The 72,089-nt window shown below is 31.6% G+C and overlaps 1 protein-coding gene across 1 annotated transcript; it reads left to right on the top strand.

Moving 5' to 3' along the window:
- Positions 1–18,564: 18,564 nt before the first annotated feature.
- On the top strand, positions 18,565–66,283 carry DAAM (disheveled-associated activator of morphogenesis-like protein). The gene is given in 14 exon segments (XM_040709501.2): positions 18,565–18,834; positions 39,508–39,939; positions 59,302–59,466; positions 59,562–59,984; positions 60,768–61,233; positions 62,001–62,728; positions 62,806–62,948; positions 63,011–63,172; positions 63,236–63,539; positions 63,832–63,893; positions 63,954–64,058; positions 64,129–64,216; positions 64,330–64,500; positions 65,151–66,283. Coding segments are annotated over 14 exon segments (3,585 nt in total). The 5' UTR covers positions 18,565–18,777; the 3' UTR covers positions 65,430–66,283.
- Positions 66,284–72,089: the final 5,806 nt, after the last annotated feature.

Raw genomic sequence — 72,089 nt, 5'->3', positions numbered from 1 at the left:
TCCCTGTATATTATTTTATTTAGATTTTTTTTTTTTTTGCTATACCAAATCTTTTTATTAGAAAAGTTCTATAAATAATTGTGAAATGGAGTGGGTTTATAATATTATTAATAACTCTCCTTTTCACGTCGTTACATTAAGTGTATCTGCGTATTAGGGAGGGGTGTTGTATTTGTATGAAAATGAGCAGATTTATGTTCTAAAAAATTGTTAATCGGCTGCAACACTCCAAAAAATGACATACTTTTTCAACGCTCAAAACATGTGTTTTAATCTGTCTTTAAAACGAAAAATATATTTTTCGTTCTGTGTTTGTCCTCGTAAGGAATTAAGTGAAACTTTTATATTATGTTATAAAGGTTTTTTTTTAATATTACAAATATTAAGTTTAGACCTGTTAATGATATTAGACTTAAGTCCCCCCCCCCCAAAAAAAAAAAATCGAGGACCAACGCCTCCCTCTCATTTAGAGTGTGATAAGCTTTTACACCCCTCAATATTTCCTAACAAAACTGTTTATGTGGATAAAATTAATTAACAAAAAGAAATATTGATAATTATGATTGAGCTCATATAGGAAGAGTTTACATTTTTGTAAGGAAAAAAAGAGCGCTAGGAGAAGGCAGGAGCGAGACATATGGTACACGTGAATACAGAACTGTCTTAATATCAGCTGCCTGTTATTTTATTTGGGTGTGAGAAAATGAGTTACTGCTATATTGAAGATATCCTTATTCATTTAATCTTAGCATTAGTGTTGAAGAAAATACTATAATTATAGTTAAATTCAAATACATTTATATTATTATGCATTTTTAAAATAGTTTATACCAAAGGAAACTGAGAATTCTTCCCTTAGAGAACATGTTAACCCACAACGTCCTATTAAATAATGAGCAAAAAGTAAGAAAGGGTGTACACGCAACAACCGTTTTTCTAATTTCTAAACTTAGTTTTTTCCCTACAAAAATGTCAAATCTACTTTAAGTAGGTCCGGTTGATTATTAGTTGTTGTATAAATGTGGTTTTTTTTCTACGAAAGGACTATTCAATTTACACTTCAATGGTAAGTTTGTCAAATGAATGAATTGTCATTGAAGAAGGTTTTCAGGTTTTTTAGTAGTGGGCAGAAAGGACCAATGACTTACAGTGGTGCAATAGTAAAGCAAGGATATTCAGTCTCATGGGTTGATATACACCCCAAGGAAGTAACTGAGTGTTAATGATTGACTATAGGATCAGATAGGAAGGGGGTAGAGGGAAGACATCTTCATTTTTAAACTGCAAATGTAATTATCAGTTTGCATATATTGTCAAACAGGATGCAGTTATTCCTTAATTATGGTTAATTAACTGATAAAAATGTCAATTATTTCATATTTTTAAGTATATACTAGCACTAGAGTATAAAATCATCATGAAAAAGAGTTGTGGTCTAGGAGGATATAGTTAGGGGCCTTAGAGCCGAGTATATCAACTGTCAACTGTGGAATTAATGTTCAATATTTGTTGGAAATTGATCATAACATGTGTTAACAAGAGATACCTCAATGTCAACCAATCAACATTAAGAACACTAAAAGAAACACACAAAAATGCACAGCTGACAGGAAAATACAGTGTAAATTTGTATTTAATTGAGGTAAATCCCTGGGTACTATTAACTTAATAAATCATAATATCCTTGTTAACTACGTTATCTGCCTGCTATATAATTTGAGAAGGGTAATCATGGGATACTTTGTAACCACAGGCCATAAGCACAAAGGTGCCTATAAATAAAAAAGGCGCCTACAACTTTTATAATCGCTTTTATCGAAGGATGGCAATGGCTTCCGCAGGATTATATTTATATTTTATTTTTTTTTTGTTTGGGTGAGAGGGGCATGGTTTTTGGACTTGTTCTTCAAAAAAATCCAAAAATTAGATTTTTTTTCTAAATTTAAAACTCCACATCTATTCTCAAAAAAATAGATTTTTTGGAAAAAAATTTAAAAAACAACTGCTTACAAAAAAAAAAATTGGCGGAAAATTAAAAATCCATAGCTGTTTACAAAAAATTAAAGTTTTTGGAAAAAATTTCATAAAATCAACAGCTGCCACAAAAAAAAAATCAAACAAAATTCAAAAATCCACATCTGTTAACAAAAAATTAAAGTTTTTGTAAAAAAGTTTCAAAAACTTGGAGCTGGTAAAAATTAAATTTTTAGAAAAAAAAAAAAAAAACTCAGCTGTTTAAAAATAAATTCAAAAATTAAATTTTTTAGATAAAAGTTCAAAAATCCACAGCTGTTCACAAAAAAATATAACTTTTTGAGAAAAAAATTCAAAAGTTCACTGCTGTTCAAAAAGAAATTAAAAAATCAACAGTTGTTAACAAAAAATAAATTTTTTTGAAAAAAAAATCAAAATCCACAGCGATTCACAATAAAATAATTTTTTGTTAAAATGCTTATAAAATTAAATTACAAAAAAACAATCAAAAATTATATAGCTATTCACAGAAAATAAATTTTTATGGAAAGAAATCGAAAAATTAAATCATATTACAAATATACATCCCTTCCAGCCCAGCCCATGTGTACGTCCCTGGATGGCGACTGGTTACCTTTTAGTTCTAATTAGCAAATGTATTGTACATCCACCCCCTCATAACCAAATGATGACCCTAATATTTAACACACTTAATGTGAAGCCTTTTATCTAGCAAAAAGAAAAAAAAACCCCAACAAAATAATGAAAATATTTTTTTATGACATCTATTCTATTGAAACGCCTCGTTGAATATTTTGTATAGTCTATTTTATCTACATATTTAAAACCTTACTGCCTCCTATCACATCATACATAAACAGGAGTTATAAGTGGTTCTTTCTTTCTTTCTTACCGTTTCCTTTTCTTATCTGATCCTTGAATCTTGTACCATTTTTTATTTCTACTAATTAAAAATATCTATACTCTTCTCTTTGTATTAATTGATATGTTTTGCATTCAATATTATGGAGTATGGAGCAAGTAACTGTTTCTTTCCGTTTATTCTTTTTATTTTCTTTTCTTTTCTTTGTATGAGAATATGATGATGACTTGTGTTAAGAAGTCATTATGTCTGTCTACAAATTGTGATATATGTCTTTTCATGTAGATTGTAGATGATATACTAGGGTTGAAACTTCCTGCCTTGAACAATTTGAACTGATATGTCAGACGAAACAAATCTTTTTTAGACAATGTTATCAAAAATTAAAATTGGTCTACAGATTGGGGACTACAAAGTTAGAGTAGGAGGACTAAGGTATCTATTGTGTACCAGGCTGTCATGATGGCAACTCGGAGCGAATCTAAATTTGGATAATAGGTGTAGTTGACATTTTTCTCTTATACGCCCCAAACTACTAATTCCAAGAGGTAGGCCTAGAAGTAAGCCAAATTGTTGTTGGATAAGTTTGAGTTCTTAATGAATGTATGGACTGCAATTGACTTCTTGATATTGCGGCATTCCAGGTGGAGATGCCAACAGTCTTTGCAGCACTGGCCAGGAGGAGATTAGTCATGTTTGCCTTTTTTGTTGTTGCTCCAACATTTTGACACTTAGGGACATGGGATAAAAATAAAAGTTATTATTTATTGTTTCAACTGTCCTTTGCATGCGTAACGAAACTTTGGAATTAATAATAACTGGGATTAAAGTTTTTGGGTCCCCACCCACTACATAAACATACAAAAACTTCATATGACGTCACTATAAGTTGCATATTAACAAATACAAAAGAGATCATGAAAAATTGGTCTAGGCCAATGTTATACTATCATACAATCGGCCTTGTCAGAATTTTCCATTTGATGTACCCTCCCGACTGCTAGGAAGACAGACATATTTTGACGTCATAGAGTATAACAACGCTATATAATATCGCAGTATATTATACTCTTTGACATCACTATTAAAAAGCGTGTTGGAAGTCGAACATCAATCGTAAAAGCGTTATGGTATTACCTTGTATTTCTATTAGCCTTGGTCTAGACCAAATGTTTCGATGTTTGAAGAAACCAAACCTATCAGAGTCTCAGACCCCCCTGTTATTTTGAGAGGGAAGCCCAACACTAATATATAAAGACGTTTTGTACATATTATGATCCTATCAACATTGTTTTGTGATCCATACCGACCTACTTGTTGTTACGGCAAAAGTACTTCCACAATATACTTACAAAAAATAGAAAATACACATATTATATAGGATTTTAATAATAAGTGATATGTACAATGTACATATATTTACCAATTATGATAATGAGATTTGAGTGAAAGTTGGTCTTATCATAATACATAATAATAATATTATTATTAAATACCTTCATATGGGCGTATCTATTGGTTGTTTATGTATCATTTTAGGTTTTTTTTTGTAGGAGGAACGCTCATTCCTTCTCTTCTTCGTTTTCTTTCTTCATGGAGGGGGAAGGAGCCATAGTGTTCCAACCACATGCACGAACAAACACCCCGAGTTACCCTGAGCATATTATGTACTCGTATTTACTTAACACCATTTTGTTATATTCTACTACAATTGTAAGTCAACATACAATTGTCTCCAAAAATATTGGTATTATGTAGTGTTGGAACTCGGTCAAAAAACGATTTTTTTTTAGGTTCGGTCTTCAGTTATTTGCTTGTAGAACGATCTGGACTGGGGAAAAAAATTAACATTTTTTCCTCTCAAATGTATTTTCTACAAAAAAAATGAAATAACATAACATTTGATTATTTTACATCTAAACGTATGTTCAATTTCGGGAGAGGTTCAGTTTTTTTATATATATTTTTTTTTGTTTTAAACTTGGCAAATAATTTTATTTTAATAGGGACAAAATAATTTTTTTGATGTATTTTTTCACAAGGGTGTGAACAATCAAAGTTCACTTTAAATATACTTACTGGGTGTTAACTATCCACTGAAGAGAAATTTGATCATATTATCTTTGTAAACCTTTTTTATTATAGATATGCACATAAGCCATTTTTTGGTGGATATTTATGTATTAACTTAACTATGATTGACATATTACATATACTTGATGTCTGTGTTTAAGTGATAATTAATTTTTAGGGTGTGAAAGTATATAAAAGAAAGGTAATAATTATTTTTAGGATATTTGTATTTTTTCGAATAAATATTGATAAAAAAATTCTAAATTTTAATATTTACATTTTTTTTAGGTAAGAGGACTAATTATTAAAAGAAAATAATCTTCAAAAGTTGGAAAGGGGGTGATTACCTCTATGGTTCCGCCCTCATTGGTCCAGGTCGAATTCGGAACGTAGAATTATAGCTATTTCAATCGTACCATAAATATTATCACTAGTTTTGGGACTCGGTTCGTAAGTGATTTTTTCCTTGGTTCTGTCTTAACTCTTAAGTATTTTTTTCTAAACAGACCTGGACTGTCTAGCTTTAAAAAGTCAAAGAATTATTATGATGTTTTTTGAGGGAAGGAAGAGGGCCGTGACTAGTTCAAAAAGACCAGAATACTGATTAACTATCCAGCAAATAATTTGCAATCATATAATTTCGGCTTTATATAATATAAATAGGAATTTTTTGATGTTCTAGAATAACTACAAGGGATCCCATTAACTTTAGTGGCTTCTTACAATCAAGGCTAAAGACATTGACATGAATGTTGAACTGTCTTTAAAAAACGTCATTTATTCCCCCAATATATATTTTCTAAAAAAAAGAAATGGCGTGGGACTGCCTTATGACGAATTTATTTATTTTGACTGAATTTTACGACAAGACCATCGGCCATAGAATGAATGTATTTGTAAGTGGAAAAGGGAAAATTTTATTGTAACGACATCATCATTGCTTAAGGGGACTAGTGTCTCCTAAGTTCAATTCAACTGTTTTCCCGCTCTATGATATACTTATATCTTCTTTGAAAATCATAAAAGTGTAATTTGTGTTATAGATTATTATAGCATAAATACCTCGACAACAGGTGACGCCATCTTGAGTCGATAACAACATTTGCAATAAAAACTTTGTGGAATTTTATATATTTTCCTGTGGATGTTGAGCTTTTTTGACAGAATCTGTTTTTTTTATAAGTTATAAATGCCAAATATGACTTACAACTTATTGTAAAAGTTACAAAAAAATTCTTTTTGCGATTTTAGAGGGTTTTTTTTTTGTGAAGAAACTAAAGTTCACTGAATATAGAAATAAAAACTGTGACATCTGCTTTATTTTTGTGAAGACGAATAATTACTATTTCGAGAACTATAGAAATTCCTCAAAAGTGGAGAGGGATGATCTCCCCTATAGTCCCGGCCTCCCTGGTGGTTCAGATCAAAGTTGGAACATTAAATTCTAGACCCATCAACACTTTTTGTCACTCTACTCTTTTTTTTTTTTTTTCCTATATAAAAATACGGCTCGTGGCTTTATAGAGTGATAAAAACATCATGACTCAAAAACATATTTCCCTAATTGGTATGATAAATGATTATAAATAGTAACCATCCTCATTTGCCCGGCATGTTTTCTTTTTACATCATGTCTGCCTGCGAAATTTTATATAAGTTCATCAAATGTCTGGTTTTGTAAAGGTTAAGTCGATTTTTCAAATCAAAATCAAATATTTGTTCAGTTAAAAAAAGAATGAATTAGACATTTATCATTTCATTGATATTTCTCCAAGATTGCTTTTGTGAGAAAATGCATTCTCAAATGACAACAGCCCAAAAGAAGGATAAGCAAAGGAGTAGAGGTGAACAAACATGGCAAAAAACTGTCTGTATACAGAAATATAATACGCATAAAGGAGTGAAGTGAAAGTGTGTGAAAATTATTATGATTTTTCAAAAGAATCATGCTTTAAGCATATTCATATACAATATACATATTCAAAATAATGTGTCTTTCTTAACATTCAAATTCCTTATTCTTCTTCTTCTGGATCTCACACACTCATACATACATATATACGTCTTTTGTATATAGGACATACTTATATACTTGATATTTCCTTCTAAAAATGTACGTCAACAAATATGGGTAAGGCTATAAGCTAGTGATGGGAGAATTCTCAAAAAAATCCTGATGCCAATTCGTTAATATTTTATATAATTGTTAAGATATATACTATTTTGCGATCGACACCATTTTTTTAAACTGACGCCCAACATTTCTGACCTACCACCAAAACAACACACAACGTCCTACTTGCGTAGCTGTCGCAGGAACCCATTCAATAGTGGGGGATGGAAACGTAATCACACAACTCATCACTGTTCTAGTAATTCAAAAAAAAAAAAAAAAAATGGGGATGTTTTTCCCAGTGGTAGCGAATATGCTCTTTAGTAATTTGTTCTTTGTAGTACAAATTCACCGCGGGAAATTAAAATGTACGTACACCAACTAGTAAAATATGTATGTTTAGGGATTTAGATATGATTTTTGAGCGTATCCTCATATGGAGAGAATATACAAATATGTGTACAAAATGTTGATGATAATTTTGTAATTTTTTCTTTTTGTTCTACACTTCTATGTTTGAAAAAATATGTAGGCTAAAATTTTATTAAGAAAATATATATAGATAATTTTTTTTTCAAATGCAAGTTGTGACGATTTGAGACACATAACAGGAATTTCTGAGGAAATGTTACTTACATGCAGGCGTCTGAGCAATCAGGAAAAAAATTGCGATCATAAATTTACCGTGATATAACGATCAGGACCATTTACAATCAGCGATTCGATCAAATTAATTGCGATCATATGCAAATATACAATTTCTTTAAACCTACATATATATATATATCTTTTTAACTTAAATAAACGATTTATACACCTTTTTCAAATGTAATTATTTACAATATTTTACTCTAATAAGATATATGTAGAAAAAAAACTAAAATAAAGTCTACCGCCGGCGAATAGTAAAATATCTGCATAAATCATTTCTCTTCCAGCTCTTTATTGGACATTAACAGGAGCTGCTTCGAAAAGTAATCGTCTCTGAGCCTCTGTCTAGTCCTCCTCAAGATATGTTTGGCCTTGGAGAACAAATGCTTGCTGCTGGTACTACTGGGAAGCACAAAATTGTATTTTTTAAATACCTTTTTGATCCTCCGGTAGGCCAAGATCATTTCCGAGCCTTTCAAAGTCATCACCCAGGTATTTTTCTACTTCCTACTTGGCCTTATCCATCTTTTTGGGGCGAAATTACTCTCTTTCTGCACATCTTGAGACAGCTGGCTGGATGGCTGTCCTTTAAATAAGGTGATCTCCTCAAGAAAGAACTGTTTTCCTTTTCTTGAGTCTCCTCAGTAAAAAAAAAGGACACTTTGAATTGAATGTGTCAAACAGTCTCAAGAAAAAGAACGGTTTCGAGAACCACAGTAATATTACATGTTATGCAATTTTGGACAAATTGATCGTATCGCAATTTCTTTTGCTTTTTCTGTTGCATTATAAAGCTCAGGACCGATTGTGATACTGCAATCAGCGATATAATATTGCAATTGCTCCCTGATCCGAAAAACTCCGATCAATAAGCCTGCTTACATGAGAGAACCCCTAATATGTATGTACTTCAAGAAGAAAAGAAAAATACTCAATATAAAATGTGGAACCTCGAGTTGCAGTACATATTATCATCAGTATCATATCTCTTATTTGAGAAGAAATAGGATATATGTACTATATAAATATATCTAGATATTCAAGGTTGTTGTACAGGGAAAGGGGGGGGGGATTCTATAAGAGCCATTATCAAATATTATTGGGCCCACATAGACACACACAACCAGCAAATAATATTTATATTGTACACAGTCGCGTTCAAAAGTATCAAGATTATGATATTGATTGACACTCCACCAAATAATATTTTGTTATCATACAATAACAAAATCATACAATCATAGCTTTATTACCAATTCTTCACTCTTCAGTGATTATTTTTTTTATATAAGGGTTCTACTTTAAAAAAAAAAATCAAAGACATATAGCTTCAAAAATTGAAGGTCCAAAAATAAAGTCATGTTTCTCTTTTTCATAAACAAAACCAAAAATGGTGTATTATGCTTGCCTATCAATGCTTTGGTTTACAAGATATCCCATATCAAATATTCATCACAAATTATAATTTCTTCATCCTTAAGGCCAGAGTTGGATTGAGTTACAGATCCAACTAATCATTTCTGAGGTGGTATATGGTCAATAATGCCATAGGAATTCATATTCCATGCTAAAAGGTTGATTATAAAGACATGTTGTGCGCCGACATAAAAACAATCAGGAACGAAAATTATTTAATTATTTTTGTTCATCTCCTCCGCGCCGGTGTCAGGCTCCAGAGATCGTTGGCATTTCCATTCATGATGCCAACAACATTAATAAGTACAAAACTGTTCCATACAGCCAATAATAATTAAAATTACGCAGCAAGAATATGGCTGACTTCTGCCCTGGCTCGAGCCCTAACCACAGCCCCCTGGACTTTTCAGTTTGGAGTGTTTAGGAGAAGAATGTATGTTGTGCACTTTTCATCCAATTTTGGATTTGCTCTGAGCTGCCATAATGACAATGTGGTACGGCCTGCATCCTCGAGAGATGATGATCCGTTTGCCGGCGCGTATAGCCTGTTATTGCTTGTGAAGGAGGACATATTGAATATAAAATATAGCTAAGTATAGTATTTAAACAATTTACAAATTGGTTTTGAGTGGTCTTTTCTTGATTCAAGAAAAGCACGTTTTTCGTTCATGTTACTACATGGCCTGGTCCATGTACAAATGTGTGTAAATAGTAATTATAAAAATCAATGAATAAATATGTTAATCACAAAGACACTTGTGTTGACTCCAACCCAATATTTCATAATATATTTAAGTGAATTATAAGTGGCTTATTATTCAAATTTGGGGTATGAATTAAAGTATTAAAGAATTTTAGCTCTAAATTAGAACCTTCATTTATAATTTAAGAGACTTGTAGCGAGGTCTCCTTTCAAATAATATATATCAATTCTTCATCCTTTTATTATGCCGATCAATTTTGACGTCTACTTAAAGTGCAATTTGTGATGAATCTAATGAGTGAACCAGAATAATCCTTGTTCTTAAAAATGGACGAATATTCCTCGTAGAATATAAACTTTGACGATAAATATCATTCTACCTTATTACTGTGCTGAAGGGCCGCATATCCACCTATATCGTTAAAGATTAAATAACACGATCGTTGATTAATGAACATAGATATACATATATGTGAATCGATAGTATTAAAAGGTTGATCACAAAGGCATACTACAAAGTTAATGCCAAATCTCAAACCTTTTTTGAATATAAAGACAACTTAACTTTGTTCCTTCTTCTTCTTCTCCTGAGAAACAAAAGTTACAAATATGTATAAATATTATTATGTGATTTTAAAAAAAGCACCATTTCTTGGCACTTCTAAATAATATTACATTCAACTTCTCTCTGATATTGTAATTCAATCAAGTTCACACGGAATATGATGAGTATACACATATTTATGTGAAGGGAAAAAAATATAAACTATTCTACGTATAGAGCAATACATGTGTATGATGGATTATTTATTCTTGTTATATTGAAGAATCAAGGCACATCGGATGCATGATGAGGATTCTCTCATCAATGAATAAATATATGCATAACACATCATAGGTATATGTTTTTATCAGAGAGTCAAGTCTATAAATTGAAAAAATATATGCTTTTTATTATATACAGAGTGCGTAAGGGAATTCCACCGCAAGTGTAGCGGTTAAAAAACAGTCTGTAAAACACTGTGGTAATTTTGTCAGTGATGAATAGAGGAAATTATCTACAGTGTCTCAAAATTTGCAAACATAATAAGCCTCTTCATGTTTCTCAAAAAGCAGAAAGAGTAGAGGACGATTGGGTCAATGCCCAAAAGCCTGTGGTCCGAACCTTCCAGTACGACACTTATTTATAATGTAAAAAATTCATTTACAATTGATTTATGACGTCATCCTCAATTAACATATAAAATGTATAATCAACCAACCTTCAATATTAGAAAATTGTAAAAAATAAACGTATTTGTAGGATCGAAAAGTCATAAACACAGTCAAATAAGTTTGTCAATTTGTGAAGCTTTAAAATTAATGCATTTTTTACTAAAGTGATCGGGATTTGATTGTGTAGTATTTGACTTTATGAATTAGTTATTACATGCGGATGTTTTAAATACATTTAGCTAGAATGATTATATGAGCTGGTCTGAAAACTGACACCTCGTAGACCGATGTAACCTGAAGCCCAATGCATTTCTAACAAAGAGTCTAGCTTTGAAACTTTTGAAATAAGGGGCTTATTTCTGGGCCTGAACGTCTTACACGTATTTATGACGACGAAGTCCACTAAATATTATCGCCCCATTCCTTCTCAACAGAAGACTTCAAGATTTCAACAATTGAGTTGCAGAGTCTTTCTTCTCAACGGTGCCTTAGATTCCGTAGTCCAAGGCGTCTGAGTTTGATGGTAGCCACATTGTCCTAGGTCAAATGTTGAGACACCATTGTTAAGTTATTTTGGGCTTGTACCCGGGTGCCGAAATCTTCTATTAAAAGAGTTGCCCTAGTCCCTCACGGCTGAAATGATGGTCTTTGGGTTCATCCTGAATTTTCATCCTTGGATACACCTCTTCAAACTTCTCCAAAAGTACACAGAGTTTAACTTCATCAATGAGTACTAGTTTTAAATTTTCAAAATAGTTTGAACACGATTAATTTAAGAATTAACAATGCTAGAGTGCTATAATTGGTACCATCTAATCTCCTGTCATTATAGAATTTTTGAACTAGTGCGATTGGTCCAGATCGAGTAATTGGAACGAACTCCGAGACCGTTTATAGAAGATTACGATTTTTCTTTAAGAAGTAGAGTGGAAACGATTGTTTATATGTACTTCATAAATTTATATAAATGTATGACTGTAAAATCAATATTACCAACTCTGGGACCGTATATGCAAGATTAATATTTTTTTATGAATTAAAATGGTTACTCCGTGTGAGAATTGAGGCCCATGGAGGTCGTAATGAAAATTAATATGCTAGTACCAGGGTTGCGACTCTGACTCCAATAAACATTATTATTTTTTAATAATATGTTTTATAGCCTATATACTCGTAAGTACTATTGCGTCTAGAAACTATAAATATAGATTTAATTTATAGTTATAGGTAGTTATTAGTTATGTGTGGTAAATAATTGTGGCAGGTATAAAGAAAATATTTGGAACATAAGAATTTTAACAGGATGAACATTAAATGAAATGGATCAAAATCTACCTATTGCTAATACATTCATAAGTTTCTCAATATAATTTATGTACTCGTAACCAAAGAACGACAATACACACTGCAATGTTACTCTTTTCTCTGATAACATTGACTAATCACAAGTCTAATTAATAAACTAGCACGACTAGTGGCTAAGCTCTACCCAACATAATAATTTAGACTTGAGAAGAGTTTGGGAATTGTGATTGTATGGACTATAAAGCATGTTGGAAATTTGTAAAGTAAACTTATAATTTAGTTAACCTAATAAGTTTCATAGATTAATAGTACTTAATACCTAATTGTTTTTAATCCTTTAGAAAAAAAAAACTTTTCGAACAATAAATGTAAGCATTAGATTATAAATAATTTTTTTTTTACATAAATTATAATAATTTTTGCAGCCGGAGTCGGTACAAACTTTCTGACCCCACAACTCTGCCTCCGGCCACCACTCTGCAGCCCTGGCTAGTACCATCTAGTCCAGTGGTTTTCAAATGGGGGTACTTGAGGTTTTTAAGGAATATTTTACAAATTGTACATAACCAAGGGGCGTATGCGGGACGTAAGGAATTTTTTTTTATACTCACTGTGAGTTTTAACTTTTTGGCAAAAAATTTAATATTTAAAATTTTTGGAGAAAAATTTCATTTTTTGTAAACAGGTGTGGATTTCGTATTTTTCCAAAAAAACTTAACTTCTTTGAGAATAGACTGTTTTTGAAAATTTTTTCGAAAAAATTTAATTTTTGAAATTTTTTTCCAAAAAATTTGATTTTCTGGATTATTTTCAAAAACATTCCAAATCCCAAGCCCCCCTCCAAAAAATAATCCTACAGCCGCCTCTGTCACTGAAGCTAAAAATGTTTTGGGCGTGTAAGAAGTACTTGAGTTAAATAACTATTTTCCAAGTGGTACATCGCTCAAAAAAGGTTGAGAATCCCTGATTTAGTCTACAAAGAGTTCATTACTATGCATTTTATCTGGATGAGGTGAAAGTTTGAGCCAATTCTAGTGCTCACCCCTGTATTTTGATTTTCAGATACCAAATGCAGGAATCAAATACAACAGTGTGGGTAAATTACCTCCTGCACTCTGAGTATAAAAGATATATATAAAAGCAGTAATGTGGCCTTGATACTCATTTCTCTTCTTATTCTTTGGGGCACCACTTTTGAATAATCTTATGAGAATGGTAGTTTATAGTTCGTCTCGTAGAAGGATGCTTCTTTCTTCCGCCTCCTCTTCTCGCACTCTTCTTGCAGAGTAGGAATATTATTATTTTTATTTCCTTCATAACCCCCTCTTCCCCCCCAATAATATGAACCTACATATTATATAGTTGGTTGGTAGTGATGGCAAGCAAGCAAAAAGGTTTATTATATCGCACGCATCAACTCAACTTTCACCCGAGAAATATAAGTATACAAATTAAAAAAAGTAATAAGGAAGAGAGGGCAGCGCGAAATGGAATGCAGTGAATTTTTATTCAAAAGATGTCATTTCAAATGTACCTTATGGACTTAATTGAAATGACGACTTACAAGAGTGTCCTTGTTATAAACAGGCCCTAGACTAAAATCTTGGTGTCAAATTTGTCATTCTAAGAAAAATTTTTGTATGATTTTCTAAAAGAAAAAAGTGATACAAAAAATTTAAATTTTTTGTCAAAAAACCCAAGATAGAGCAATCTTAGTAACTTCCCATATGATAACAGCAGACATTTACCCACCAATTGTGTGTCGTTAATATAATTGGTGTACCCAAAGCCAGTTGGGATCTTTTTGGATAATACAAGTTTACTTATATCGTGCCAGGGTGCAAAACCCGTCCTATCTCTAATCATGTGAGGTTTTGATTAGATAGAGGGTGTCATAGTGGCTATTCTTGCACATCAAACTGTCTCTATACTATGTACACTGGCAAGAAAAAGTTTGGGGAAAAAAATACTTTTTGATCAATGTTTATGACATGATCAATATTTTTTTACTTTAACCCGATGAAAATGATGATGAAAAAAATAGATCCATAAAATATTTTTTAATTATTTGTCTGTAAAAATTCAGCTGTTTTGGCTAGACAGCTGAATTTCATAAGTAATGTTTCTCTCTGGCAAGTATGAAAGATTGGTAGTTATTAATTCCTTCAGAAGGCTTATCATTCTATCCCGAAGACGCAAGACATTCCTTCTGGACAGAAATGATTTGGAAGGAAGTTTGTTTTACAACTAGACAAGGACTCAAAACTTACATCCAAGCTCTGCAAAAACTTCTTGGAAAAGAAAGAAGACTCTCATATCTGATCTATTATGTAATGGCCAGCTCAATCTCCTGATTTGAACCCAATAGAGATATTGTGAGAACTCCTGGACAGAAAAGTTCTCAAAAACATTTGGACGAATGCTTGGAATGATATCACACCTGCCTATCTTGCAAAAATTACAGCAAGAATATCAAGAGTCTGTAAAACAGTTATAGCGGTAGAGGGAGGATTTTTTGATGAAGCTAAAATTTAAACAAAAATACTTTGATTTTTTACAAAAAAATGTCTAGTCCCAAATTGAACCTTATTTTCCCCTCATTTTAATAGCGTAATTGCCGTGTTACCTGAAGTCATAGTTAATTAAAAAAAAGTAAATGAAATTCCAATTTAGCCATACAAAAACATTTGGTCAATATTTTTTTAATTTTTTCATAATTCCTAGTAACGACTCTGGTGATAAAAGCAGACAGTACCTCACCTATCCTGCACAAGGATCCATAAGGATCGTCACCCTTTTTTTATTTCCTCCTTCGTTACTGATTCTGTTCTATTTTAACCTTTATCTAAAATATACAAATGAAACATAATATTATGCAAACTTTATTTCGCGGTACACAATTGATATAGACTCAAAATTAGACTAATTAATCATAACAAAATTATATTTGTATATCAACAAGATATAATTTGTAATAATTATAGCTGAAATATTATAATTTCCTTTTCGATAAAAACTTTTTAATTTTAACGAACCTTTGCTACTAAAAATGCACTCATTAACTTTGATGAAATTGAGTATCATGTATGGAACAACAGCTGATATTACATTTGTAGCAATTCAAATATATTTAATTGAAAAAAAAGAAGGAAATAGACAAAGGAAAAGAACCATTCAAAAGAGAACAATTTTATTAAATTAACCAAACCTGAATTAAAATTGCGAATAATTCCAAAGGAATACGTTTTTGCAACAGGCAAGTTGCATTTATTCTCAAAGATGTTTGAGGAGCATTTTAGTACTTTTTCCAGCATTTCCATCTATTTATCACAATTAAGGGTGCAGAAAATCCCAGTTCACTATGGAAAGGTTTATATTGGAATGAATTTCTTCTTGTTGTTGGTTTGTTTGTTTTTTTCTCTTCTTCTTCTTCTTGGAACTCCGACCTTCATCTCATTTCTCATGCAGTATACTATTTACACACTGTGCCTACCATTTACATGCGTATGTCTACCTAATTAAATGAGACATTTTTCATTTTATTTCTTTTTTTGAATGGGATGTCTTTATCTTCTTAAGTCATTACATTTTCTTATATAGTAGAACTTTGGTGGAACTATTATTAATGTATGTATGTACGTACATGAAGATGACTTAACCTTGTTTTCATATTCATCATTTTTTTTTTTTTTTTTTTTTTTTTAATAAAAATAATAATAATAGACCTTACGAAAATGAAAAAATAAGATCGTGATCAGTAAATTTCCCCTGCTTTTTTATATACATAAATGACTAGATGTATTTCTTTCTAACCATTATCTCTGGTAAATTTTCCCTTTTAAAAAATAAGATACATCATATACCAGGTGCGTACGCAGGGAGTGAACCGGAGGGGCTGTATCCCTCCCCCAAATTAAGGAATTTTTGCATTTTACTAGAAAATTTAAGTTTTGAAACTTTTGTACAAAGAAATTTATTTATTGTCAATGCCTATGAATTTTTGAATTTTATTTACAAAAAAATTAAATATTTGATTTTTTTTTTCTAAAAACTAAATTGTGTATGTATAACTGTGAATTTTTGAAATTTTTTTCCAAAAAATTTAGTTTTTTGTGAATAATCGTAGATTAAAAAAAAAAAATTTAACATATAAAATTTGTTTTCCAAAAATTTAATTTTTGAGAGCAGTTGTGATTTTTGAAATTGTTTTCCCAAAAATTTAATTTTTTGGACATATCTGTAGATTATTAACTTTTTTCCTAAAAAATTAATATTTCAATTTTTTTTCCAAAAAATTTTATTGTTTAGCGGTGGTTTTTTGAAAATTTTTTTACAAAAAATTAAATATTTGACTTTTTTTGTGAATAGCTGTTGATTATTAAAAAAAATTTCTAAAATAATTGAATATTTGAAAAAAAACTCCAAAAATTAATATTTTCCTGAGTATTTGTGGATTTTTGAAAATTAACTCATAAAATTAAACTTCTAAATTTTTTTTTTTTTAAATATTTAACTTTTTCAAAAAAAAAAAAGAAGTCCAAAACCAAACCAATATATATATTGTAATCAAGTTGCAATTTTTACACAGGTTGCAATGTCTTTGTCTATAAATGCATTATTTAATTACAGCATTGCTTCTTCTAATTATAAAGTATTAATTGATACTATTATTTCATTTTGATCAATTAAAATAACGTGGCTATTTATGAGATATATAACCTTTATAATATGCCACAGAATACTTATATTTTAGTCATTTGTATTAAAATAGTCAAAAATTACAGCATTAATTTATCGATCTTATTTGGAATACTCAATGTTTGCATTATTCTCATCCCAAGTACTCTAAATCCTTCATTTATAATTAGTCATCTTATTTTAGAGTTGAAACTTGTAGAGAAACCGGGCAGAACCGTTTTCCCCTCCTTCTATCCGGTCTTAAATTATTCATTTTATTTGAATATTTCAATCCATACCGTATTGCCATTTTATCAATTTCAGACTGTGTGTCATTGAAAATTTTGAAATTGACTACAGGGGGAAGGGCTCTCTGAATTGAACGTCATATTATGACAACTTATTGCTGTTTTTGATATGATGTCATCGTAGCAAGATTTGCTCCTTATGAAATACACCGGACGTACTCAGTAGTTCATTGAAAATCTCTTCTAATTTAACTCTTAGAAAGATGATTTAATTTGTGTATATTACAAAGGTTTCTCTCCTGGGTTTATTTATACTAGCTTCATTTATCTAATTCACGTCAATGATTTCATCATGAAAAGAGATAAAAATATATGGGCAAATGAATGAATGGATAAAAAGTAATGAGCCTAAAAACCCCCATGCTCTTTTAAGTGACAAATGTCAAATGGATAAAATATAGCAACTTTTAACGTCTAAGTTAAATTAATTAAATTTAACTGACGAAAATTATCAATTAAAATATAAAATAAATGACTGTCGAATTTATTTTTTTAGTGAGTATACATTTCCTCGGAATATTGCGTAAGGACAACTTCCTGGTAAATGAAAAACCTTAATTTGTATTCCGAATTAAGGCCGATTTATTTTAAATTTTAGAATGAGACCCGTCCAGACTGGATTTGGACCAATTTAGTTCAAAATAACACTATTTCTATGCTAATCCAAAACAAAGTAGATCGGAATACTAACTATGAGCTGAAAATCAATTTTTCTCTCAGATTCCTAATAATCAAGGCTGATTTTTTTCTTAGATTTTACAACAAGACCAATTCAGACCGAATATGTTAAAATCATAAGGGTCTCAGACCGTTCTAGGATTTCCAAACCAAACCTCAAGAGAATTATATACATTGTACAAACATATATTTATATAATATCTAAGATAAGATGTGAAGAAGTATTTTTATGGTTTTTTGTTTTTTCTCAAGGAAGAAGAGGAAGAAAAAAAACACAAAAAACTTCACCCTTAATTCAAATAACACCCTTTAATCCGGTTAAGAACCATTGAGTCAGTTCTTCCTTCTCCCCGTGTATGTACATAATGTCTTAAGTAGATAATATCCTGAATATTTTGCGCTCTATAACCACTCTAATAATAGCAGGCCCGTGGCTTATAAATGGTTCTCGGTACTTACTTACTTTTATGAAACTTTATTTATGCTAAACGACGTCTTCCCCCGTCTTTCCTCTCCCTCTTTTTCCACACTCTTCCATCTTCTTTCAATATCACATTCATGTGGATTTAGTTATAATTCAAATGCTTGTGAATGACGAACCTCTATTAATGATATACTTAATACTTGGAGAAATATGTGAATCAATATTATTACTTTTAAAATTAAATATCTACGAAACATATTTAAATATTTATTAGTTATACGACATAGTTGCCTATCTAACATATGTACAGTCCAGTCAAGGATATTTGAACTTTTATACATACATTTTTCTGTAAAAATGCATTGTTTGAATTTACCGGATACGATCGTGCTACGAGTCCCTGCTGTTCATGAGGTAAGGCGGGAGTCCGTGCTTTTTTATTAAATTGTAATACTTATTGTTTCCATTATACAAGATACTTTCGTATTAAGCGGTCAGGCAAGTGGATGCTTAGTGACAGTTTCGTAATTTGTCACACTATAAATTTGAAAAATAGATATAACCGCTTAGTACGGTAACGCCCTTTTGCAACATACCAAAAAACCCACTTTTTATATAATATTTAACTAAAAGGAATTAAATTGCACCTATTTTTACGTTTGAAACAATCCTGTTGGTTAGTCTGAGTAGATTTAGTATAATATTGCATAAAAAAATACGCAAAAAAGTTACAAATACCTTTTTTATCCATAAAACGTATTGCAATTGATAAAGTTATTTCCAGGTCAAAAAAATAAATAAAGCATTTAAGGGTTAAAACAGGTGGCTGTTAGAGTAGGCTTAACTGTGTTATAAGTCGTTTGGTACTCTGGTACTATTATGGTGATGCCAGGCTATTGGTATTGTGACCGGTACTTGCAGTTCCACTATGCTATACAAAATGGTCTCTCCAATGACAGAATTAACCCATTAAAATGTTCTTTAAAAAATAAAGTATTAATGAAAATTCTCAAATTTCTAATGTAATTTCGGAATTATAAAGGCATTGCAGTTCGAATACTTTTTTATAACATTTTCCATAGATGACTTAACCCCTCAACCCCTTATCCCTTATAAAAGTTCCAGAAATACATAAACCGCTACGAAAATACTTGTTTTGTGACAATACTATTAAATATTATATTATTCATAAATTAGTTTAATGATTTTTATTATAAATACAAAATAATATATCAATAATAAATAATAAAAATCAAAAATTGTCAAATGCACTTTTTAGAAAATTTTTCCTCAAGGATAATTATTGATAATATGTAGGTATGTATGTGCATAATAATCATGATATGTAAAAGAAGAAACTGAAAAAGAAAAAGACAGAACCATTTTGGTTTGTTTTTTTTCTTTTAGAGGATCCTTTTAGATTTTTATTGAATTAATGTTTTATTCAAATTTGTCAAAAGTGAATTAATAAAAAAAATGATTCAACTAAAGAAATCGTTATCCATTTTTATGTAAAGGCGTAGATTAGGGGGTGTATAGGGGGGATAACCCCTTCCCCCTTCTTTAATTACTTTATTTTATGTTTGGTTCATCCATTGAATCTATATTGTGTCTAGAATGTGATGGTTCATTAGTATCTTGGGCTCTGATCCTCTTGTTTTTAATTCCTTTAAATTTTATCTTTAAATCTATTTATTACAAGTCATGACTAGGGATGTAAAAATTATACAAATCCTTGTGAGTTTGAATCAAAAAGAAAAGTAAATGTTTGTAGCTTTGATACTAGTCGATATATCTTCTATCAAAGATATTTATCAAACTCCTTGCTCGGTAGTACGTTTGACTTTTTAAAATAGGGAGAAATAATCATTAATGTATAAAATATGTCCTGCCGGTAAATAAAATGATAGAAACCGAAATCTAACGCTGCAGTCCTGACAATTTGAAGAATATTTGGGAGGAGATTAGCTGTCATGACGTTTTATTATATCAGCTGCAATCAGCTTTTAAGAGAAAGGAAATAAATACCACTTCTACTCCATATATAGCAAAGCCAAAGGTAGGAATTACTCCAATGCCGATCCTCAATATTACTTAGGGTTCAACAAGGACTTTTACACTTACGTATTACTCCCCTACAAATCATCATTGCATAAGCACTTGTGATTATATTATTCGAAGATGTTCTCAGATCAATAATTAAATTATAACGATATCAGCTTCTAAGTCATTTTTTATGTTTTGTTACCAATTTCTTGGGTGCACTTATTCGTTTGACTAGAGTATGTTCAATGAATCCTAAAAGGGGTAACGTCACATTTGCTTTTGAATGTAATTTAGTAATCAATCGCTGAAGCTCTCAGTGGATTTGTAATTGGTGTAATCTTTCATGAGAACACACACTAGTTATTACTTCGTACTTATATATACTCTACTTGAGAGTGTAATGATAACAGTTTTCGGAAATAAAAGACCATGATCAGATTCCCAATAGCAATAAGAGTAAGATTTAAATATTTATATATTACAAATTTTATAGCTCTTTAATTTTGAGTTTAGAGTGGAGCTTTCTATTTCATAATGACCCAACGAATCAGTAGGTTTTTTTAACCCATCAAATTTATCCGAGTCATCAGAATTTTAAAACTCTGTAGTTGTTGTCCAATGAATGTCGTCAAAAGGTATAATAGCATATGGGCTGAAAATTTCTGGGTTTCACACATCGATGGGAGCTATTTTTTTTTAAATTGATCTCATTTTGAGTTAGTACTAAATTTTGAAAGACAGCTGCCACAATTTCATGACGATCTATTGTTTAGTTTGTGAGTTATTATGCTAAATATGACACTACTTTAGTTATTTACAGAAAAAAATGGATCAAAAACAATTTTGTGTTTTAATTTTACACTAATTCTCGGATCGAAAAAATACCGTTTAATCTAAGCAATGGCTTGAAAAGTTTTCTGGGGACTCTGCTTCATAAAGCGAGTAAATAAATAATCATAATAGTTTTAAAAAAAAAAGCCAATTGTGAACGACAAAAAACCGTGTTTTCTTGGTTAAACCCGCGACTTTTCAGCCCATGTGTTACTTGCTTGATAATCCCGGAGCATTCCCATTTCATCCTGAATCTGTCCAATAATATTAATAATAAATATATTGGTTTTATTTTATAAAAGTATTTAATTGGTTTATATGAGTCAACAATGCAAAATTCATTGCATATATTTTCTCACCTACGCCCTTGATATATTTAAATTTGTTAAAAGTCTATTATAAAAAGGATGTGAGGAACAAATATAAATAATTTGTAATGTAATTGGATCCTTACACTTCTTCAAACCAATGTTCTTTAACGTATTAATAGTAATAATTATTAGTAAATATATTATTTTTCGATTAACAGTCTATTGTGGGCTCCTCTGATAATAATTAGTGTTGTGATTAATCATGAAATCATTATCCCAGTAATAATAATTAATATAAATTAATTAATCGTTACATTGAAAGACAAATTGCGTATTAAGTAAGATACGATATGTAATTAGTAAATAAGGGATTTTTGAATAATGTATATATAATCTTATTTATTAGAGGTCTGGAGCTTTTTTGAAGATTATATATTTAAAGTGCTGAATTGTACATTTGAAAGGTGTTTATTTGAGGGGTTTTTTTTTTTTCAAAATAAAAAACACTCAAAAAACCGCAGAAATCATTTATCTTCTCCTTTGCTCTTTTTTGCTTATAATTGCATTTATGTTTGCTGTAATTACCGAGTGGTCCATTAAAATAGGAAGTCTTTGAATTTTAAACTACAACAAGATATGATTTATAAATTAATTATAGAATTTCAACAAAATTAATACTATAAATAAAAGGGTAGTTGCCGTTAGTGTCAATGATGGCTTCCAGGAGAAAGGCCTGGCATTTGCTGCGGATGTAGTCTTTTGTCATAGCGTCCCAGTGCTGGCTGATAGTGGCTTTGAGGCCTTGGTGTTTGGATGACAGACACTGCAGGCCTTCTTTTTGATATGCACCCCTTGATAGGGATGTATGGGGCGTCAAAAGAGTTCAAAAAAGAGTCTTGCAACGGAGAAGATGGTTTTATTTCAATGCTGGTGTCAAAAGTGGCCTTTCCACCATCACAAGGCTCTTTCTATTCACTTTTTTGATAGCTCTCTGGACGGTCTGGCGTGAAACCCCCGGATCTCTCACATGGATTCTTATGGACTTGAGGGGAATGGCCTGGGCTGTTTTTTTTTAACTGTTCTGGGACCAGTTTGGTCTTTTTGACAGAGCCCTTCTTCCTCTCCAACGTAGATGGTGGTCCTGGAGATGCCCAACTGCTTGTAGTGCGCGAATGGAAATTTGTCGATTTCGTTCAAGTGTCCTTTTCTCGACTTATAAGTAATTTAGAGAGCTCAGGTTTTTTTTGTAACTGATTGTTGATACTTTAATATATGGAAATATGAATTAATTTCAATCAATCAACCTTCATTAATTATTGAATTAGGGAGTCTCCTGATTTTAATGAACCACCTGGTATTATGTAGTGAGTAAACACAAAAAAAACAAGATAAGGAGAATTGTCCTTTTTTTTTCAGTATATATATATTTTTCTAAAAATTTACAATGATAAGTTATAAGTTATTTAAAGAGAAAATGAAAAAACCACCGAGTATTAAAATACCAATGTGATAGGATTTTCAAAATTCTGTAAAATAAAATTTTATATGATTACTATCATTATGAAATGAAAATAAAGCTTTTCTGATCAATAAAACTTGTTGCATTGGCTTTTGAAAAAAGGAAGTTAATTCTGTTGCCGCACCTTTGTATAATGCGATGGAACTTCATCTTTTCAAGTTAAGAGGATTATTTTAATCTATCATTGATTTAATTGTATGGAGAATTCCCGTGTTCATATGATCATAATAGGTGTTAATGGGCCAAGGGAAAAAGTAATTTACAAAAAATATCACTTCAGCCTACTTTTGTGTTGACGAGCCACATATCTACTATCCCATGTTTTGTAAAACGTTTTGACCTTTGTAATTAAGATGTTATTATTATTATTATTGCTTTAGTTCGTCAGCGCCACATGGTACTATTACATATATTTTATTTTTGCATAAATAGGTGGATATATTTATTTGCATATGTGGATTATAGACTGAAGAGTCCAAGGCCTGTCAATGAAAAAAATTAGTTGATTCTTCTTTACAAATATATTTTGCTAACATAATCTAAAGCCAGGCTGTCGGTGAACTTTTCAAGAAGCACCCAGACGGAGCTATTTAAAACCCAAGATTTAAAAAAACAAAAACAAGGCTGCAAGAATATTAATACGATGATTTATTTTCAATTATTCATTCAAGAAATTTATGTGGATATTTGAAAATGTTCCACTGCAGATTAACGGTAAAGCAGCCGCTATAGTCTTGATAGTTTTCTATTGGTTGGATGCAAATGGATAGTTGATGATGAAATAATAGGGTTTTGGGATACTTTAGGATCTAGTAACCTTAGCTTTGCAATGATCCCATTTTTATCATAATTTAATATCTTTCATATTTGATTACATATCAAATACTAAGGACTTTAAAGTATCATTTTTTAATTTTCTATGAGTAATTTTATTATACGGGCTATAAATGATATGTAAAACACAAGATCTGGGAAGGGGGGGGATATAGCAAGTACTGGCAGTACTGACGATAGCATATGTATAAGTTACAACTTCCTTAAGCAAATTGTACAAGTAACCATTTGTACGTCTCGTAGCGTCTTGTTTATATTACAATATCCGTCATTTTAATCATGATCAAATACTAAGTGATGTAATTATCATTTCATTTTGATCTATTAAAATTAGTAATTTATTGTGTATTTACGTTAATATATATAACAGCGGACATTTGAACTCTATAAACAGTCACATAATATATATGATGAATGAGTCATTTGCGTCAAAATAGTCAATAATTAATATTAATAACCATCCAACGAATATTCAAGGGTTACATTTTGTGTTGTGTCGACTTGAACAAATTATGAGCTCAATTTAAGTCCATGATTTTTCAAATCGAGTCGACTTCATATTTTAATTTTAAGTCGCGTTAATTAGTATCGCTAAACCTTATCAATTAATGCTTTCGCGTAGTGCTGTACTCTCTAAGAGATTTTCTAATCAATCGCCATTTCTAATGAGATTCTTTTAATCTCTAAGTAAACAATCTGGACATACGTATACCACAGTTTGTTAACAAACTGCAGGACCTCACAGTTACTAAAAATATTAGCTCATATGTGCTCAAAATGCAATAACAACGTAATAATAACTACTTTTTTTTAAACTAATCGATTCCCGTCGATCCTAACGACTCGACTCAAGTCGCCATAACAATATTACCCTCAATACAAGTGCACGTAGTAGTAGTCAATTATTCATTTAAATGCTTCATCTCGTTTTGTTCTAGTTACCATTTCTACGCCGTATTACGCTTTATTTAAATATAACATTAATCATTCTAATAAAAAACTATTTATAGATGTTATTATGGCATTTTGATCTATTAAAATTATTTGGTTATTATGTATTTATATGCAATGTAGCTGTATGCATTTGAACTTTACAATGTCCCACAGAATATTATCAATTATTCAATAAATAAGTCGGAAATTAGAACCATCAATATATCCACCAGATTTGTAAGGAATATTAAGTTATTGAATATTCCTTTTAAAAAATTTATACTCTAAATTATTCATCCCATTTTGAATTTGCATTGTAGTACAAGTCACAAACTCTGCAAAGGCCCAATTTGTACACGACAGATGACATTTCTTGTAAATTATAGGTAGTTACATCTATCTATCATCTGTTTTTACTCACCAAAATTTCGGCCATTTTAAACGAGTCATATTGATATGAGTGTTTTTATAAAATGGACAAAATCGATTATGTAAACTGTCATTAAATAATTTTTTTTTTTTTAAGATGTACCCTTTAAATAGATTCAAACAATACCAGAAATATAAAGACTTGTTGTCTTAAAATTTGACGCGTCTAAATCAATCCAACTCGGAGGAGTAATTGAGCCAAGAACAAAAAGAGTTGTAAATTACAAGGAGACTATGTTGGAAAATGTTGCCAAAGTGAAACTAAGCAAAGTTTCATATATCAAATGAAGGCTCCAGACGTCGGTTGATATTCTTCAGTATCTGACCCCATCTTACTATTTAGGATATTAAGCCTATTAATGAAGAAAAAAAGTCAAATATATAATGTATCATTTTTTATTTTGTTTCGACCCACTGGCGTTCCTTTGTTCCCAACAAATATAAGCATTGTGACATACTTCAAAACAAAACAAAACAAAATAGCACAATACAGATTTTGAATACTAAGAAACAAGGAAAAAAAAGGTTCATTGGAATTTTAAAACTCTTTAGGTTAAAAACAATGTTACAAATAAGAAAAATCAATAATTTTAATAAAAATAACGGAAGACCAATTAGAAAGTCATTTGCTTACTGAAGAACTTGTCCACCTTTTGATAACTTCGATGTATAATTTCACAATGGAGATGCTGTCTGTAAGGTTGGAGTCTCTCTTAGTCCTTTATGCATATGTTATGTTATTTGTAGACTTCTCAAAATAGTATCCTAAAAATTAATATGTAACTGTTATTGACAAGGTTTTGCTTTTATCGGTCTAGCGGTTCCGGTTCTTGAATAGCTAGAACCGGAAGACAAAGTCAAGCCGAGACCGCAATATATTGCTTATTGGTCTGGATTCTTGTGCTTCTGTTCCTCCTATAAAGAATATATGTATAAAGAAATACAATATATAATATAAAAAATAAATCAACTTTAATCTATCAGTCAATTTTTGAGCTTTTTTTTTTTGTACAATTACAGCGTTTTACGTTTTTACGTCACCAAAGTGTTCCAAAGTGATAAGGGCTGCTTATGAATCTGTAAAAGTGGTTTTAGGCACCAGACGGTGTAATTAAAATAGGAAAGGGGTGAGGTAGATTATGTGCCCAAATCTGCTACTAAGATCGTCGGGCCCTATAATATTTGTTAAGCCAGGATTTCCCTAAATTTACTATGTCATGACCCCCTTCACTAATACATTATTAGGCGATGCCCCTTTATACGAAAAATGTGTACTATGTATATGTAGAACGAAAGCAATCCTCAGCCCGCCTCCCCTCACGACCCCACTTTGAAAACCATTGTCTTAAGCAACCTTAGTTTTCAGCCCCTGATGTAACTTGGAGCACTACGCACTCTGCGTATAAGGTAGCTGCGGCTCTGTTTGTATCTAATACCATTTCTTGGGCCTGAATTTTCTAGTGCCCCCTTGTTTTCAGTGCCTGTTTCCAAACTGAGCATGCATTAAAAAGGACCGAGACTGAAGACCGGAGCCTAGATATAAAACTGAACCAGGACCAATTGAACCACTGAATGGGGCACAACCTTGGTTATTGCCCAAAATTCTCGAGCATGTAATCGAGTGAGATCCGCTCATGAGACTCCCTTAAAAGTCCAGTAGTCTCTCTTGCTACATTGGAAAATGTGAAGATACTCCTCTGGTCTATTAAATATTGGAGCATAGTAGATATATATAGGAAGGAAAATAAATAATTTGGGATTTCTCCTTTCTTACTTTTTGTTAAGGATTGTTTTTGTGTTGATGGGCCGCATTTGAATGATATGTCTTTTATAACAACTTGTAATAAATGCACATACAATATACATACGTAAATATGAAAAGGTCATATGGTTATACTAGTAAAAGAGGAGTGAAAAACCAAGTTCCGGGTATGTTTTTTTTTTTTTTTTTTTCAAGACGTATACTTTAGTACATATACAATAATAGTGAATATTATAAAAAAATTATTGATGATATGACGATGCATGAATGTTATATTTATTATTATTTATATTGTTTTATTTTTGCAAGAGGTCCTGAGGCCGGGTTTTTATATGGTTTTTTCTCTTCTTCTTCCCTTTTAACTAACTGGATTTTTGTATTATTACGTAGGAATAATATTATTATTGGAAGATCTTTAACGTCAAAAGAAAATTGCAATGATATTTGCTATATTTATCAGTTTTAGAATTATATGGATTCTCTGCTATATGTATATAAAACCTGTTTCCACTCACGATACAATTGCATCATCAATACATCAATAGGTACTGTTTGATGATAAAAACGCCTATGTTCTTGAAACCGAAAGTTTGTTGACCAAAACAATGGGAAATATAGTTATTTAGATCTCGTATGGAATTCTACTACCGGGTGGTTCATTGAAATCTAAACACTTACTAATTCAATAAATAATGAAGGTTGAGTGATTTTAATTTATCAATATTATTAGAAAAGTTGGATAATTAGAGAAAAATATCCAATTATTTCCATTTGAATAGTTAATTCATTGTCTACAGGAGTGGCGCTCTAACCCTGTAGGCCAAAGGGATACCCCCCCCCCAACTTAGAAATACATGCCGGCGCTGGTGGTCTGCACTATGTAAATAAGATGTGATAACATATTTTAAATCATATTGTTAGGTTAAGATATAATATAAAAAAACTGACGTTTGAAAGACAGGAAATCTTTTTATTTCTTCGTCCCATTTTGACATTCAAATACCTACAGGGCAATAAAATAGTACACTGTTTACCATAATATTAATAAAACAGGGGTAGCCCCCCCCCTCAAATTAAGGAACTTTTGCTTTTTACTAGAAATTTTAATTTAATTTTTAAATTGTTTTTCCATAAAATTTAAATTTCTTTGAATAACTATAGATTTTTGAAATTTTTCTCCCAAAAGTGTAATATTTGAAATTAAATTTTTGTAATTTCTTTTCCAAAAATTTAATTTTTGGGAACAGCTGTAGATTTTTAAAAAACATTTCAAAAAATTTCATATTTGAAGTATAATTTCTGAAATTTTTTTCCAAAAAATTTAACATTTGAAATTTAATTTTTGTTAACAGCTGTAGATTTTTGAATTTTTTTTTTTTAAATTTCATATTTCTAGTATAATTTTTTAAATTTTTTAACAAAAAATTTAACATTTGAAAATTAATTTTTTAAATTTTTTTTCTAAGAAATTTAATTTTTCAAAAAAATTTCCAAGAAAAAAAAGTATCACCCCTCCAAAAAAAAATTAAATATAATCCTGCAGACACCCCTATGACAAAATGGTTCCTAACGAACTTGCCTATTTTTGGCCTCTTCCAACATGTCTGACATTAACAACAATGCTCACGTCAAATGAAAATGTTCTATATATTTTTTTGCTATTTTTTACTAGTTCATAAATGGATTCTCTTTATACGCATGTATTTGTGTGATCTTGTTTCGTCATTCGCTTGAATAAATGATATATTTATCTTTTTTTTTTGTTTCCTAACTGTTTATTCCTTATTGTTTTACCTTCATTGTTCTTACTTTGACTAGCCATAATGATTTTGAATTGATTCAATCAATGTATGTATTTAAATACAATAAACGAACGTACTATTAATTCGGATTTCTCTTGCCATTCTTTATGTATTCTCTCAACAAATAATGTAATGATCACGGTGTCAAATTATCCCTCTAAAGTGAATATATAAACAATCTTATATGTTTTATCACCTGTCGATTTTTCTACTAATCATCTTTTGCAAAACAACATTGTTTGGTTGAACTAGTATTATAGTTTCAAACTAGGGTTCGTAACCAGAGTTATTAGGCGTCAAAGAACGGACAAATTTTGCTTTAATAATATAAAATACATATAACCCCCTTAACAAATCCTCAGTGTCACTCTCCGTTTTTTATGAGCACATTTCACACCTAATTACTCTATACTTACGTGTTCGCTCCTTTAGAATAATATAAAAAAAATAATAGCTTGAGAACGTGTTTTTTTTTCATGTGATGTGATGACGTTTAGGTATGCTCTGCAATTTTCTACTATTGAAAAGAAAATCAACTTAAGCGAAAATTATGTAAAAACTATTACAACATTATTTATTGTGCTAAAACAGTTTTTATTTTTTTGACTTAATTTATTTGGAGAAGTTATATGCAAATAAATATTCTAATTTAAACATAATTATCTACACCAAAGTGAAGCATTTCCATAAAATAACTATATATGATGTTATTAATCAATCCATTTTCAGCATAAACGTTTCCTCTATAAAATTCGACAAAACAAAGCCACAAAATAGCTAAAAATGTTATGAGAAATAATTAGTGATGACGTTTTAATTTGCTCTGTGATTTTTCTACTTTTGAAGAAAGAAAAAAAAAGAACCAATTTATGGGAAAATTCTCTAAAAACTATTGAAAGATCATTTTTTCTTCTGAAATAGTTATTTTTTGCAAAATAATAAATTATGCAAAAATAAACAATCTTAAAAAAGTTTTGATTTGTGTTTTCCAACAGTAGAAAATCCCGGACCACAACAAAGTCCAACTTTTTTATCTGTCAAAAACAAACTAACAATTCAAACGTTGTGGACATTTGGAATGATAAAATAATGGTTTGTTTATCAGATTTCATACGTCATTGAGAAGAACTGGCTATCTAGTAATTGATTTTGAGGCTTCTTTTTTTTTATCTCTTTCTTTTAAAAGGAAGAAAGGTCGAGATATCTTCTAAAGATCACATGTGTAATAATTAACAAATTTTTGCTTAAATTAAATAATATAATAAAACGCTCTCAAATGCCACAACAAATGATGATGCCTTCAATCAGCCATTTTTAATTATTAATATTATTTTATATGCTTGGTTGGTTGGTTGGCTACCTTGGTTGATTGGTTTGTGGGTGATTGTACGACCCCCATTGAATGATGAAGAATGTATCTACATATCCATAAATGATGACTGATTGATACTCAAAAGATAATAATTGATCATATTTTATATGTTATAATATTTCGATAAATGATTGAAAACAAGCATAAAATAATCAATGTTTTTTTTTTGAGTGTCTTACGGATTTCCTTACTTTTCTTCAAATACGTAGTATCTTTATATAATATATATGAGGTGTTTTTCAATTAACATTCTAGCCTGGGCTCCGATCATAAAAGGATATCATTAATCATGAAATTATCTCTGTATATACATACATATATAGGAATTAGGAAATGCATTCATCGTCACATTTAAAAGGCAGTCGACATCAAATGAGTAACTAATGTTTTTTGAATGGAATCTGTCGCCTGTCAACACAAAAGCAAGCTAGAATGTTTTTTCTCAAATTTGAGAATACATAAGTTAATGTCAATTTCTATCAAGTAGCTGGGTATTTTAACTCATCCTACAAATTTGAATACAAGGACTCTATGATTGATACAAATATGTCTGAAATATTAGGTTGTATACAATATATCACAACTTACAAATTGTTATTAATATATGAGCTGTTGGTCGAAAGTTGGTGATGGAAGTTCATAAGCTCTGTTTGGACGTCAACTACCCCGAAGGGGATACTTGTTGGTTACAAGATTCTGTATCTGACACCATAACAACTCAAGCTTGGAACAAGGAAAAGCTCACGGATTTCTGGCTTCAAAACTTATGCCCCCTCATCATTGGACTGCTTGCCGCTATACTATGGAATATGGAGCTTTGTGAATGAGCAAAGTCCCCCACCGCAATGTTGATTCTCTGAGGTCTCCGTTGATAAAAAGTGGGCTGATATGTCCAATGACTACGTCATCAAGGTGTGCAAAGCCTTCAAGTCCAGTCTGGAGGGCATTGTGCCGACCGAAGGATATCATTTTGAGAAATAATTGTTGATATAATAAGGTTATAATTACGGATAATAAAAAAATACTGTTATACATTTGGCTCTTGATGAAGTTGATTTAAATCTTACTATCAAAAACGATAGGATTTGCTTACTCATACTATACAGCATGAGAGTAATTCAGAATGGATTATTATTTATGGGGTAGGAATTGCCGATTATAATTAATGATAGGCTAAACAAACCAATTGGTTTGTATTATAGCCATTAATTATAGTCAGCTGATACCTTTGCTCAATCCTTCACAAAACTATGTATTTATTTATCTCCATGGTCAGGGCGTCCGCAGGGGTGGGTTGGAGGGTTGTAGTCCCCCAAATATTACAAAAAATTAATTTTTCAAACTTATAATCCAAAAAATTTAATTTTTTGAATTATTTTTCAAAAATATTAATTTAATTGTTATGTGAATTGCTATCGATTTTCGACATTTTTCCCACGACAATTTATAATTTAAGGTTTGAATTTTTACCCAAAAATTAAATTTTATGTGAACAGCTGTAGAATTAAAAAAAAAAAAATTCTGTGAATAACTGAGGACTTATGCATTTTTTGTGAATAGCTATCGATTTTTGAAAAAAATCAAAAAAAAAATTTATCATTATTTAAGTTTTGATTTTTTTTTCCAACAGCTGTGGATTTTTGAAATTTATTTACAAAAAAAAATCATTTTTATGAATATCTGAGGATTTAAAAAAAAATCCAGAAAATTTTATTGTTAAAATTTTTTCCCAAAAAAATTCATTATGTGTGAACAACTGTAGATTTTTTGGATTTTTTTCAAAAAAAAAAATCCAAGAACCAAGCCCCCCTCCCCAATATATGATCCTACGTACGCCCCAGATGGTTGTTACATTGATTTGAGTAAAAAGGGGACAAATACTTTAGTACACATTACATGTACTATTTGATTAATTGTGCTTACATTGTAGTATATAAGAGGCAATTAATTGGTTTTATTTATGTATTAAAGGAACCATACATACATATGTAGTAAGTATGGTTTATTAAGTGTAATGGTTCTTTCCGATGTGGACATAGGATATAATATTGTGTATTACTATTAACAATAATTAAAATTATTATTCCTTAATGGATTTCACATGTTATTATATGGACTCCTTATGTATGACTTTCATTCAATGGAGATGATGTATTTTGTATGTATGTAACCAGCTCGGGCATAGTAATCGATCCTTTTTAAGAACGTGGAATATTAGTTAGACCTGTTCAAATAATTTTTATTTTAAATATATTGTGATGATTTCGTACTTTTTTACTATGTTTTTGGGTGTCAAGGGAGCTTTTTTCCGTGACGTCAGCATTGTTGGCCATTTTGAGAAAGGTTCCAACAACCTATGAGAAGCCTTTTCATTCAAATTAAGTAAAATATGTATAAACTATTGGTTGTCAAACAATAATATTAAAGTATTAAAAATATCTTATTATATCGTTGTACAATTTTATTCCCACAGTGTAAGTCATTGGTCACCAAACTTTGTACAACTAATGACTACTTTAAGATTCCCTAAGGATTTGAGGGCTACCAGCTCAGAAAAAATGTATATACGAATCAAGAAATCAAAAGCATAAAATTTTTTTTTAGAACAAATCCAGTGGGCAACTAAAAAGAAGCCAACAGGCGACCCTGTCCCCGGCGGCATAGGGATGGTGGTAACCTCTGCTGTAGACAATAAATCAACTATTACAATGGAGAAAATACGATATTTTTTTTTTAATTATCCGCTCAATCGATCAAAAACAATTAATTGTAACATTTTTCGTCATGTTATGTGGATTTTTAGTGCATATTAATTAGTTTATATTTAAATATCACTGTTTATCAGAGGGATCCAATTGTATTTAACACAGAAGTTAGTCATTTTTAAATATAAAAGGCCAAGGCAAGTCCTTCTAATATGCAGGGCCTCAAGGTAAATTGACTGCACAACCTGTGGTCCAGTCTGTATTAGAAGGGGCCCTTGTCTTGAAGACTAGCACTTTATCTGTACAACCTGATGGCCGGGGTGTTTTACAGTTACAATGGGTCATAATCCTCGGAGAAAAGGCGGCTGTGGAATTTTTTTAAATCATTTAATAGCCCGAATATAATATAATTGCAAAGAAATTGCACATTATAACATTTTCTTGCAATGAAATTACTCACTATCACATTGCTTTTCAATGAAATTGCCCACAAGAAAAAAAATGAATCAAAATGTTAATGTACACAACGATTTTTACCACGCAACGAATTTCCCTAACGATTTGGTCTGCAACCTTTTTACTACAATCATGTTACAGTGAACCGTCAAATATTGGCCATTCCAGTGTTCAATGTGTCTTAAATTTATTATTATTAATTCATGACAAATTTAAATTATTAAGTTAATAATATTTGTTTTGAAAATAGATTCTTAGTACATAAAAAAAAGAGTGGAAAAAAATTAAAATGATTGTTCGTTAATGGATTTCACATTATATACTGTATTTTTGACTTTCATTCAGCTCCAAAGTAGGAAATAATGTACATATATTTTGTGTGAGATGCTCGGCTCGGTCATGATGGATCCTTTATAAGATGTGTACACAATAATAATATGTAATATATTTCATTTTCTTCATCATAATAAAACACAAACAAACAATTCTGTATTTCTTTTGAGAGAAATCTTCTATTTCTGTGCTATACAAAAGATAAATGTACATATATATATTTTCTGCCTCTCTAAACTTCTATTTATGGTTTGAAAAACAAATTATTATTTTCATTATTACCTATGAGGTTATTATTACTTGTGCCTAACTACGAGTGAGTGAGTATATACTATACAATATGAAGTTTTCTTATTCCTCTTCGTTTCGTTTCAAGGTGAGCGCATCTCAAGAATCAAGGAACTCCTTAAGGCCATTTTCTTATTATAATAACATTTTTATTATTATAAATATATATAAATAATATTGTGATTTTCACTTTGGGTTGAATGGTTCTTTTTCTCTGCTTCTTCTTCGTCCATGTTGAGGACAGGGCATTATTAGGTAGGGGTCCTATAAATAAGTGGTCGGGGAACAGAGGTAAATTACCCCTTTGGGGTAATTTAGAAACTTTTGTGGGTAATGAGACTACTACTTCCTAGTGACAAATAAAATAAACAGCATGCAACTACAGAGGCGTCCGCTGGGTGTGGGCTGGAGGGGCCGTAGCTCCCATTCCCCCAAAAATAAAGAATTTTCTGCTTTTTAATAGATTTTTTTTTGGTCAGGACACGAAAATGTAATTTTTTGTGAATGGCTATGGATTTTTGAAATTTTTTTGTAAAAAGATATGTAATATTAATAATTTGTTTCTATAAAATTTAATTGTTCAATTTTTTTTGCATAAGATGCAAGTTTTTGTGAATAGATTGGATTCTTTTCTTTTTGTTTTCCAAACAATTTCATATATAAAATTAAATTTTTTGTGAACAGCTGTGAATTTTGAAAAGTTTTTTTTTCCAAAATAATTTATATATATATAATCCTGCAGGCGCCCCTGCACTACTTTGGGCTGATTTAACTTTACTACAAGTTCTTTTGGGGTAGCGCTAAACAAAGTTACCCGACCTCTACTAAAATTGCGCAAAATTATCGTAAGATTTTTATAATTCTTTCTTTCATAACTTATATGTATATAGATTAGTAGAGCTGTATAAAAATGTACTAAAAAGCGCGAGTTTTTTTTTCTAATTGGCAATCTAAATATGATTTTTATATTTTCCTCTGCCGCTGTATTTATTAATAAGGGAACATCCAAGTATTCAGTAATAAATAGTAGAGTTGTCTCAGTCTTTATTTATTCGGTCCAGTCCAGTATTAGGACCGGTCCTTAAAGTTGAGTGACGTTATGACCAATGACCAAACTTTATAACTGTTTAGAACTGATATGCAGGAATGCACTGGACCGGACCGAGAATGAACTGGACGTGACTGCAGTCCTAAATAAAGATTGACACAATACTAATAACAAGTGTGAGTGTGCTCATGAAAGTAACAATGTGGGTTTGCTCGAGAGTTGTAAGAGTGAGTAATTGGAGTATAAATGAATATATCGGCAACGGAGTATTCCAGCCTATATGTGCTGGCTATATAAGGAGTGGGATTTGTGTTTGTTTCCTTCCTTTCACGGTTGCTTCCAGCGGATGTGATACAACTCCATGATAATTAGTCCGCTCTCCTTCCCATTAATACTATTTGTGAGTATTTTGGGCATGGGATAAAAAAGAAACCGAAAATCAACATGCTAACCCTGACAGTTAGAAGAATGTTTTGGAGGAAAGAAGCTTAGCTGTCCTGAGAATTCATTAGATCACCTACAATCACTTGTGTCGAAAGTGGAGAAGATAATGAACCAGGATATTGGTAAGAGTTACTTCGACTTCGATCTTCAATTCTACTCTGAGTTCAACAAGAACTTACAATTATAACTCTGCAACAAATCCTCAAGGTTAGGCTCCGTCTTTTATGAGTACACACAAATGTTAAATCAGGTTTTGAATATAATTGAATTTAGTAGGAAAGGAAGTTCACTCCTCAGAAATTAAATAATAATGACAACTGCTCAGGAAAAGAAAATTTGCCAACTCTCACTTTCTCTCTCTCTAAAAAAAACAACAAAAAAAAAACGAGCTAAAAAATGCACCTGAATTTCATTTCTAGTTATAACAAATGCGTGTTTAAGTCTTTGTGGGGCTCTAAGTAGAATTAAGGATCAAAATCCTTGTTATATACAGATTGGGATTTATATTCTTTTCCTTCCTCCCATGGCTTGCAGCTATTATACTACAACGTCATGACAACTAAACCTCTCTCTTCCCAAACATTCTTCAATTTGACAGGGTGACCACGTTCATTTTCTTTTCTTTTTGCAAACTGGCAGCACATATATTTACGAGTACATAACTGTACATTAGACTTCTTCTTCTTCTTTTTTTTTTTTTTGGAGGGGGGAGGGGGTAATCAAAGACCTTTTCTGATGGGGATACTCAAAAAATCATTTGATTTTCTTAAAGATGTGCTCAATGTTTTGCTGTTTTATTAAAGATAAGTCCCTCCTTTTTGTTCAATAACCATCGCACTTCAACTAGAATTAAACGTTGCCATCTTTATCCGTGATGCATACTTTTAATCTTTACTCCTCTACACAGAAATAAGGCCCTAAATTAATTACTAGTTGTTTGCCGATGACATCCCTTTTTGGACAATTCTTCCTTTAGTAATAGTAGGAAATTGATCAGTTCTTCACAAGGACACATTTATCCAATCATATGCTTTGAGAAAACTTCTGAAAGCACATGATTTCTTAAAAATAGCCTGGACCTCCTTTTGTCCTCTATCTAAAGTCCCTTTATCCCTCAAAACCTTTAGAAACCACAAGACCATTCATGTATTAAATACGTTTTTGGATCTGTGAAATATTGTTTGCCTTTTTAGATTCATAAATGTCTAAATGTAGACATTTGCATCAACATAACGGCTTTTGTAGAGACTCGAACCATTGCAAGTATACATTATCTAATGCAGTTAGCATATTATGTATGTATGTTCATAGGACATGGGCTCAAACGCTTTGCTTCATTAAAATTTTACTAATATTTCTCCCTTGATATCCATCTATGTTAGGGTTTCCCTTAGATATACATTTTTTACTTTTATTTGTATGAACCTTTCATTTTGTTCTTTTCATGATAAAACTTTGCTATGTGAAACCTTTCTTACTTTTATGTTGGCCTCACTCATGCATTTTCCCCACTAAAATAAGCATTAAAAAAAACCCAAAATCAGTTGGTAGACAATTCCAGAGGCGTCTGCAGGATTATATTTGTTGTGAGGGTGGATTGGTTTTTGGATTTTTTAAAAAAGAGATCCAAAAATGAAAAAAAATTGGAAAAAAATCAAAAAAATCCATAGTTTACATAATCAAATATTACATTCAGAACAGGGATTAGGGGTATAGAAGCAGATTTGTCAACAGATTGTAACAAAATGATGTGTGACTTGCTTCTTATTGTTTTTTTGTACATTGAAAAATTAGCTGAAAAAAATGACATGTCTCCACAACTTTTCTAATAATATTAAGTTACTACACCAACATTATCTCTGAGCATAAATAATTTTTATGAGTATTGTTAAACGCTTTAAAAATACATTTAGACATATTTCGAAGAAACAAGAGTTTGATTAAATCATCTACTTGATAGATCATCGAAAAAATTTCGCTTATCTTTCAACAAAAAGGTTTTTTGGTCGGACTCATGATATGTATTATTATTGAATTGAAAAGCAATGTGAAAAATATATTTAAAAAAAAACATAGGAATCAAAATAGTTGGCCCAACCTGACGATTTGTACCCAAAAAAGGGGAAATCCTCATGGAAATTCTGCATTCTCATGAATTCTTATGAAGTTGATACCAAGGAAAGGAAGGAAAAGTGGACTTTATGTGGATAATTTACTTCGTGCTTCTTCTATAAAAAAAATATTTAACTAAAAACATATTTTTAAATGTTTCTGAATTTAACTATAATTTCATTATTCGCAAAACCCGATTTTTTTGTACAAAATTACGTTAGAAATTTACATTTTTTTTTCTTCAAAAGTTTAAGAGCCAAGGGCATTTTGAATATCTCTCAAATGCTACAATTTATGATTTTTTTAAGTACACAAACAGATCCACCCTATTTTATATACATGAATATACTTGGGTATGAGTATATACCTATAAACACGTCAAGGACACATAAAAAGAGTTGCAGGAACACAACTAAAGTTTTTAGTTTCTGCTCAGTTGTACTCCTGAATAGTCCTTGCATATGCGACAACTCCTGGGCGTGCCTCAAGGAGTCATCTTGCTCTTGATTCCTGAATAGTAATTATCGTCACTACTATTGTTAACCTTGTATACTAATTAAGGGGTTTCACGAAGGTGAATTTCTATGGGCTGTAATGCTGTTATTCATACTAGGGTTCCTCATTTCCCGGGAAATTGTGGTTGAGAGATGATCCCGGGAAATAAACTTTTAATCTACGGAATTCCGTTACTAGATAACAAATATGTTAAATACGTTCTATACTCACAATAAATGCAGAGCCAAATCATTTTTGTAAATTTTACACGCAGGATATCCAATTTTGCGGGAAATATAAGAGTATTTTTTTTATATTCATGTTCCAGCTACGAGTCAACGTGTCTGGGTAGTACTCGAACCCAATATTATTACTTTTTTCTTGAGTACAACACATTTAGTGGACTCTCAACATTTATATAACGATAAAATTAAGATAGTCGTTACAATCAATGAAAAAGACGGCTGATTAGATTGTTAACAAATAAAGTTATGTTCGACTAGGGTTTCTCATTCCTTGAGAAATTGTCCTTGAGCCAGGTCCTAGGAAACAATATTTAAATAACGGTACCCTTGAAATATCGGGATCCTGTTAATTCTGGAGACTGGCTTAAGCAGATTTATTCATCGTGTTGAAGTGAAACTTTTTGTATCGGAAAATATAACAAATTTTGAGGATTTACGTGTTAAATTTGCTCGAACAATATAAAGTGTTTACGAGTTAGGAGTCAAACTTGCATTTTAGGTGCACTAGCCGAGTTTTCTGGGTCTTTTTTTTGTGTGTGTGTTCTTAATAAAACTCTTGTACCAATTTATGAGCTTTGCTTGTGGTGCATCACTAATCAAACTTATAGACGGTTCTTTTCTTTGTCAGTGGGCAAACTTACAAAATCGCCAAGGGATTTAAAACTTATTTTCTTTCATTATATAAAGCGGATATTATGAAATATTTAAATGATTTCCTGTAGTTGTAAAACCCCGGGATTCCGGGATTCCGGGAGCAAACCCTACTGCAACCTGACCTATTTTGTCTATGTTAATTGTGTGATGTTTTAATTTGCTTATTGATATTAATTATATCATTATGAAACAAGGGAGAGAAGGCTAAATAATATGTGCATAGAGGCAGTCATATGCAAGTCTATATTTAAAGTTGTATCATGCATAAAAATACAAAAGTTAATTTAAGGATACACTGAGTAAACGGCCATCTGGTTCATTTTTTTATACTTTGTATATATATTTACCTATAAGGCGATTATCCCTTTCACAAGGATGGATTGCAAAAGCAATCCATTTTCATACTCATGTCCGTTATTAATTACACAAATGACTCATTACTAATTTTCTTTTTCTTATCCTTCTCAGGTTCTTCAATCCCTACCTCGTCCACCTTCACTACCCGACCTTCCACGCCCACACAAACCCGACCTTACGAAGCTTTCGGATGCCATAACGGCCATCCATGCTCAAGTACGGACGTCCATAAGTAGCTGTAAGAGTCCTCCGACGAAGAAAGGATCTTCAGAAGTGGACTCCGACTCCGAATTCGGTACAATAGGGAAGAAAAAAAGAATGGAAGGCGTCGCCTCTAGATTAGGTAGTAGTAGTCGAAAGGGCGGCGCCGGTGGAATGGGAGGTGCTGGGGTTTGGTGCTGTGGGTGCTTTGGCAATGACGAGCCTCCAGAAATTACGTACTGCGTTGTGGATGGAGCTGGAACTCTTTCGCTACAGGCCGTTACGCCCTCACTTCCCATGCCGGATGAAGAGGAGTTAAACGATAAATTCGCAGAGTTGGTGGTGAGTCAGATTTATTTTACATATCTGTTTAAGCTAGTTTTGGGTAGGTCATTCTTTAGCATCTCACTTGTCCGTCCTTACAAAAGGTTGAATCGTGACGCCATTGAGGTTTTATATATTATAATATTCTACTATTCAATTGAACATATCATATATTAACTATAAATATAATATGTTCACATAATACTTAATTATATTGAAAAAATGAATATTTTTCAAAAGATATGTGTAATTAATATATCGTATTTGAGTTAATAAATCATCGATATTTTTATAAACAATTCCAAGGACTGACAGTCCTAATCATTTTAAGACCGGTCTAACATTGGACTGAACTAAACAGAATAAATAAGGACCGACACAACACTGCATTAGGCCCAAAGTCACACCCCCATATACAAAATTTGGGGATTAAATTTTTTAAATCAAAACGATTTTTAGTTAGACTATTAGGTTTTCATAAAAGGGGATTGCATATTATTTCCTAATAGTTTTTGTCAAATATAGAGAATATATATTAGTTAATATATTGTATTTATTAGTGTTGACACTCGGTCCGAGGCCAAAATTTCCTTTTCTAAAAGATCACTCATTATAATTTGTCATGAAAAAATATATCATTATAGGCCGGATATAGATCAATTTTTGAAGACGGAATTTAACGTTTCAGATCAATCCGGATCGAGGTTGAACCTAATTAGTTAACATTATAACAGTCTCAGACCGGTTTGAAATTCCCAGACTGAAGCCCAATACGAATATTTATTAGGGCTCGCAAAAAATATCGATATCAAGACATATTTTCTTGTTTCGTGAGAGAAAATGCAACGTTAATCATTTTCGTATATTCAAAATTTGATTGATTATGATATTTTAACTCTTAGAACTAACAAGATACATTTTAAATCAGAGAACTTGGTCTTTTGTACAAGTAATTACCCAAAAAATGTTGAATTTACATTTATATTTGTGATCAATATTTAATCCTTAAACTATAAAAATTGCATTAGATATATTTTTTGACTTTTCTGTTGAAAATTACTAATTGATTTATTCAAAAAGTAGCAAGGTTTATCAAATGCTCTATCTCTGACACCAACATTTTTCCATGCTCCCTATTCCCTTAACTATTTATATCTCCCTTTAAGCCAAGAACATATATAGAGATCAATCATGATATCTTGAATGTGTTAGTCTATCGGTATCATTCCATAACATAGTTTATTTAGTGTAATATCAAATAGTGAATGTTCTCAATTTAATCGAGGCTGTAGGACTAAATATGAAAATTATGAGTAATTATTTAAGCGTATTTTTTATCAGTTCCTCGTGACCCACCTGTTGAGAAACACATTTCTAAGGCACAGTAATTAATAATTATCCTGCAAGGGTTCACAGTTGGAACAAACTTAAATCCTTAATAAATAAGTAATATTAGCATGTAGATCAAAATGAAATAATTGCATCAATTACTAATTAATATAATAGTTAAAATGGCCGGTTTTATAAAATTTCTATATAACATTCAATTTGTACGGTTGCATAACCACGTCTGGTTTTTTATTAGCAATTATTAATTAATCCTTTAATTCAATTTTGACTAATTAGTAATATTCTATGATGGATGAAACTGTCTACCTTGGACTATCTTATGTGCCACAGAATCTACTTATCAATTAGTAACTTTCATTACTAAAGTCAAAATTACGTTATTGATATATTGGACATCTATGGAATATTCAATTATTGCATAATCATCATCACAAGTACTTGATTACTTATTTATGAGTGATGAAACTGAGATCTTTGGGACTGTGTTCTATAGCATGCTGATCAATTTGCTATTTTGATCATTGAGTAGTGACAAATTAGTATGTCGGTCATCTGAGGAATATTTTATTATCCTTATAATAACTACTGTTTCATTTTTTAATTCTGATTTGTACAATTTGCTTAAGGACATAATATATGAAAAATAATGTCCCCGGTAGATTATGAACAATTTGAACAAAGAAAAGAAAAAAGATCAAATTCTGCTATTTTTCGGCCTTTTTTTGCTATGAATCAAAAATTGTACTTTTTGTATTTTTTAGTATCACTATTTTCCTGAATATTAATTAATTAGGATTTCATTGTTATAAAACTTGGTTGCTTAGGCCCTCAAAATGACGTCACGTGAAAACGCTCGATTAAAAAGTATGTATGGAGCGTTTTCACATATATTTTATACAACTCTATAGAGTATTCATTAGACAAAAGTACCTTTATTTAATCATTTAAGGACGTGCTCAATGATTTGCGATTTCCCTACTATTTTATCAAATATGGCAGTGCAAAATGTTCATAGTTGTTTTTTCACAAAAGCAGTGTATATTTAATGCATAAGAATTTTTAAACACACCCCATGGACACAACTAGCTAACGTTACAATAATTTAAATACAGATCATACTAGATCATAAGAAATAACTTTTGTTAATTGCTTGCGTCCTCGTTGCTTTATGCTTTTTAAAATACTTGAGTGCATTTAAACTCCGATCCAATGACCTCCGTGACTTTTGTACATTTTCCATCCTTGAAGTTAGTTAAAAAGGGTATTGGTTTGTCCGTCCAAGACTCCTTGGCGATTTGTTCTGTGACAAAAATTGTGGCTCTGTCCATGGTAACGGAGTGTCCCCAGTACAAGCGTCTAAGATATTTTTCTCGAACTTCTTTCCTACTTTTAAACGACAATTCCATTGATTTAGCTACTCTGGAATTTTTAAGAGTACACATTGCCGCCCTTTGTGACCTCAAAGTTAAGAGCCGACACAAAGAAGGCTTAACATCGTAAACCAAGATCCTTCAAGAGGTCCTTCTATTTATTCTAAGATGTTTGATTGTATTTGTAATTGAAAGCTTCCATTATGAATATAGACTTGTGTTTGAATCTACATAGTTAAATGCAGGCTCAGAACTAAGATGTGTAGTTGAAGTGATTGTGGTTTAACAAAAAAGAAGACAATTAAACTGAGAAACCATTAATCATTAAACTCATCTCCCACCCCATAAATTATAATTGCAACTTGTACTATTGTCCCATACAAGTTGCAACTTGTATGAGACATATATTATGCAGTGTCCCTGATAATTAATATATATACAATCCTTGCCTTTTTCTCAATCTGGAGGTAGATATGAGATCCATAAAATAATTTCATCAATGTCTTTTTAGATATACTTTTTTTTTTTTTTTGAAAACCATAGTAATAAAGGCCCTGAACTATATATGTATTAATAGGCCTATAAATCAATGCTATATATAACTACAACATACCTACATGAATATACTTGGTTAGTATATATGTACTTCCCCACCATTTCAGACTCTTAATAATAATATAATAAATCTTAGGACCTTGCTTTTTAGATCAAAAAATGCCACACGCACTAAATAGTAAATACCTAGGGTAGACCGGGGAAGAGTTGGAACGCTTTTGGCTCAATTACTCAAAGTTGTTTTAATTTAAACTCTCCACATTTTAACACACCTAGGTAGGTATACTATTACCTGAATTAATTCAAAGATTAATAAATTCAGTAGTTTTTCAACTAATAGCATTTGAATGCCACTCGTCAAATGTTCCAACTGACCCCGTAGCAAATGACGTCTCCAAACATATAAAAAATATCAAATTTGTCTGAGAAATTTAAAGAATTAGACTATATAATACATTCTGATGAGTAAATAACTAGACTTTTTATGATGTAGAATTATTAGGATTCAATGTATTATACTAATATATTAAGATATAAAAGATTTATATGTAAATTTGGAGAAATTCACTCTCAAAAATAAAAATAAGACCTTTTCTTTAGAAAATAAAAGTTTTTAAAAACATGTTTACTCCTTTAAAATTTTTGTCCTGCAAACTGATAATTTTTGTGTGAGAACCAAAAACAATGGTAGGTTTTTTTTTTTTTTTTTTTGGGGGGGGAGATGGAAACAAGCCCCTCCAGCCCAGTATGAACCCCACTATTATTGGAAAACAATGAAAATCAGACTACAATATTTTTGTACTAAACAATTCTTTTACTTTGCAAACATTTAAGAATAAGTAATATACTTAAATACATTTCAAGTACTTGTAAATTACTTTATATAAATAAGCCCAATACTTGTACTTACAAACTCAATGAAATACTTGGTCGCTGGGCTTCATTAGACTGCGTTAAAAACCTTCAACATTCAAATTTCTGACCCCCCTTTCCCTTCCATTCCTAAACAAAATTGTTCCTCATAAAAAATTTATGAATAATAGTTTTCTTGTATTAAAAAAAGTGATCATTTAAGCTGAGCAAAAAGCAAAAATAACTGTTATGAGAAAAAACAGGGAAAGGGAAAAAAAGTAGTTGTGTGTTTTTTGTTGTTGTTTTTTTTGTTCATTATTTGCTAAATCATTGTTATGATCAAATCTCCTTCTAAAAAAGACTCTATATTTTGTCACCAACTTTCGTACAGTATAATATATATATTATTACTCAAATCCCTAAAAAAATAAAACTATTTGTATACCAGGGAGGTCCATTAAAATCTGAACATGTACTTATTCAATAATCAATGAAGGTTAAGTGATTGAAATTAATTCATATTTCGATATATTAAAGCATAAACAATTTGCTAAAAAACAAAACAAAAAATGAGTTCTCTAGCAAGTCGAGAAAAGGAAACTTGAACGTGATCGTCGAGTTTTTATTCCTGCACTCCAAGCAATGTGAGTGGTCGTCTCCAGGAACACCGTCTACTTCGTCAGCTGAGATGTTAGAGAGGAAGAAGGGCTCTGTCAAGAAAGCCAAACTGGACCGGAGGAGTTAAAGAAAACAGCCCAGGTCAATCCCCTTAAGTCCATGAGGGCCCATGCAAGAGATCTTGGTTTCATACCAGAATGTCCAGAGGCTATCATAAAAGGGGGTGGAAAGAGCCGTGTGAGGGTGGAGAGGCCACTTTTGAAACGAGAAATTAAAGAAACCTCTGAATGAATGACCTATTTTGAATGAGTAGATTTTGAGTTCTTTTGAACCCTTTTTTGACACTTTTGGCCCTTCTATAGCCCTGATACAAACCTTCTTGACTACGCCTTTTGGGTGGATGCCTAGGCTAAGGCCTGCAGTGACGTTATCGAAACACCGACAAAGCCACTGTCAGCCAGCACTGGGATGCCATGACAGAGGACTACATCTGCAGTAGGTGCCAGGCCTTCTACCGCTGCCTGGGAAACATCATTTCCTCTAAGGGCGCCTACATTAATGATTAAGAGAGCTCAGACGCACATCTATTTATTTTATTAAATTTGTTGAAATTCAGAATATTAATTAATTAATTATATATTATTGAAGTTTAAAATTCAAAGGGTTCCCTTTTTAATGGACCACTCGGTATTAACTCTCCCCTAGTGTTATTTGAAATATAAGTAGCGATGAAAATCCTGTGTACAATAAGCATATCAAAAAGAAACCCGAAAATCAACATGGTAACCCTGACAACTTGAAGAATGTTTTAGAGAAGAGAAGCTAAGCCGGCATGAATTTGCATTAAATCAGCTACATTCAGGTGTGAAAAGGGAAGAAGGAGAAAAGGATATAAACAGGGACATCTGAGTCCAACATGGACTTACCATTATACCTCCACAATAAAACCTCAGGGTTACACTCCATCTTGTATGAGCACAAACAAATGTTCAATCATGTTTAGTATATAATTGAATCCATTAAGGAAAGGATGTTGACGACTCAGGAATTAAATAGTTTTTACAACTGCTAAGGAAAAGAAAATTAATTCTTCAGTTTACCAATTTAAAAAAAAAACCAGACAGCTAAAAAGTTCACTGGATTTACATCACTGTCAATAAAGTTCATGATTCAGGTGTATCATATGTTCCGCTCTCGCCTTCTCTTTGTGCTCTTTTTCCCCATACAAAAATGGCAACTCTACATATATCTATGATGTAACTTTTTAGTCTTTTTGATGTTGGAGAAAAAGGGATTGTTCAAGACGGTTCTCGGTCTTCCCTAGAATGTAACTCATTGTGCGTTTATATCTCCGTTTGAACCCATAAACTTCTTTTTAGAGATTTTTTTGCAAATGAGTTTTCTTTTCTTCATGCATTAATGATTTGATTTTTGATATTGATTATGATGGGATCACGTACCAATAAAATATATATTGATAAGTAGGTAGAGCATAGACTTTCAAAAAACCAAATAAATAAATCAAAAGATGAGTATTATAAAAGATAAATAAATATATTATTTGAAGATGATATGAGGACGTTTTTATGGTGTAGTGAAAACATTCCTTCACTTTCCTTAGAGACAAAATATGATTTGGAGGTCGTGCAAAGTTGTATGTTATATTAGAGGGATATTATTTATTTGAACCATTAATATAATATGGCTTTAACCCATCACACACATGTCTGCTCACAAGAACTTTCACTTCTCCATATCTTATTTTTCTTCCTTTCCGCTTTTGTATGTATGTATGTAGGTATTTAATTTATGAGCAGTTTTGCTCTGAGGACTCTTACTAAAAAAAGAGGCTCCTACTATTTAGAGAAGAAATAAATTACATTTTTTTTTAATTATCTGTCGTTGAAAATTTCGCCTAAAATCTGAGAAAACGGAGAAATAATTTGTGCCACTTGTAAAAAAAAGTAATCTTATTGGCAACTATTTATGTTTTCTACGTTTATCAAAATTTGCCAAGAAACTGCAATGGTTCTCGAATTATACGTAGAAATTACATCAATAGGATTATTTACTTAACATTTTGATTAATTAATAATACGCTTTAATTCTATATATATCACAATGAATAATATTTAAAAAACCAAGCCCTTCCCAAAATATAGTCTTGCGGACGCCCCTGGTAAGATGGAGTTTCTAGGCTTAATTTTACTATATGTAAATATTTGAGTTAGAACAATTTGGTCCTCAACCCACGATTCATAGCAAAAAACAAGTCATTATTTTATGCGAGAAGACCGAATTTCCTGTATAAACCAAATTAATTCCGCCTAAAAAAATTTGTAACGGTCTCAGAGCAGTTTTAATCTCTCATTTCTCCGGTCTTTGACACATTTAGTTCGTAAAAATATACATATATATATGTATATAATTAATTTGTAGTTTGGGGAAACATTCCGAAAAATTATCTTGTTTAGTATTCGCTCTCATTATTAATTTTGTATAAAAAAAAACAAAGACTACAGTCCTACTAAAATTCGTCAATCCTAGACACTACAACAGCTGAAATAAAGTTACACACTGTAGCTCAGTTTAAGTAAATTTTGAAAAGAAGAGATTCCCCCATTTACAAACCGATGATAAAAAGACTGAAAAAAACTGGGGGTGTACTGTGATTAGTCCTAGAATCGATCCAGCAATACTAATCATGCAAAAATCATTTATTGACGAATAATAAATTGTCATCTATTCATAACTGAAGAAGAAATTAACACTCTCCCATCCCAGATTTCCAACTCAAAACCTAAGATTAATAGTTTTATATACATATGTACTTGTTATAGCACAGTGACCTTGAAGATCCCCCCTCCTCTATCCTGAAACATGTTTTCTCCACGTAATTAAAAGTAGTAGTAGTTATATACTTATACCAAAAAAGAAAAGTATTCATTATATTTTTATTCAAAAAATATTTATAAGTATTTCGTAAGACATACTCATTTCTATTTTTTTTTTTTTTGTTTTTAGACCGAAATGTCTTTTTTTATTATTAAGGTGTGTAGCGTTGTTTCGTTTAAAACATTAGAAGTAGAATTAGAAGTCTAGGAAGTTCACGATTTATTCGAAAAACGTGGAAATGAATAATATATGTATTATGTACATATATTCCTGTTGTTTTATATTTCCGTCTCATCAACTTCTTGAATCTACCCATAGGTACCTACTTAGTACTTAAGGCACATAAAGATATCATTTATACACATTAGAGTTCTTTTGTCACGATAAAAAATATTTTCCTACCGGCCTCACCAATATTAGTATAGGCAGTGTTGTCTCAGTCCTTATTTAGGACTGAAGACTGTAGGTCTACCTATTTTAGTATCCGTCCGGTAATTAAAGACTAATAGGACCGGTCCTGAGACTGGAGTGGACCGTATAAATAAGGACCAACACAACACTAAGTATAGGTATTTCGTTATTTTTAGATACTTTTTCCGACTAAAAATAATAGGTTGATGTAAAGGGAATTTCCATGTTTTTCGCTTCGTTTCAATGCATCATTATATGATGTCTTACAACCATCCAATTTAAGACAAATGCGCCCTGTTCTGTTAAATAACTTGTTGCCAACGAAAATTCAACTTCACATTGACCTTTTCGAAGAAGCCCCTGTTCCTATTGTCAGAAACTGGGACAACCAATTTCCGTAGGCCTATTTTGAGGCCCAAATTTGTACCCCCAAGCTTGTTGGCCATATACATGACCAGGTAGTAGATATTTGGTGCCAGTCCCGAACTGTAAGGTGGACGCATAAAAACTTCTTATCCGAGATCCTGGAGCTTCTGGTGTTCATCAAAGATGTGTGCAGACTAGTGTTGTCCTGATGGATAGCAATTTATCTCCTATTCCCCAATGCTGGCCGCTTCTTTCGATCACCATCTTCAAGCCGTCGAGTTGTTCATAGTAGAGGGCAGAGTTTGGCCATAGGGGAGTAGCTTATTGTAGATTATTCCCTGACAATCCCATCTAACATGCAACCACACCTTTCTGGTTGTAAATCCTGGCTAGGTCACGGTCTGGGCCGCTTTGTTGGCTTTCGACCTCGATCTCTGTCGTTTGGCATTGACGTAAGTGATCCATTTTCCCTCGCCAGTAACAATCTGCTTCAGAAATTGATTGATTTTGGTTCAGTTCATGAGATTTTTAAAAATATGGCGAATTTCTTCCTTTGAGATCTTCATAATTGATGCACAATAATTCACGACAGATCAGCTATGCGCAGTACTGTGCAGAAAGCGTTTATAGTATACAGTATGATTTGGTATGGCCAATAATGAAAAAAATATTATAAGTTGAAAAAAAGGGCCGGTAATACGAAATTATTTTTCCCCAACGTAATATAAAACAAACTAGACTAGTTCAGAAATTAGAAGACTTTTTTTATTAGGAACAGGTGTATATGCAAAGCAAATCAATGTAGTATTCAATGCAGGGGTTATCTTTCTTTTTATACTTAAAGTCAATTAATGAAGTTTAATCAATTATTTATGCATTTTATGTTTTAAAAGGACCTTCGTTATTTTTATTATATCACAACACATTTCTTACGAAAAGACACAAAATCACCTTGAGTAGTTAGCCAATTCTTTCCAACTACGGAATGATTATACATTACTTAAAAATAGCTAATTATAATTAAACCAATTAATGTTGTTTAGAAAACGGATTTATTGAAAAGAAGTAGAAATATCGTCAACTCACAACAAAATACAATTTTTGTATTAGTGAGGTGAGACAGTGTGAGAACGCGTCTTTTTCAATGAAGGCTGTTAAACGTTCGTGCAAGACTTGTTTGATCACAAGAAAATTATGCAAGGGAGTCATTTGAATTTTTCAACAGAAATTATACTGCTTCTTGGTTTATAAAGTTTGAGATCCTGTATGGTTTTGACTGGATAGATGACGCCCTAGTGGCTATTCATGTACATCAAACAGTCTCCATTCAAAGACATACCAGGTAGTCAATTGAATTCTTAACACAAACTAATTCAATAATGAAATAAGGTTGAGAGATTGAAATTAATTCATATTTCGATATATTAAAACTTAAACCATTAGTTACAACCCCCTCTCCTCCCTGCGCCCCTGATGCCAACCCCTTGACTACACCTTTTGGGTGCAGGTCTGCTATTACTGCTAAGGGCGGTTACATCAATGATTAAGAGATCTCAGACATACATGTATTTGTAGTATTAATTTTGTTCAAATGACATTGTTAATATAATTGGAAATATATGAATAAAAGAATAACAAAACTTTCAGTTAGATTCAAGTTTCAGAGTTATTTGAAGACGACTTCAACTATATTTGCATTCATTATGTATACTATAAATCCCTACTTTCTATATTTATTTGATATAGCCTCAAGGAGGAGATTATTTGGTCTTGCTATTTTTATTTTTATTTTTTGTTTAGAAAAATAATTTTTGTTTATTTTTGTGACAGTTTCTATTTTGTATGTAGTATGGTAATTGTTTTAATTTCGCTTGTAGCAATAGTTAATAAAAAAAATATCATATCAAATCATGAGAAATGTAACTACCTTGCTATAATGAAACTATGTACAAAGGTAATTAAATTGAGAGGGAAAGTAGATTTGATTAAGATTTCATATTATTCATGTATCCTTGTGAATCCTTTTAGGTACATTTTGATTATGAATTAATTAATCCAACAGAGGGGGAGTCGTATCTATGTATCTACTACTCACGAGTATCACGTTAGTTGCATTAAACTGTGACTATAGGGATGAGGCGTAGGAAATATGTCCTAAAAAAACGGGAGTTTTTTTTCTTTCCTAGTTGGTAATGCAAAGTGTGTTTTTTATCTTATAAAGCTGTAATAATGACTATTTAATTGTTGAGAAGGGAACATCTAAGTATGAAGTAATCATTAGTGCTCATGAATATTGATGAAAATTCTAAGTATTTTGTAGAGGTAGATTCAATGTAGGCTCGAGCACGAAAGCTCGACGTCCGGACTTCATTTTGCCAAACCTAAAAAGCCTGTTGCCAGAGCCTTCCAGGCCCACATTTATTTGTTATGTAAAAAAAATCCTTTATAACTAATGGATGACGTCATTTTCGATTTGAAAAAAAAAATCTATATCTATTCACAAAAAATTTAATAACTTAAATTTCAAATATTACATTTTTTGGAAAAATAATTCAAATATTACATTTTTTGCTCTGCTGTATAATTTGCTCGAATGCCGGGAAATAAATTCTAGTAAAAAGCAAATATTCCTTAATTTGAGGGGGGAGGGGACTATAACCCACCCCCTGCGGATCTTCCTTGTAAAACTAGTTGTTACAGAAAGACGAATTAATGGATTTTATTTGAAAGAGGCCATACTCGAAGCCAATATAAGTCATTTAATCCATTAAAGGTTTTGAACTATTGTTAGCATTGTTGAGTATATCTGAACACATCCCAGAAATTTGAATAATAAGCCTATAATTAGCTCTAATGAAAGTCAAAAATATTTTGCACAGGGAAGCTTTATTATCAACGGAAACAATGGAAGGTTGAGACAAGCTCAAGTACAACAATGAGTTTTAAGGGCCACCCAAATGAATATAGATACTTGTGTTGAGACTTGGTCCAGCACCGATTTTTTTTTTTTTGGCTCGGTCTTAAGTGATTTTTTCAAGAGTGATTAGGACTGATTTTTCGGTGCAGACTGCGTTATCAGACCGTGGACTGATTTTTTTTTTTTTGGTCTCACTTTGTAGACCGATTTTCTATTGGTCTCAATTTATGGATCGATTTTTATCGGTCTCATATATTATAAGAGACCAATTGTTTTTCTAGATCAACCGTCATTGATTTTTTTCAAAAAAATCTCAAAAAATGCTCTAGAACAGATACTATATACAAATAAGAGACGAACGGATTAGAAATCATCCGAGCTACCTCTGCTAAACTTCGTATGACGTCATTGTACTTCAAAAAACACATTATGTCATGTTATACACAATTTATCAGTAAAATCGGTCAAGACCGATTTTTTTTGGGACCGAACTGTACTGAATTTTTCCTTTGGCCCGATCTAGACCGAATTTATATTTGAGACCGGTCCAGACACAGCTTTTTTGTTGGACCGAACTATTTATTTCCAACAAAAAATTTAACTGTCTCAGACCAGTCAAGGATTTCCAGACCGAAACCCATCACTATAGATACATACATTAGGAGGTAAATCCTTGAGTAATGTCGTTAGTTAGGGGCCCTATGAGATATATAAAATATAGATAATTATCATATGATGGTTATTCTTCATAGAATAATTATGTATAGGATAAAATGCATATATTTTCAATCCTGTTCCTTGAAAGGTAATAATATCTAATATAAGGAACCACAATTGGTTAGTACAAAAATTGTGAAAACTTGGTTTCAATGATGATGCTTGAAATAAATACATGCTCACTACTACTTTACAAATGCACTTCCTTCTTCCCCCTTTTGGTTTTGAATCTACCCTATGTATATTGTAATAATATATATTTGTGTTGAGAGTAGAGCAATTATTATTTTGTTCTTGGTTCGATCTTGAGGGATTTTTCAGTTTTGAAGAAGAATGATTTGGACGGATATTTCAGTTGAAAAAAACCAATAGTTTTCAAATTAGAATGCGATTTTCTCCCCATCTCACATATAGTGAGTTTCCACATCAATTGTACGTGTACACCAGGGGTCGGCAACCTATAGCGTGCCATGGCACGCACAAATTAGAACATATTCCTGTAGTTTGTGTATGTATTTTACCATTATTGTTGATAGTGGGAGGCTCATTGATTAGAAATGTAGAAGTTGGTACTCCATGTCTCAAAAGTTGCCTACCCCTGGTGTACACTGTACACGTAAATAGCGTTTTGGGGAATGTACAATTTATTTCTTAGAATATCCTTATGCAAAAGCATTTTCGCCCCCTGGCTGAAAATACCATTTATAATTATTGTTGTTATTTAAGCCATAGAACACGAAAATGAGGATTAAAATTTTCTATCTCAGTAGGTTTGGCCTTTAAGATTTTTTTTTTTAATCATGTTATAATTTCATTTCAGAGCCATACTTTAAAATGAAATAACTATATAGATGAAAATAAAGGTAATAACAATTAATCAAAAAACATTCCAGCATTCGAAAAATAAATTATTTATTAAGTTATCCTGAATACAGTTCCTACAAAATGTGTCTAATGAAATAAAATGAAAGGTCTTCTGTATTAATAGCCTGATCTGTTATAGAGGGAACGTTAATATTTTGAAAATTAAAGAATATAACATTTAGGATACTTTTTAAACTTTTTGGATTTTCAATTTTTCTTTATTTTTATTTTTTCAAGTAGATATTAAACTGCTTGTCTTTTTTTTTAAATTGTATTTTGAGTATAATTTCGATTCAAGGCTACATTTTTAAATAAAATAACAATATAGATAAAAATTTAAGGTAATAACAATTGTTAAAAACATTTAAGCATTCAAAAGAATAATATTTTATTAAGTTATCTTGAAGACAGCTCCTACAAAAGGTGTCTGTTCATACAAAAATCCAGTAAAATGAAGGATCATATATGGAGCCAATATTTTTTTCAATTGCTTTATTTTATAGCTGAAACTAAAGAGTAAACTTAAAACTACAGCTTACAAAGATTTGCTGTCAAAAAATAGTTCAATTTTGATTTATTTTTTCAGTTTAACTTTTAATTTTCTCATATAATATTTAGTAAATAAACAATTTAAGGTTACGAGAAAATGATTCGAAATTGAATATATTATCTGACTAATTTTAATAAATAATTAATATTTATATGGCTTAAATAACAATAATACATGTGGGTTTTAGCCGGAAAGCGGTCCAAGATCTTAATTTTAGTGCATAGAGTTATTATTCATAATATAATAATCTTCACCCCTCAACAATTATCCTTTTCAGAATGAAGAGATTCTGTGTTTTTTACTTTTAGATAAATTGGTTTTCAAATTAAAAAATTGTTACCATTTGCCATTGTATTTTTTTTCTTCTCCTCAACAAGAAACATTTTAAATCAGAAAACCTCTTCATTTTCAAAAGGGATAATTGTTGAGGTTTGAAGGCTATTATATGCATAGTTCACAAAAATAAAATGTCGATTTTTTACCGGAACACGGCCAAGGAGATTTAAAAATTCACCTTGACACGAATCGTACAAATCACTTCATATTATCTCATTATACATATGTTCACAATTTAGAAAATACATGACGTCAAGAATAAAATTTTAAATGAATCCAATCAAGATCGATTTTTTTATGTGCCCGAATTAGTTCAGTTCAATAAAAATTCAAGTGTTTCACACATGTGTATGATTGTCAGACAGAAGCCCATCCAAATATATATATATATATATTGGTGTTGAGACTCTTAAATGATTTTTGCTAGACCTATATTTCGGTCCAGATACAAATTCAGACCTTGGATCAATAACGATTGTCTTTTTGAAGACCGAATTTTTACATCAAGATTTTAGATTAAAGATGGATCGAATTAGTTGAAATTATAAAGGGGTCGGACCAGTCTAGGATTTTCAGGCAGGATCCCAACACAAGTATTAATATATAATATTTGGGTGCATAATATTGTTATAACTGGGGATGGGTTTTGGGAATCTTGTAGACACGGGTAAAACTGGGTATTTACTCCGGTATTTTAATACGCAATTGTAATTTGTACCTAAATGTATGTATTACATTAATTACAAATAATTTTTTGACGCACATAGATACCTACTAATGTACTATGTTACAAATGAGTGATAGAACCACAGAAGGGGGAAAGTTGCGTGATAATGTTGTCATGATTATTTGACGTCATTTTGCATAAAACCGCCTGCAGCTTCCTACTTTTGACTTGGTTCTAAGTGTCTCTTGCGAAGAAACAAAATATTGTGGGTTCTATGTAACAAATATTCCTTGAGTCAGGCATGACTAGGGATGGGATTTTTGGTGAGTGCGAGGAAAAGACGGGAGCCAAACTTAGGTTATTATTGAAAGTAGACCCTTTTTAACTTCAGCTCCCTGTTATATGATACTAAAGAGAGAAGAATTACTGCTATAAAGAGAAAAATGTTTAGCTTTTAAAGCAGCATTAATGCAGGGAAAATATTATAATTATATTTATTTTATTATGCAATTTTAAAACAATTTACAATCAAGTTAGCGAGAATGATTACTTGAGAGGGAGAAGTGAACACCACGATGACCTATTCAAGAATGAACAAAAACGAAGAAGGAGCACACGCGACAAACCTTTTTCCTATTATAATTTGAAAACTCAATATTAATAGAAATACAAGGTTATACCATAAACATTTTCGAATGATGTATGACTTCCACCACGATTTTTAATTGCGACGTAATAGAATATAAATCTTAGCAAGAGTAGCTATATATCCCCTTCTTTGACTTTTACTGTTGGAGTACGACTGATATACTCTATGACGTCAAAATCTGTCTGTCTTGTCGGTACGTTACATCAAATTAAAAATTATTGGAAGGCTGATTATATTATGCTATAACTTTGTATTTCTATTAACCTTGCTGTTAACTGTGTGGTTGTAGGGACAAAAAATCCCATCCCTACTAATGACTCAGTATCTTGGGAGATCAAAAAAGTGAAAGACTCGAAATTACCCGTCCTACATAGGGATAAATATATGGCAAATACTCGAATAACAATGAGTACCCTGCAATAAATATAGATAGGAATGCTCCTCAACGGGCAAATTTGCCAAATTTGGAAATTGAGTGAAATAACAACAACTCAATGATGTGATAATTTACAGATGCATTAATTCTTTGCTTAGTTTCTGTTGTTATTACATACATACTTAAGTATGTGCTTGCAAGGTCAAATTACTTTCATTTTGAGTACATCTTTTGCTCATTGATTTTGTTTTAAGTGTAGAAGGAGAGCCAGGAGATATCCCCTTTTACATATACCAGCATATGTATCACTCTAACCCTGGTTATAGAATCTTCGTTAGGCATCATTTTTTTGTTAATATATCATTTGCATAGTTTGTTAAAAACATTTTATCTGAACTGGGATATTATAAAAATAATTCTTGTTCCTTTGAGTCTACCCTACAATGTACAAGGTAAAATCGTGGACTTGTCATTAAATCAATCTAGATTACTTTAGGGTAGATATTTTAAAATACTAAGCTGCGTTATTGAAAGTAAGGACTATTCCGGTTGATAAGCAATAAAAGAACACTTTCAAAAGATAAACAGTTGTCAGTATGGAGACGAAAAGACAAAGGGTCAAGGTTAGTGGTTGTAATCTGTTCCGGGCCTTTTATTTCAACGATATAGGTCTCGGTTTAGCTTTATCGGTTTGAGTTCTTTTTTATACAGGCTCTGTTTGGTAACAGATACTTAAAACAAGGGGGCGCAAGAAAATACCGTCCCAGGAAATTATACCTTACACACAGGGTGTGTAATGTCCAAAGTTCCAGCAGGGGAATCGAAGACTCGTATAAAGGGGGCTTTAGTTTAAAATGTATAAGTGTAGGGAGGAGCTGGGCATAGTGAAGTTTGGGAAACCCTGGCTTACGAAATATTATAGTTATCATAGGAACAAAAGCACAAGAATCGAGACCGATAAGCAATATATAGCGATCTCGGCTCGACTTTGTCGGTTCCATTTCTTGACAGCTAAGGGCACACCCCTGCAAAGGGTGTCTGATTTTCTTCACGCCCGAGTGAGTGGTGTCCAGGGGATCATGAATTTAATTAATTGTTTTGCTTTAATGTTTGTTTCTCATTTTGATTTCTTGGACTATTCTTTTTTTGAATATGAACAATTAGCATGGAGATAAAATACGTAGAGTACTGACCCTGAGCAATATCAAGGGAAATGTTTTAATGCAGAAGTTAATAGAAAAATAAAATATGTCTAAATTACTTGCGGTAGTACCTGGCATTGTCCGGAGTTATTAGACGTCGACGAGTATACAAATGTTGCTTTAATAATATAAAAGATTAGACCCCAACAAATCCTTGGTATTACCTTCCTTTTCTCTTAAGCATACTCACACGTAGCTACTCAATCAATACTTAAACGTACTTTACTCAAGAATAAAAAAATAATAATACTTTTCTCGTTTTTTTAAAATATGAGTGAAACTAAACGCCAGTGAGATTTCATTTATTTTATACTTTTTTCCCTATACTATATAGTGTATTGGTACATCAATAAGGGATCACAATATACAGTGTACCTGGAGACGTCTTTCCATAAGTTTATAAATTATTTTTATTGGCTAGATTGCTCTTAAGTTGAATCAAGTTGAATTTTTAAAGACTTTTCCATGACAATTAGCAAGATTTTTGTGTAAGAACAGATGTTTCACTCAACAGTCAAATTGTATCCACTCATTGAATACTCAAATTGTATCAACTCACTGAATACTCAAATTGTATATCATGCTCAAATTATGAAATGACCCAACTCCCTTAATGGAACATTCTTTTATATTGAAGTGAGCAAGTATTGAAATGTTTATAAATACCCTGGAGTGTAAACTTTGTTTTATTAATTACGATTAAAATATTAATACCCATTTTAAACGGTTCTATGCTCAATTGGGTTTGCCTCTACTTGATAAAAAGAGCCATGAATCTAAATTATCTTCATAAAATGACAGACGACATCAAACTGCTTATGAAATATTACTCTTAACGACATTTTGGTCGTATATTTTTAGTCAACAAATTAATTATCAAAGTGCTGATAGCCATTTTGGTACAAGAATATTATTGTCAGTTCACAAACACTATTATGTACTTATAATTAACTTCTTTCATACTGTAGAATGTATTAGAAAAAAGGACCTTCAAAAGATCTTGTGTTTTGTTGTTCTGCCTTTTTGATCGATTCATCACACCCTAATCTATCTTTCAAGTCATTGTGTCTTGAATATACTATGTATATATATTGTATATATCTTTTAAATGAATGGTTTTTGGTTTTTCTTTTTGTTCTTAGCATGTGCGAGTTCTTTTTGAACATCAAACCAAAAATGAAAGGTTTTAATGATGATCGTCTTGGAGTTTGGGATCATTGTAAATAGGCTATATATATATATATATATTAATTCTATCCTTGTGAAGTAGTTTTAACAGCCTTGATCTTAATGGTGTCGTATATTACAATCAATTGACCATTTGATTAGTTATACCAATATGAAAATAATTTTAATCGACCCTGTACTGATAATATCAATTTTTATTCGGAAATACCTATATGCACTGAGTACTCGTTCATCAGATTGGTTAAAACTGCTTTTTTGGCCACAATGGTAAATGTCGAAACATCAATTAAAAACTACAGGATATGCATAAAATGTTGGTCAAAAACCAAGTAACTTTGGTCAAATATTGATTATGTTGTCTTCGTTTCGCTACTTGCTTTTCAGTTGTGGAGTATTCAAGGGCGTTCGTAGGATTATATATATATTTTTTATTTTTTGATGGGGGGAAGTGTTGGTTTTTAGATTTTTTTATGGAAAAAATATTAAATTTTTTGGAAAAAAAAAAATCAAAAATCCATGCTTCATCTTTAAAATTAATTTTTTTGCCAAATAATTTCAAAAATCTACAGCTTTTCACAAAAAATGATATTTTTTAGGAAAACATTTCAAAAATTCACAGTTCACAAAAATTTCAAAAATTAAATTGCAAATATAAAATCTTTTGGAGAAAAATTTCAAAAATCCATAGCTATTCACAAAAAAATTATTTTTTTGGAATATGGAATATCAAATATTAAATTTTCCAGTAAAAAGCAAAAATTCTACAGGCCCTCCTGCAGGCCCCCTGTTATTGGACGTAATTGGCTTTAGAACTAGTGTTGTATGGGTCTTTATTTAAGACTGAAGACTACAGTCCTGTCCAGTTAAGTCTCCGTACAGTGCAGTTTAGTCTGGCATATCAATTCGAAAAACTCATAAAGTTTGATCCGTGATGACTTCACTCCACTTTATTTATTCTTTTTTTTTTTTTTAAATAAGTTCAAGCACTGACAGTCCTATAGACTGACCCAGAGGTTTAAGGAGCGTTTCTAAAACTGGACTGGACAGAATAAATATGGATTAACACAAATACCAGTTAATTTCTTTTTTTTTTTAAATCTTCATATAATAGGAAAAGTTGTGAGATACAATGTATATTATTCCATCTACCTTAAATGTTTATAAATTGTAATAACTATTATTTAGACATCTCCATAATTACATGTTAATACTTATGTCTCTGTTCAAAGGGATTGCATAATACATTTTATTTAGATAGGCACAACAAAGTCAAAAAAGAATATGCTTATCCTTATTTTAGATCAGGCAAAATATGGCCTTTATTTAATGACGATGATAAGACTGATTTGAATGTCTTTGTATTATATTTGATTCAAACATAGTACGAGTATTTCTAATGAAGATAAATGATGTTCAAACACTCTTGATTAGATATCAATCCCTCCCTTCTGTGTTTATTCTCTATTCATTCTTAACAAATTTTTTTTATTTTTACAGGAGGAGTTGGATCTCTCTGCACCTAATAAGACAGCCATGTTAAGTTTGCCAAATGAGAAGAAATGGCAACTCTATTGCAGTCAAAAGGGTGTTCAAAACAACGCTGCTAATACGACACTTAATGATCCTGACATTTACATTCAAAAAGTTATAGAATTGTCCAAGGTAAATTGATAATGTTATAATTAATATATATTTATTTACCAAGGCTCTTCTCATCCCAAACATTAATTTTTTTCCTCTCCATTTGTCTACTACAGGTTTCATTCGTTGATGATGAATCCGAGATAAAAGCACGTTCTCACACGATAGATGGCCTTCAAATTGCTCTTAGAACTCAGCCCAATAGTTTTGTGACTCGATTTATTGAGGCTGAAGGACTTGTGTCTCTTTTGGACTCTTTAGCTAATATGGACTATGACACGGGACAAAGTTCTGTTCATACTGCTTTACTAGGATGTCTTAAAGCACTTATGAATAATTCTACAGGAAGGGCTCACGTCTTGGCTCACCCAAAAGGAGTCAACATTATTGCACAAAGTTTAAACACTGAAAATATTAAGACTAAGGTCGCTGTTTTAGAAATCCTTGGAGCTATGTGCCTCGTCCCTGGAGGGCATAAAAAGGTTCTTGAGGCAATGCTTCACTATCAGTCTTATGGTCATGAACGGACACGCTTTCAGGTGATTTGGTCATCCAGGGGAGTCCACAGGGAGTCCTCCAAAATTAAGGATTTTTTTCTTTTTACTTGAAAGTTTAATATTTCAATAAAAATAATTATCTGTGAATAGCTATGGATTTTCAAAAATTTTCTCCAAAAATTGTAATAATTTAAATTTTTCGTAAACAGTTAAGGTTTTTTGAAATTTTTTTTCAAAAATTTTATATTGGAAATTTTTTGAGAACAGCGTTGGATTTGGAAATTTTTTACCAAAATATTTAACTTTTTGAGAATAGCTATGGGGTTTTGAAAAAAAATTCCAAAAAATTTAATTTTTTTGTGAATAGCTCTGGATTTTTGAAAAAGTTAATATTTGTAATTTAATTTTTCTACTTTTTCCCAAAAAATTTAATTTTCTGTGAATAGCTATAGATTTTAGAAATTTTTTTCCAAAAAAAAAATAATATTTTAAATTAAATTTGGAAATTTTTCTTAACAGTAGAGGACTTTTTGATATTTTTCCCAAAAAATTCATATTTGAATTTTTTTGTAAACAGTTGTTTAGTATTAAAATTTTTGTGGGTTTTTGAAATTTTTTTTCAAAAAAAAAAGGGTAATATTTTAAATTAAATTTGGAAATTTTTTGGAAAAAAATTTAATTTCTGAGCTTTTTGAAAATAAATCCAAAAACCAAAGGCCCCCCTCCCCAAAAAAATAAATATATATATTTATTACCTTCCGGACGCCCTTGGCATCATTTTCTCTCCTCTGAGATAGTTCTAATGTTCTTATTTTGTTTTAATAGAGTATAATCAGTGATCTGGATCGAAGTACTGGAAAATATAAAGATGAAGTAAATCTAAAGACGGCCATAATGTCTTTCATCAATGCTATTCTTAATTATGGACCTGGGCAAGAAAACCTAGAGTTTCGGCTTCATCTTCGATACGAGTTTCTTATGCTCGGAATACAGCCTACAATTGATAAACTTCGTAAGCATGAGAACGAAACGCTTAATAGGTACTTACACTAATTAATTAGATATAATCATTAATGTATCATATAGCTAACGGAGTATGTTTTAGGCATTTGGACTTTTTTTGAAATGGTTAGAAGCGACGATGAGAAAGAATTGGCTAAAAGATACGATCAAGTTCACGTCGATACAAAAAGTGCTTCATCTATGTTTGAAGTGATACGAAAGAAACTGAATCATACAGCTGCCTTCCCACATTTCCTTTCTTTGCTCCAACATTTAATACTTTTACCTCGTGAGTTGTTTAATTGATGTATAATTCAAGTTTTGAATGCACTCAAATTGTTGTTTAAAATATGACTCGCCGGTATGAAAAAAAGACAAAAAAACAACATATAATGAGATTGCCTACAAGGAAAAATATCACACACGTTTAAGTGATATTTTATACAACTCTGAGCACTCACTCCATGTGAAGGGCAGGCTTGGACTCCGTACTTCCAATTGGCCTCGCGCTTAATGGAAAAAGGAATGAGCAAATTTCCAATTTAGAGTTATTTGAGAAAATGAGTAAATGTCGTTCTTAAAAAAAGTCATCTAAAAAACTGATATTAAATAAAATATGGGCTCAATGTTATTAACAAAGAACATGAGAAGCTTAAAAAAGTTAATTTAAAAAAATTACTAAAAAAAAATTACACTCTTTACTAAAAAAAACACAACCTTTATTTGATAACCATGATAAAAAGTTTTATCAATAAAGGCCGCTGAAATTTAATCTATGAATCAAAGGGTCCAGCATTTTATTTTTACAAAAATGTGATTTTTTTTATCCAATTTTAAAAAGGAAAGAAGGAAAAGAACTCTGGACATTTTCTCCAGGCCTCAATCTCGTTAAAGCCGGCTCTTTTCTTTCTTATTAATTATTATTCTAATCCCTATCCAGATGGGATTTAGTCCTTGTGCAATCTGTTTCGTATATAAGCCTGTAATATCTAAAGCTGGCTTTGTCCATATGAACTAAGTAATTGATACTAATAAATATAATTAACTTTTTTACAGTTGATTATGGATCCCATCCTCAGCACTGGTTTTTATTTGATAGACTGGTTCAACAAATTGTACTACAATCTGAAAATCAAGAAGATCATGATGTCTCACCTATACAAATCAACGTAAAAGAAATAGTTCAGCATCTTGCAAAGGAGGAGGAACTCATGGAGTTCCGTACTCGTGCAGAAGAGCTCGAAAAAGAAGCAACGGAGCTTGCAAATACTTTGGCAACTCGAGAACAGGAATTGGATGTGAAGACGCAGGAGAAAGAGGACATTGAAACCAATCTTGAGAGAACAAAAGAAAAACTTGAAACCGAGGTCGCTCTTCACTTGGAGACAAAGAATCGCTTAGCGGAAATTGAGTCCCGAGTTGGTGGAGCATCTCCTTCTAAACTAGTCAATTCTTCTGTTCCAAAGCCACCTCCAATTTCTGGGCTGACAGCGCCGCCCCCACCACCACCTCCTGGACCACCTCCTCCTCCAGGTCCACCCCCTCCACCTGGTGGACCTCCATTACCCCCTTCTTTATCATCAACTCCACCCAGTAAACCTACTCCTAAAAAGAACGTTCCTCAATCATCCAATCCTCTTAAATCATTCAATTGGTCAAAGCTTCCAGACTGTAAAGTCTCTGGGACTATATGGACCGAAATTGAAGAAACCAAATTATACAAAAATCTTAATTTGGCTGAAGTAGACAGAATGTTTTCTGCTTATCAAAAGAATGGCGTTCTTGTAAGATCCCATTGATTAATGTTCTGCATAAATTATTGTGTATATATATATATATTTTTTTTTTTTTCTCATTATAGTCGGAAGGTTCAATGGAAGACTTACGTTCTATGGGTACCATTTGTAAACGCAACAAGGTTATATCTGTGATAGATAGTCGACGGGCTCAAAATTGTACGATCTTATTATCCAAGCTTAAAATGTCAAACGAAGAAATTACCAAGTAAGTGCACTTGTCAGCAATATAATGATTAAAATTCCAACTCTTTAAAACCATAATTACAGAGCAATTATGAGTATGGATATGCGTGACAATTTTCCTGTCGACATGGTTGAACAAATGCTGAAATTCACTCCTAGTCCTGAAGAAAGGGCTCTTCTCGATGAGCATGCCGATGAAATTGAACAGCTTGCTCGTGCAGACAGATTTTTATTTGAACTTTCAAAGTAAGATACTTTATTGGTTATATTATAATACTTTCTTAATCTTTCATTTTTTTTTTTGAATAGAATAACCCATTATGAGCAACGGCTAAGGACTCTCCATTATAAGAAGAAATTCTTGATCTGGATTGGTGAAATTAAACCTAAAATAACAGCTGTATTGGAGGCTTCCAAGGAGGTACAACGATCCAAAAAACTCAAAAAAATGTTAGAGATTATTTTGGCTTTTGGGAACTATATGAATCGTGGACAACGAGGAAACGCCGTTGGTTTTAAACTGTCAAGTCTTACACGTATTGGTGATACAAAATCCAGTTGTAACAAAAATGTTACACTTTTACATTACATAGCTGAAACTTGTGATCAAAAGGTGGGTCAGAAGAATGCAAATACATACATACTTTAGGGTGTAGGATATTCTTTTCTTTTTTATAAAAAATCCTCGACTTCTCTGATTATGTGCAGTTAACTTTTAGAACATCAATTAAAATACGATAGACTTGATCTATCAGTTTCAAATTTGATATAAGGTTTTGAATATGTATAAAGAACAATGGCTGAAGAGTAATACAGCCTTAAGCAAAAATTATACTCCTCTCTAAAATAATTATCAAAAAATATATTCTTTGTGTTCCTAATTACAAATTTGTTATTTCTTTTAGTTCAAAGATTGTCTTTTACTAGAGCAAGATATTCCATCCGTCAAAGACGCAGCCAAAGTCAAGTAAGTTATTAAAAGTAATTATAATTGATATCATTTAATTTATTGTATTTATGTTTGTAGCATCAAGGAGCTGGAAAAGGATATGGCACTTTTAAGGAATGGAATGAAGGAAGTGAATCGGGAGGTTGAATTCCATCGAACTCAGCCTCAAACCAATGGTGATAGGTAATCATTATAATTAATTTTATATATTAATGAAAGATGAAATTATAATTATTATTCCATTGTATTTTAGATATTTAACTGTTATGCGGGAATTTGTGAGTATGGCATCAGTTAGACTTGCGGAACTAGAGGATTTATTTTCGGATATGAAAGCAAGGGTAAGTGATTATTTTTCAAATGATTTAATTATTGAAAATTCAATTTTGTATTTAATCAAAGGGCCAATCCAAATTAATACAACTTAAAATATTATTTGTATTTCCTGTTTTAGTTTGATCGCGTTTGTCGACTCTTTTGCGAAGATCCTGCCACGAGTCAGAGTGACGAATTCTTTGGAGCCTTTGATCAGTTCATATCAAGTTTCCTAGACGCAAGATCCGAGAATGAAAATGCAAGAAAGAAAAAGGAAGAAGAAGAAAAAATTGCAAAGCAGCATCAAGAGGTATTTAATTTATCAATATAATCAGGCCCGTCGGAAGATTTAAAACATTGAAAGGGGGAAAACATATTTTTGGAAAAGATGATTAAAATATCTGTTTAACGGTTATTTGAGGGGGAAAAAATTTCAAAAATCCACAGCTACTCATGAGAAATTAATTTTTTCGGGAAAAAATTATTTTTCATATATAATGTAAAATTGTTTGATAAAATATTCCATATATTAAATTTTTGGAGAAAAATTTAAAAATCCATAGCTTTCACAGCAAATTTAATTATTTGAAAAATAAAATGAAATTTCAAATATTAAATATTTTGGGAACAAAAAAATTAAATAGTAAATTTTCTTGTAAAAGGCAAAATATCTTTTTTCTGCAGCCCCTGCGATTGCCCCCAAGTCCCTAACAAATCATCAGTGTTACTCTCTGTCATTCATGAGCACAAGCACGTGCTTGTGCTTAGATGTTCTCTCCTATTGAAAGGATATAACGATATCAGTTTTGTAGAATAAATAAAAAAATACTCTTCAAGTTACAACCAGAGAATGTCTCAAACTCGTTTTAGGTCATATTTTTGTTCAACTCTCCAACTTCCGACGGCCCTGATAATCATTTATAATAAATTATAATTAATCATGTACATAATTCTACATAGATGCGAATGAGAACTCTTGAACGTAAAAAGAGTACAGCTGGAGGAGGTCGATCCCTTCTTTGCTCATCCTCCAACTCATCCGTCTCCAATTTGAGCAATGGATCCGGAGAGAAAAATGAATTTGATGATCTGATATCTGCTCTGAGAACAGGGGATGTCTTTGGGGAGAACATGGACAAATTTAAACGAAATCGCAAAATACGTAACTCTCCACCTCGTGTGGATCGCAATGACTCCTTTCTCAGAGAGCGAAACAATCGGGATCCCCGACAGAAATGAAAATAAATGATTATATGATATTATTAATAACACATGCATAAGACGAATTATTTTTTTATAAAAACATATTGATATTAGTATGACGATCGGTCGTCACACACGGATCCACCACATTATCTACTACACTCGGACGGAAATGTCTCTCTCCTCATTTTTTATATTACTATTTACGACTTTGCTACTATCATAATATATTATTATTGCTATCTCTCCACAATATAATTAATTATCAAAATAATTATTATTATTTATGAAAAAAACAAAAAAAAACACCTTTGTAATAATTTCTTCTTCTTATACACTCAGTGCCATAGGTTAAAAATTCTTTCTTTTTTATATATGACTTTAGTCAAAATATCATTTATAATTCATTATTTGTATTTCCACCCGTTTCCCCCCCCCCATTTATGTTCAAAATAAGGAATTTTTTTATATAATTGAAGTATTATCCTATATATAATAATTACTTACTATTACTTTACAAAAACAGGCCCCCGAACCCGCGCCCCTCTCCCCCACTACACATTTATATATAAAGGAACAGCAGCACATCTTGATACTTCTTGAATCCATGATTATTAATCTATAAATGTTTCTTTTTGTCGTCTTTTCAATATGAGGGCCTCATTGGCTTAACTAAATCAACCGTTTTTTGTTTTTTTTTGCTTCACTCTGTTTTCAAGGTATCAATTGATAGATTTATATTTAATTAATTATATTATTATAATAACAACTACATTCTCCTAATACTATAATTATTATTATTCTAAAATATAAATACATCTCTTATATCGATGTGTATTATACAATTTCAATAATACGAATAAAGAAAATTTATTTATTTTAATTTCAAATATATTCTCATAGTGGGGACGAGTTCAGAATGATTTAATATTGACCAGAGTTGTTCAGACTGTCTCTCTCTTTTTCCCCTACAGGGTGGTCCATCGTAATCTGAACACTTACTAATTTAATGATTAATGAAGGTTGACTGATTGAAATTAATTCATATTTCGATATATTAAAGCATAAACAATTAGTTACAGAACAAAACAAATTTGAATTTACGTACAAGTCGAGGAAATGAGATTCTAATGTGATCTATGAATTTCCATTCGTGTGGAAAGAGCCTTGTGAGGGTGGATAGGCCACTTTTGACACCAGCAATGACATACTCTTTTGAATTAGTTTTGAGTGAGTCTTTTGAACTCTTTTTTGACACTTTTGGCCCCCTACAGCCTTGATGTCAACCCCTTCGGTCGCACCTTTTGGATGCATGTTGATGGGAAGGCCGGCAGTTACTATCAACCAAATATTGAGGCCCTCAAAGCAACTGTCATCCAACACTGGGATGCCATGACAGAGAACTACATCCGCAGCGGGTCCCAGGCTTTCTGTTGTCGCCTGGAAGCCATCATTGCCGCTAAAGGCGGCTACATTAATGATTAAAAGAGCTCAAACACACATCTATTTATAGTATTAATTTTGAGGAAATTCTATGTTTAACTAATAAATTATATCTTTTTGAAGTTAAAATTTAAAGTGTTTAGATTTCAATGATCTAAAGGGTATATTACTAGTACTAGACGAGGTATCTTTGGTATTTAGAAGAGGTGGAAAAAGTCCTTATGCCTACTGTGAGTCCCAAATCCAAGTTTTTGAGTATTTTCTTCAAGTGCAGTCGATTGTAATATTTATCTATAAAACTAAAATGTACTTAAAGAGCGTGATTAGACACTTTGACGAAAACCATATTGCCGAAGGCCAGTTTCCCGAATGAGCATTGAACACTTTGCCGAAAATGAAATAAATATACTTTATGATGACTCATTCTGTATGTAATTATGATTCCCATACGAGTACATTTTACACCACTTTAAAAATGATTAAGTATTTTATTTGCCACAAATTGTAATGATTAAATCTTAATTCATTTCGTTATTCGGATGATTCAACTGTTGGCTCGACTCCATATGAAAACAAAAGTCATGACAACTCTCCAATAATTAATTAAACAAATAAATTAGAGAAATAAATCATGTTTAAAGAAGTGAAGAAGTCAATAAATCCATCAATGATTGAGATTCAATGGATAATGCGAATGAATCAATCGTTTATATCAAATCTGTTGAAGCTCCTATGATCTGATCTAGTCCTAATTGAAACTCCTCTATTCCGAGGTTGTCTCTGGCCTGATAATTATGAAGATTTTTTTGTCGTTGGATTGACAAAAAGTTTTTCTACAAAGGGTCCTTGAACCTTAAAAGAGATGGTGTAACTCTGGTAATATGGGCTCCTGGTTAATATGAGACACGACACCCTAATATACACTTTACTATTCATTCTAGAGTTATGTACTTTGTTTTGGCATGTGATACTAAATAAATCATCTTTCAGCCATTTTGAACTCAAGCTAAGGTATATTTTTACTTATTTTTTTTATTAACAGATTTTTTAATTCCATTCTATTAAAGAATTAAATTTGTTGTGCAAAAAAATAATGGAAAATTATGTGGTAATAAGCATTAGTTTCTAAGATGATACATAGTTAAATGCGTGGGGTAATATGAGACACACTTATTGGGGAAATATTGGTCATGGCTTTGTTGATAATTCTGATATTGTCACGAGGCTTTCAAATCCTCAATTCTGATATTGTCACGAGGCTTTCAAATCCTCAATTTGGAGGAGGTGAATCCAGAGCTGACACAACTCTGCATTTTGTAGTCAAATAAACACTTGATGCCCACATTGTATGTGCTGTCTAAATCATTCTTGTGTTTTTATTGTTAGTTGTATTTTTTGGTATGTTTATATGCTTTTAATATTCCATTTACATAATTTTATGTAAATTAAACACGTCGTTACCTTTATTGTATAACGCAACCTTTCCCCAAAAAATAAACAAAAAAAGGCCCGAAATTATCTGGTAGTTAGCCAAATAAGTCAACCATTTCCTTAAGCACCCTTAGTGTTTAAGGCCCTGCTGGAACTTGGGTCACTACGCACTCTGTGTATAAAGTATCTGATGTTCTGCTTGTATATAATTTCCTTTCCTGGTCCCAAAATTTTCTAGTGATGCCCCTTGTTTTAAGTCCCTGTTACCAAACTGAGCCTGTAAAAACAGAACCGAAACAGAAAACTGGAACCGAGACCGATAAAGCTCAACCGAGACTGAAACTGTTCATATAAAAGAATTGAGACCGGAAACGATAGAACCGCTGAACCTGAACCGGGCACAACCTTGGCTATGACTTTAAATATTTTTGTGTATTAGAGATAAGTGCTAATAGTTTTTAATGCACAACAAGAAGAGACTGTGAAAGTTTTAGCTACATGATCATAATATTATGTATCACCATGTCGATTAAAAAATATAAGTGATTTAAAAAAGTGTCTAATAATATATTACCCATATACTCTATATCCAATCAAAACATTTAATTGTCTGGGAGAAAAATTAACTATGGTAAATAACTTGTAATTACTTACATTTCCAATTTATTGGGTGTCAATCAAAAATTGAAACGGGTTCGAGAAAAATTATTAAAAATGGTTTGAAATCCAATTAAGTATCGAGTCTTGAATTGTGAGATTCAAATTGAGCAAAGGATTTTCAAAATATGGACTTGAATCCAAGTTCCCACACATCTTGTGATTGCTTACAAGTCCAAATCATTAAATATTTGTATCAAATCCTCTGATTTATATAAAACTCATTTCAGATCCATAATTGTTTATTTGTTGAATTGAGTTCTCAGGCTTTTTTGAGTTGAGTATAAATTTGGTATTAATGATCCATCATAAATCAAAGTAATGGTGGCATAGAAATTTTGATTGATAAGTAGCATCGTTTATATTTTGGTAATTATTCCAACACATATGTATCACCATTAAAAGATATTCAGTGACATATAGGAATGATTGTACGACATAATATTATCTTTAATTTTAAAATACTTAGGTTGTATCAGGCTTTAATATAGGACTTAAAATCGGTCCTTAAAAAAGTCGTCAATTTTGAAGTAGCCTCTACAAGGCATTACTTTTACTAATATCGAGTTGGTCCATTAAAAGCTGAACACTTTGAATTTTAAACTTGAACAAGATATAATTTATTAATTAACAAAAGAATTTCAACAAAAATAATACCATAAATAAATTGTCTGTCTGTTTGAGCCATAATAATAATGTTTCCCATTGAAATATGAACACTTGCTAATTCAATAATTATTAAAGAAGGTTGAGTGATTGAAATTAATTCATATTTTGATATATTAAAGCCTAAGCAATTAGTTACAAAACAAAACAAATCTGAGCTCTTTAGCTTACGTACAAGTTGAGAAAATTGAAACTTGCACGTGATTGACGAATTTCCATTTGTGCACTCCAAGCAGTACCCCATTACCACCGTCAGCAAGTCCAAAACGTTGGAGAGGAAGAAGGGCTCTCTCAAAGAGAAAACAGCCCAGGTCAATACCCTCCAGTCCATGAGGGCCCATGCAAGAGATCTCGGGTTGTACAACAGACTGTCCATAGAGCTATCAAAAAGTGGGTGGAAAGAACCTTATGAGGGTAGAGAGGCCACCTTTTGACACCAGAAATAAAAGAAACCCATATGTTGCGTTGCAAAACTCTTTTCAACTCTTTTTTAGACACTTTTGGGCCTCATTCAGCCCTGATGCCTATCCCCTTGACTACACCTTTTGTGTGCATATTGAGGGAAAGTCCTGCAGTGTTCGTCATCATAACACCGAGACCCTCAAAGTCACTGTCAGACAATACTAGGACGCCAAAGGTAGAGGACTACTTCCGCAGCGGGGCCAAACCTTCAGCCACCACTTGGAAGCCATCATTGCCGCAAAGAGCTCCTACATTAATGATTAATAAAGGTCAGACACACATTCATTCTCTTGAAATTCTATTTTAAAGGCGAAAAGTGTTGCAACAGTCCCCTACCTCTCCCCATTTTCCCTGGTTATTAATATTTAAAAAAAGTTTGTTGGGATCCCACTGATTTGAGTATGTCAAATTAGCTGAAATGCACCACATTATATAGATTAAAGATTATAGCTACATATTATATGTAGTTTCAATCCTTTAAATCAATATTACAAATTGATTTCCCAATAGGGAAAACATAACTTTTTTTCCTTCATCTCATTTCTTGTAAAGTATTCATCCAATCATCATTTCCATTCCTAACGCATGTGTGTGTGTGTGTGCTTAATAGAAAAACTTTAATTCTTATTCAAGACGTGTTTCATATTCGTATAAAGGTTAATTCAATTGGATTTATACCACTACGTTGTTACACATTAGGTATTTACCACTAGGGTTGATTGGAGCAATACGGACTATTTAAAACAATGTATAGAGAAAACAATGGGAAAACAAATGTGTGTATATGCGTATTGTTAACGATATACAGGGTGGTCTAGGATTCAAGTCCACTAAAACATTGCCAGAAACTACAGTTTGTATTAGAATATATTAAGTGAAGTAAGTAAAAATCAAATATTTTTGATTCCATTGGGGGGGATTGGGATGCATCACGTTCTGGAAAGTCAATTTGTCAAAAATTTCGGTATTATAACGGAAATTGTCGTGCCCAACCGTCATGTAAGCACTTAGAACTGTTTTGATTGCCATTGAAAAAGTAATTGATTTCGGCTTACCACCTCAACCAAACTCTAAATTGAAAATTAAGGGACTAAGATCAGGTAAAATGGGAAGCCAAGAGTCTTTTCACCATTCTTGCACTTCATTTGCAGTGCTGACTAGGGATCTATTCTACTTTCCCAATATTTCTGCATTCAGTAACGAAATCTCAACCCACAAGACTCTCAATTTGATGACGTTGAAGTTAATGGTACTTTAATTTTTGACCACACTGTAGGTAAATAAACCTAAAACCATACATTTATTGAATATGATAACCTACCAAGGCAATCATGCACTCAATACGCTGTAAAAAAGACTTACAGACAGTCACCACATCTATGTGATAAATAGTAGCAGCTCCGGGTCATTTCTTTTGCTCCCAATGACACCCAGCATTGGAGTTGTAGAAAAATCATCCAAAATGCATGTTGGGGTTTTTTGAAGTTGGCAATTTGAGCTTCTTGAGGAGGATATATCTAAGTATAAAGTGTGTCCTTACAATCCACTTAAAATAGTCCTAATATTTTGCAGACATCGAGGGGTAATACTTAATTATATCCCCTCCATATTTCCATCAAGAGGTGTCTGGAATCATCAAAGAGAATGGAACATAACTTGCAATAGCTGAGATGATTTACATATCTTTTCTCTTCAGGTGCTAAGGTTTCATAATTTGTAATTTTGCAGGCAATGAGAGGTTTGGAATTTAATAACGCTAATACCAATGCCTTTGTCTTTCCCGGGGATCCCTTTCGTTTGGAAAGCCCAAACAAAACCAGTGCTATTGTTAATTTTGATTCTTGGTCATCTAGTCCCTTTACATTTATGGAAATAAATAGTTTTAGAATTCAAACACTGGGATAATCTACGAAAGCGTGTATGGAGGAGTTAAAAGTTTTCCATAGTCTTTACATGGAGCATTATAAAAAATAAGGCCAGCCAAGAATTGAAATAGCGCAGTAAATTTTTTGTCGTCGTAAATATTAGTAAGGATCT

This window comes from Lepeophtheirus salmonis, chromosome 3, assembly GCF_016086655.4.
Source record: "Lepeophtheirus salmonis chromosome 3, UVic_Lsal_1.4, whole genome shotgun sequence".
Classification (NCBI taxonomy): Eukaryota; Metazoa; Arthropoda; class Copepoda; order Siphonostomatoida; family Caligidae; genus Lepeophtheirus; species Lepeophtheirus salmonis.
The sequence above is the reverse complement of the archived record's forward strand: the minus strand, read 5'-3'. Positions and strand labels throughout refer to the sequence as shown.